Source organism: Cetorhinus maximus, chromosome 4 (genome assembly GCF_964194155.1).
Source record: "Cetorhinus maximus chromosome 4, sCetMax3.hap1.1, whole genome shotgun sequence".
In the NCBI taxonomy this organism is placed as follows: Eukaryota; Metazoa; Chordata; class Chondrichthyes; order Lamniformes; family Cetorhinidae; genus Cetorhinus; species Cetorhinus maximus.
The window spans coordinates 90,670,423-90,742,511 of record NC_135882.1 but is presented as its reverse complement, the minus strand read 5'-3'; the positions used below and the strand labels follow the sequence as shown (position 1 = coordinate 90,742,511).

The 72,089-nt window shown below is 42.5% G+C and overlaps 1 protein-coding gene across 1 annotated transcript; it reads right to left on the bottom strand.

The window, feature by feature from the left end:
- Positions 1-16,446: 16,446 nt before the first annotated feature.
- LOC144679758 (epidermal retinol dehydrogenase 2-like) lies at positions 16,447-48,914 on the bottom strand. The gene is made up of 6 exons (XM_078540465.1): positions 48,461-48,914; positions 40,169-40,300; positions 33,413-33,512; positions 31,442-31,586; positions 27,273-27,398; positions 16,447-16,765 (listed from the first exon to the last, which is right to left on the bottom strand). The coding sequence occupies exons 1-6, from the start codon at positions 48,779-48,781 to the stop codon at positions 16,672-16,674; spliced, it is 918 nt and encodes a 305-aa protein (XP_078396591.1). The 5' UTR covers positions 48,782-48,914; the 3' UTR covers positions 16,447-16,671.
- Positions 48,915-72,089: the final 23,175 nt, after the last annotated feature.

Sequence of the window (72,089 nt, the reverse complement as noted above, 5' to 3'; positions counted from 1 at the left end):
GGTAACATTGCTACCCATCCTGCAGCCAGAGTGGGATAGAACAAATCCCATTGGGCCTCCACAGCATCCAGCAGTCGCTTGAGGGACCCGTCGTTGAAGCTGGAGGCTGTAGTACTTTTGCCTCTGTTGGCCATATCTCTTGGACAGTGGTGATAAGCAATAGCGGTGGACTGGTGGCAATGAGTGTTTTGCTGGTGGCTGCCTTTTAAATATGGCGGCTGATGCGATGCAACAGTGTGTGGGTGAATGAGAGCCCGTCCGCCATGGAAACAATGTGTTTTCTGGGAATGCATAAATAATGAGGCAGGCTCAGGAAGATACAGCACGAAAACCTGACATTTTTGTCCGCAGGTAGGACTCCATTTTACCCGCCCGCTGCCACACTTTGTACAATTCTGGGAAAATTCCGCCCAAAGACTATGTGGATTATCAAAAAATAAATGCAGTGACTTAAAAGCAGATTCATATCCTATTCCATGGTTGGAAGATTGCATTGAGGAAGAAGGACAATCAAAGTTTATCACAAAGATTGATTTGGTGCGTGGATATTGGCAAGTACCGTTATCGGAGAGAGCAAAGAGATATCGGCTTTTGTGATGTCAGATGACTATATTAGTTTAAAGTTATGCCATTTGGTATGAAGAATGCACCAGCGATATTTCAAAGACTGACAAAGTAATTGCAGAGCTGAGCAATTGTGCTGTTTATATTGACGACTTGATAGTTTTCAGTCAAACGTGGGAAGAGCATTTACAACATCTGAAAGAACTGTTTGATTGACTGCAAGAAGCTAATTTGGTGGTGAATTTGGCTAAGAGTGAATTTGCAAAAGCGCAAGTTCCATATCTAGGCCAAACAATTGGACATGGTAAGGTGGCTCTGAGAGATGTGAAAGTAAAAGCCAATGTGAATTTCCCAGTGCTTACAACAAAACGAGAAGATTTGAGATTTCTGGGTATGAGTGGATTTTACTGGAAATTTATACCAAACTTAGCAGTGTGGTTGCTCCGTTGACTGAACTACTAAAAAAGAACAAGAAGCTTCAACGGGCACAGGAGTGTCAGAATACATCTGACAGTTTGAAAACTGTATTGACTACGACACCTTTGGTAGTACCCAATTATGCCAAGCAGTTTAAGTTGGTGATTAACGCATTCGATGTAGGTATTGATGCTGTATTGTTACAAGAAGATGAAACTAGAATTGAGAAACAGGTGGGAAATTTTTCACTAAAGTTGGATGTACATCAGAGAAGATATTCGACCATCGAAAATGAGACTCTAGGTCTGGTGTTAGCATTGCAGCTTTTCAAGGTTAATGTTGCAAGCAATTCATCAAAAACAGTTGTTTAAACAAACCACAATCCTTTAAAATTTTTGAATAAATTTCAAGACCGAAGTGCAAGACTATTCAGATAGAGCTTATTACTGCAACTGTTTACAGATCATACATGTGGCTAGATGAGAAAATCTAATTGCAGATGCATTGTTGAGAGTTTAAAGCTCAAAGGAAATTGAACGTTTAAAACCTGGACACTGGACTGAAATGACCTCTGTTGATACAAAGGATTTGTATATATACTTATGCTAATGCATGCACCCGGTAATGTAACAGTTTGTGTATATAGGTAAGTATAGTAAGTAATGTAAGATGGGGTGAGAAAATGAAGCTGTCTTTTAGAATTATGGTGGTTCACTTTTCCATAAAGATTGAGGTGTCACAAAACTATCATATCTTTCACAATAGTATCATGAGATATTATAAGATAGGCTTATGTGTGGTTAAGTGGATGGTTGATTGAATTGAATTGGAGTCAGATAGACTGCAAGGTTGAAATTAGCAAAACAGTTGGGTATAAAAAGGGTATTTGAAATGCTATTGAGTTAGCTAGAGTACAAGATTCAGTAGATAAGGTGTGAATGAAATTTGCATTTTAAGATAAGTGTGGAGTTGTTTTATTTTCAAAGAGATGGTAAGATGTTTACAACTAACAAGGTCAATCGGGCAAGGTTATTATGCTTATTTTTCTCAAAAGGAAAAAGACTATATTGACAACATGAAAGATTTTTATATTATGGGAAAAGTAAATTTCCAAAGACATGTAGAACAATGGGATTTTACGCATTAAAGAGAGGGAAACATATATAAAGAAGGATGGAAGGCTTTCCTTTATCCTTTCTTAAATGTGGAGGCCAAAACTGCATGCAGTATTTCAGATGTGGGCTCACCAAAACCCTGTATAATTGTAGCAAGACTTCTTTATTCCTGTACTCCAATCCCCTTGCAATAAAGGCCAACATGCCATTTGCCTTCCTAATTGCTTGCTGTATCTGCATTCCAATTTTCTGCGTGCCTTGCATGAGCATACCCAAGTCTCTTTAAACATTGACACTTACAAGTTTCACACCTTTTAAAAAACATTCTGCTTTTCTATTCTTATGACCAAAGTGAATAATTACAAACTTCCCTACATTATACTCCATCTTCCATCTTGTTGCCCACTCACTTAACTTGTTCTCATCTCTTTACAGCCACTGTGTCCTACTGCACAGCTCAGCTTTCCACCTTGATTGGTATCATCAGCAAACTAAGATACATTGCTCTCTGTCTCTTCATCTAAATCATTGATATAGATTGTAAATAGCTGAGGCCCCTGCACTGATCCTAGTGACACTCCACTATTCACTGCCTGCCTGCTTGAACAAGCTTCATTTATGCCAACTCTCTGCTTTCTATCCATCAACCAATCCTCTATCCATGATAATATATTACCCCAAATCCATTAACCTTTTGACTGGCACCTTATTGAATGCCTTTTGGAAATCCAGGTATACTAAATCTACTAGTTCCCCTTTATCTATCCTACTAGTTACCCTACTAGTTACATCCTCAAAAACTATAATAAAATTGTCAAACGATTTCTCTTTAGTAAAACCATATTGACTTGTTGTAATCATACTATGCTTTTCTAAATGCATTTTAAAGACTTCCTTAATAGTAGATTCCAGCAATTTCCCAACAACTGATGTTAGGCTAACTGACCTGTAGTTCCCTGTTTTCTCCCTCCCTCCTTTCTTGAAAAGTGATATAAGATTTGTCAACTTCCAACCTGATGGAACCATTCCCGAATCTAAGGAATTTTGGAAAATCATAGCTAGTGCAGCCGATAGCTCTGCAGTTATCTCTTTTAGAACTCTAAGATTTAGGCCATCAGGTCGCAGGGATTTGTCAGATTTTAGTCCCTGCAGTTTCTCTGATACATTTTCTCTGCTGACATTAATTTCCTTAATTTTCTTACTCTTTTTAGCCTCTAGTTTACCATCTATTTCTGGTATGAAACTTGTGTCTTTACTGTGAAGACAGCCACAAAATATTTGTTTAATGCCTCTGCCATTTCCTCATTCCTCATGATAATTTCTCCTGTTTCTGCTTCTAAGAGACCAACATTTACTTTAGCTACTCTCTTCTTTTTTATATACTTATAAAAGCTCTAACAATCTGTTTTTATATTTCTGGATAGATTACTCTCATATTCTACTTTTTCCCTTTATATCGAATTTTTGGTGGCCCTTTTCTGGTTTCTGAAACACTCCCAATCTTCAGACCTGCTACTGTTTTTTTGCAAACTTGTAAGCCTCTACTTTTCATTTAATTCTCTCCTTCATATCTCAAGTGAGCCATGGGTGAGTCTTTAAAGCTGAGTTCTTGTTTTTCAATGGAATGTTTTTTTTTTGTTGAACATTTTGAATTGTTTCTTTAAATGTTTCCCACTATTCTTTCCTTTTAGTCTACTTAGCCAGATTTCCCTTCATACCTATGTAATTGGCTTTGTTTAAGTTTCAGTTTCTTATTAGTGATTGGAGCATGTCATCTTCAAATTTAAAGTGAAATTCAATGGTATTATGATCACTATTTCCCAGTGGCTCTTTTACTATGACATTACTAATTAACCTTGTTTCATTATGCAATATTACATCTGAGATAGCTTTATACTTTGTGCATTCAGGTTTAATTTCCTTTATTTTACTTCTATTCCCTGAAATGACCTTATTCATTGAATATAATTTTTATTAAGCTCTCTGGTCCCTTCCTGTTCCACTCTGCTATCTTCATCCACACCACTATACTGTTCCGATGCCTTTCACTGTGGATTTCTAATGCCCCCACTCACCCTCCTGGCGTTAGTTTAAAGCTCTGTCCACAGCCCTAGCCATACAATTGGCCAGGACACTTGTCCTAGCCTGGTTCAAGTGGTGCCCATCCAATGGAATAGCTTACTCTTCCCTGAGTGCTAATGCCAATGCTCCATGAATCGAAACATCTTCTTCCTACACTGCTCTTTGAGCCATGCAGTTAATTCTGTAATCTGCTTGACCCTATGCCAATTGGCACATAGCTCAGATAATAATCCAGAGATGATTACCTTTGATATTCTGCATTTTAATTTGGACCATAACTCCTCAAATTCTCTTTGCAGAACATCATTTCTGGTTCTACCTATGCTGTTGCTTCCCACGTGGACCATGACAACTAGATCTGACCCCTCCCACTCCAAGTTTCTCTTCAGCCGTGATGAGTTGTCCTTAACTCTGGCACCAGACAGGCAACTCAACTTTCAGAGCTCCCAGTCGTGGCTGCAGAGAACAGTATCCATTCCCCTGGCTATACTGTCTCTTATCAATACCACATTGCTTTTCAGGAAGATCCAACCCAGGAGCCGTGGGAATGGTCCTGGCAATTAGGAGGAGCAAAAGAGGCCATTTTTTGTTGGAGGGGAGGTGCATGTGGTCAGAGGGAGAGGTCATCAAGTGATTGGGGGAGAGGTCAGCAATTGATCGACGGGAGAGGTCTGAGATCAGCAAGTGATCAAGGAGGGGTCAGAGCTCAGAAATTGATTGGAGGAGAGTTCAGAGGACAGCATGTAACTGGGGTGAGGTAGGGGGAGGTAGTGGTGGGCTGTTGTGTGTGTGGCAGGGAAGACATCAGAGCTCAACAAGTGACCAAGAGGCGACCGGGGAGAGGTCAGCAAGTGATCGAGGGAGCATCAGCCAGTGATCAGGAGGAGGTCAGATATCAGCAAGTAATTGGGGAGAGGTTATAGGTCAGCAAGTGATCAGTGGGGTAAAGTTGGTGGGGTAGGTCAGAAAGTGAGTGGCAGTAGAGGACAGAAGCTTACAAGTGATTGGGAGTGGGGAGAAGTTGGCAATTGGGAGGGCTGTGAGTGGGGCAAGGTTGATGATCAGAGGTGGGTGGGGGAGGTTGGTAATTGGGACTGGGTGTGGTTGAAAGCTTCTTTGAGGGGCTGCGGGGGGTTCTGAAAAAGGTAAGTTAAATAGTGCAGCTTGTAGCTCCCACCTCCCACACCTGGGGATTGCACTGTGGGAGGCTGCTCTAAATATGCAAATCAATTCACCCACCACTCCACTGCAGGACACATAAATATTTGCAGTTGCAAGATGGGAGGCGGATGCATTTGCTAGGGTCATGCTTGGTGTATTTATCTCTTTGACCACTAAACACACCACTTCACCCTATCGCCAACCTTCTCCTGTTCATTGTGGGGTGTTGATATCGAGGCCAATGAATTCCAAAAATATAAAATTACTAAATCAAAATGGACTAATTAGCTAAATGCAAATTTATACTTTATGTGATCAAAGTCATTCATCAGGCACAACAGGGTGAGCTGAAATCAGCATTAATAAATTTCACTGGCTTTGCTATTTGTCAAAATTGTAAAAAGTCCACTAAGCAGCCTTCACACATATCAGAAATAAAGATGGTATGGATGTTAAAACTACCTATCATTAAATGACAAGAAACTCAGAATTCATTTATCAACAACAAGAGCAAAACCTTGCATTTATGTAGTCCCTTTATTGTAATAAAATGTTCTAAGACACTTAACAAGAGCTTCATTAATAAAAACATTGTTGACACTGAGCCACAGAAGGAGACATCAGGGAGAGTGAACAAAAGCTTGATCAGAGAGATACCTTTTTAGGACCATCTTAAAGGAGAGAAAGGTAGAGGGATTTAAGGATGGAATTCCAGAGCTTACAGCCTAGGCAACTGAAAGCAGCGATTAAAATCAGACATGAACAAGATGTGAGAATTGGAGTAATTTTGAAGACTTCAAGGGAGAGGCAAGGCCATGGGGGTGGGGGTGGGGGTGGGGGGGGGGCATTTAAAAACAAGGATTGCGATATTAAAATTGAGGCAGTGTTGGAACAGGAGTCAGTGTAGGTCAGCAAGAACAGGGTGATGGGTCAATGAGACTTGTTGTGATTTAAGATATGGGTGGCTAAGTCTTGGATGATCACAGGAGAGCATTAGAATAGTCAAGACTAAAGGCAACAAATGTTTGGATGAGGATAGCAGCAGCAGATAATCTGAAGCATGGTTAAAATCGGGCAATGTTACGCAGGTGGAAGTAGGCAAAATCAGTGCAGGAGCAGATGTGGTCAGAAGCTCATTGGGGTCAAACAGAACACCAAGGTTGCGAACGGTTTGGCTCAGCTTCAGACAGGCAGGGATCTAAATAATGGTCAGGACACAGAGTTTGTGAAAGGGATTGAAGACGATGGCTTCAGCTTTTCCAATACGTAGCTGAAGCACATCCCTGCTCATTCAATATTGGATGTCAGAATGATAAATCAGGGATAACAGATGTATAAAGAGAAGTCGTGATAGCATAGAGCTGAATGTTGTTAGCTTACACATGGAACCTGATGGTGTGTTTTTGAGATGATATTGCTGAGGGTCTACATGTAGATGAGGAACAGAATGGGGACAAGGGTTGATCCTTGGGGGACTCCAGAAGTGTAGGAGTGGAAGAGAAGCCATTGTAAGGGATTCTCTGGCTAAAATTCACAAGATAAGAACAGAACAAGATAAGGGCAGTTTTACCCAGCTGGACAACACATGTGAGGAATTGGAAGATGGTGTGGTCAGTTGTGTTGAAGGCTGAAAATAGATTTAGCAGGATGAGGAGCGAAAGCTTACCATGGTCAAAGTCACATGGAATGTCATTTGTTCCTTTGATAAGGGCTGTTTCTGTACCATGGTGGGACAGAAACTTGGTTTGAGCAATTCTAATATGAAATGTAAAGTTCGGGACGGATTTGGGAGGCAACAACATGTTCAAGGGGCCAGATTTTCGTGGAGTCAGGAAAACTCTGTGAACCGTTAAAAATTGTGGGCTGGATCAGAATGCAGATGACCTTCCCCCATTTCCAACAGACCCAATTTTTGCTGGCAAGGGGAAGGGGCAGAGCATGATTCATACAGATGGGAAACTCAAACTCAGAACCATTTGAATGGTGATGAGTTCAAACAGACCCCAATTTGGCTGTCCCAAGGGCCTTAACCCGCAGTATGGGACTCACAAATTGGTGTAGTAGACATAAACAGACTTTTACCGCCATTCAAGAGCATTTTTAAAAATATCCGACCATGGGATGTGGGCGTCGCTGGCTAGGCCAGCATTTATTGCTCATCCCTAATTGTTCTTGTCCAGAGGGCATTTAAGAGTCAACCACATTGCTGCGGGTCTAAAGTCACATGTAAACCAGACCAGGTATGGACGGCAGATTTCCTTCCCTGAAGGACATTAATGAACCAGATGGGTTTTTACAACAATCAGCAATGGACTTTTAATTCCAGATTTTTATTGAATTCAAATTTCACCTCTGCCATGGTGGGATTTGAACTTGGGTTCCCAAAGCATTAATCTGGGTCTCTGGAATACTAGTTCCGTGATAATACCGCTATGCCATCACCTCCCCGTTAAGTATCATGATCTTAAGTTTTCAATTCCTCACTCTTTAAACATGAAAAAAACTAGGCCGGAATTGTCAGAGTAAAGAAACACCATCTGCTGGACTGCTTTGATTGACAGGCCATCTGGTGTAGGTTGGAAAAAACATAACCATCTATTCACAGTTTCAACAGAGTTCTATATTGACATTTCCCAAGGGCTATGACTATATTATTATGAATGCTTGGCTGAGTTTCAAAATCTACAATTATCTCAACATGGGGTCCTGAGTTCACAGTTTGACAATTTAAAGAGACAATTAAAGGATTAGTTGTCTTTGATGTTTTAATAAGAGGTTGAACACTTAAGGAGATTTAAAAGCTTTACATGGCTTTTGTAAATGGGAGGTTTTTCACTATAATCCTGTCTGAGTGAGAGCTGTATTAGATTGTTAAAAGATTTTCGTCTCCATATGGCTCCTGAGGTCTGCCCATGATGGATACTGAGTGAGTGGTAATAGAGATGGCATGGGGGAATGAGGGGCCATGGGTGGGGGTGGAAGGGCTAGAGGGCCTAACAGCTTTGTCATGAAATCACTGATCTTTGTGTCCCTGGGTGTTAAATTAGCAGTCTGTGGGGATTGTAACATTTAAGGTTCAGGATGTTCCAATGCTTGTTACATTGGTTCCTGCCTAGTAACAAGGGGGTCCCTCTGGCAGTGTTCTGACAGGCCACCAGACCAGTTCAAGGGTCAGTGAATAGCTTTTCTTGAGGCGGTCAGTTTTGGGCGAGTCAGCCAGAATTGTCACAGACAGAGGGTCATGAATAGGTCCTGTTAAGTAAGTTAAAAGAATGGAGCAAAGAAATAGGCTCCAAATTAAAGAGAAAGCTGTAGTTAGAAAACTAACTCCATACTGTGGGCCACTGGGACAGAAGCACCCCTTTGGAGCACTGGTGTTCTGCTTTGCAGGGCCATAGAGCTGAAAGTGTGCTTGAAAGCTAGTGTTGAGTGTACTCGGGAATCCAGGAAGAAGGAATCTCAGAAGATGAAATTGAAACCCTATGAGGTAGGCCATTGGTAAAGCCGTCCGAGTGGGAGCAACCTTTGGAGAGAATTTCAAGGAGAGGTCTTCGAAGGTGAAGCTGGGAATCCCTTGTGAGACAAAGTTTCAATGAGATTGTTTGACTTGGTGTTTACTGACGCCTGGGTGGATTCTTGAGAAATCCATGGTCTCTGTGTTTGTTGCATCTATCATTTACACTGTAGCATGGTATGTTTGACCACAGTTCATCTGTTAATTCACATGTAGCTCATGCTTACTGAATGTTAAGAGTAGAAGATGGATATTGTAAATTGTTTTATCTTTCTGAACATGTCAACTTTGTCTCTGTTTTTTCAAAACTTGTGGAATCTTGTGGCTTTATTCCAAAAGCAGGTGTTTTGAATCCTAACCTTTATCTACTTTTAACAAAACATTTTTGGCCCCTAACCAGGTCTGCCCCCATTGTCCTGGGTTCTGGCCAAGGATCACAACAGCTTCTAAAACAGCTGGGATGAAGACCCACAGGCCTGCTAACCAGGCCGCCTTGGCACTTGTTGACCTGTGGCTACCACAAACTGTTTCTGAGGTCAGCGGGTCTGACTCTATCTTGTTCATCACCTCCACAGATAAAAAATTGGGTCTAACGGGCCCTTTAAATTGAGGCAAATCTGCCAAGTTGGGAAATTTTCTGATTCAAGCTACCTACCTCAGTAGCAAAAATCTGGCCCAGGGACTTTGAAGAAGGAAGGGAGATTAAAGATGGGGCAGTATTTTTCAAGCAGTGAGACAAGGGTGGCTTTTTGAAAAAAGGGTTGATAACAGCAGTTGTGAAGGGAAGAGGGAAGAGTGTCTGAAGTGAGCCATAAACAATAGCAGCTAATGTGGGGCCCAGAAAGGGAAGTCATCAATAACGCCAAGATAATCTTATGCACTCTCACCATTACTCTTTTATTATTGAACTTGTTAAAATTTTGACGATCTGCTCCGTCACTGGATTAATGGGTAAAGGCATATTTAACCTAGCATCAGGAGGTAACATGTTCTATCCCTAGGGAAATACTTTTTAAAAATGCATTTACAGGATGTGGGTGTGCTGGCCAGGCCAACATTTATTACCCATCCCAAATTGCTCTTGAGAAGCTGGTGGTGAGCTGCCTTCTTGAACCGCTGCAGTCCATGTGCTGTAGGTACACCCACAGTGCTGTTAGGGAGGGAGTTCCAGGATTTTGACCCAGCAACACTGAAGGAACGGCAATATATTTCCAAGTCAGGATGGTGAGTGGCTTGGAGTGGAACTTCCAGATGGTGGTGTTCCCATGTATCTGCTGCCCTTGTCCTTCTAGATGGTAGCAATTGTGGGTTTGTAAGGTGCTACTTAAGGAGCCTTGGTGAGTTTCTGCAGTGCATCTTGTAGATTGTACACACTGCTGCTACTGTTTGTTGGTAGGGGAGGAAATGAATGCTTGTGGAAGGGACACCATTCAAGCAGGCTGCTTTGTTCTGGATAGTGTCAAGCTTCTAGAGTGTTGTTGAAGCTGCATTCTCCAGGCAAATGGAGAGTATTCTATCATGCTCCTGACTTGTGCCTTGTAGGTGGCCAGGCTTTGGGGAGTCAGGAGGCGAGTTACTCGCCTCAGGATTCCTAGCCTCTGACTTGCTCCTGTAGCCACAGTATTTATATGGCTAGCCCAGTTCAGTTTCTGGTCAATGACAACCCAGGATGTTGATAGTGGGGGATTCAGTGATGGTAATGCCATTGACTGCCAAGGGATGATGGTTAGATTCTCTCTTGTTGTAGATGGTCATTGCCAGACACTTGTGTGACGTGAATGATACTTGCCACTTGTCAGCCCAAGCCTGGATATTGTCCAGGTCTTGCTGCATTTGGACATGGACTGCTTCAGTATCTGAGGAGTCGCGAATGGTGCTGAACATTGAGCAATCATCAATGAACATCCCCACTTCTGACTTTATGATGGAAGGAAGGTCATTGATGAAGTAGCTGAAGATGGTTGGGTTGAGGACAGTTCAGTGAGGAACTCCTGCACTGATTTCCTGGAACTGACATGATTGACCTCCAACAACCACAACCATCTTCCTTTGTGCTAGGTATGACTCCAACAAATGGAGAGTTTTCCCCGACTCCCATTGACTCCAGTTTTGCTAGGGCTCCTTGGTGCCACACTCTGTCAAATGATGTCTTGACATCAAGGGCAGTCACTCTCACCTCACTTCTGGAGTTTAGCTCTTTTGTACATGTTTGAACCAAGGCTGTAATGAGGTCAGAAGCTGAATAACCTGGCAGAAACCGAACTAAGCAAGTGCTGTTTGATAGCACTGTTGATTACCCCTTCCATCATTTTAATGATGATCAAGAGCAGAAACATAGAAAGTAGAAGCTGGAGTAGACCATTCAGCCCTTTGAGCCTGCTCCACCATTCATTAAGATCATGGCTGATCATCCAACTCTTTAGCGTGCTCTCGCTTTCTCCCCATACTCTTTGATCCCTTTCGCCCCAAGAGCTATATCTAACTCCTTCTTGAAAACATACAATGTTTTGGTCTCAACTACTTTCTGTCCTAACGAATTCCACAGGTTCATCACTCTCTGGGTGAAGAAAGTTCTCCTCATCTCAGTCCTAAATGGTCTACCCCATATCCTCAGACTGTGACCCCTGGTTCTGGACACCCCCACCTTCAGGAACATCCTTCCTGCATCTACCCCATCTAGTCCTGTTAGAATTTTATAGGTTTCTATGGGATCCCCCCTCATTCATTCTGAACTCCAGTGAATATAATCCTAATCGACTCAATCTCTCCTCATATGTCAGTCCCGCCATCCCAGGAATCTGGCAGGTAAACCTTCGCTGCACTCCCTTTATAGCGAGTACATCCTTCCTCAGATAAGGAGACCAAAACTGCACACAATATTCCAGGTGTGGCCTCACCAAGGCCCTGTACAATTGCAGCAAGACGTCCCTGTTCCTGTACTCGAATCCTTTGGCTATGAAGGCCAACATACCATTTGCTTTCTTTACCGCCTGCTGCACCTGCATGCTTACCTTCAGTGACACCCAGGTCTCATTGCACATTCCCCTCTCTCAATTTATAGCCATTCAGATAATAATCTGCCTTCCTGTTATTGCTATCAAAATGGATAACCTCACATTTATCCACATTATACTGCATCTGCTATGCATTTGCCCACTCACTCAGCTTGTCCAAATCACACTGAAGCATATCTGCATCCTCCTCACAGCTCACCCTCCCACCCAGCTTTGTGTCATCTGCAAATCTGGAGATATTACATTTAATTCCCTCATCTAAATCATTAATATATATTGTGAATAACTGGGGTCCCAGCACCAATCCCTCCGGTACCCCACTAGTCACTGTCTGCCATTCAAAAAAGACCTGTTTATTCCCACTCTTTGTTTCCTGTCTGAAAACCAGTTTTCTATCCACCTCAATACACTACCCCCAATCTCATGCGCTTTAATTTTACACGCCAATCTCTTATGTGGGACTTTGTCGAAAGCCTTCTGAAAGTTCAAATAAACCACATCCACTGGCTTCCCCATATCAACTCTACTAGTTACATCCTCAAAAAATTCCAGTAGATTTGTCAAGCATGATTTCCTTTTCATAAATCCATACTGACTCTGTCCAATTCTGCCACTGTTTTCCATGTGCTCAGCTACTAAATCTTTTATAATGGACTCTAGAATTTTCCCCGCTACCGACGTCAGGCTGACTGATCTATAATTCCGTTTTCTTTCTGCCTCCCTTTTTAAATAGTGGGGTTACATTAGCTATCCTCCAATCTGTAGGAACTGTTCCAGAGTCTATAGAATCTCAGAAGATGACCACCAATGCATCCACTACTTCTAGGGCCACTTCTTTAAGTACTCTGGGATGTAGATTATCAGGCCCCGGGGATTTATCAGCATTCAATCCCAACAATTTCCCCATTTCCCTGCGAATACTGATTTCTTTCAGTTCCTCCCTCTCACTAAACCCTGTGTTTCCCAACATTTCTAGTATGTTACTAGTGTCCTCCTTTGTGAAGACAGAACCAAAGTATGTATTTAATTGGTCAGCCATTTTGTTGTTCTCCATTATAAAGTCCCCTGTTTCTGGCTGTAAGGGACCTACATTTATCTTCACCAATCTTTTTCTCTTCACATACCTATAGAAACTTTTACAGTCAGTTTTTATGTTCCCTGCAAGCTTACTCTTGTACTCTATTTTCCCCTTCTTAATCAATCCCTAGGTCCTCCTTTGCTGAATTCTAAACTGCTCCCAATCCTCAGGTTTGTTGTTTTTTCTGGCCAATTTGTATGTCTCTATTCCGTGCATCTAATACTATCTCTAATTTCCCTTGTAAGTCATAGTTTGGCCACCTTTCCTGTTCTACTTTTGCGCCAGACAGGAATAAACAATTATTGCAGTTCACCCATGCGCTGTTTGAATGTTTGCCATTGCCTATCCACTGTCATCACTTTAAGTAACGTTTCCCAATCCATCATACCCAACTCACGCCTCATACCATCGTAGTTTCCTTTATTAAGAATCAGGACCCAAGTCTCAGAATCAACTACGTCGCTCTCCATCCTGATGAAGAATTCTATCATATTATGGTTGCTCATCCAAGGGGCCTCGCACAACTAGATTACCAATTATTCCTTTCACAATACCCAGTCAAGGATGGCCTGTTCTCTTGTTGGTTCCTCAATGTATTGGTCCAGAAAAACATCCCGTATACACTCCAGGAATTCCTCCTCTACTGTTGTATTGTTACTGATTTGATTTGCCCAATCGATATGCATATTAAAGTCACCCATAATTTCATATGTTCCTTTATTACGTGTCTCTAATTTGCTGTTTAATGTCATTTCCAACATCACCACTACAGTTTGGGGGTCTATATACAACCCCCACTGACGTTTTTTGCCCCTTATTGTTTCTCAGCTCTACCCATAGATTCCACATCGTCGGAGCTAATATCTTTCCTCACTATTGCGTTAATTTCCTCTTTAACCAGCAATGCAACTCCACCATCTTTTCCTTTTTGTCTGTCCTTCCTAAATACTGAATACCCCTGGATGTTCAAGTTCCCATCACTGGTCACCCTGCAGCCATGTCTCTGCAATACCGACTATATCATACCTGTTTACATCTATTTGCGGGGTTAATTCATCCACTTTATTGCGAATGCTCCTCGCGTTAAGGCACAAAGCCTTAAGGCTTGTCTTTTTAACATTACTTGTCCCATCCTCACTATTTTTCACCGAGGCCCTCTTTGATTCTCGCCCTTGATTTCTCTATCACTATTCTTATTCCACTTTCTGCCTTTTGCTCTTCTTTGATTCCCCTTCCTCTGACTCTTTGCATAGGTTCCCATCCCCTTCTGCTGGGGATGGGGTGGTAATTGGCCAGGTTGGATTGGTGTACGGACATACCTGGGCCATTTTCCACATTGCCAGGTAGATGTCAGTGTTGTAGCTGTACTGGAACAGCTTGGCTAGGGGCGCAGCAAGTTCTGGAGCATAAGTCTTCAGTACTATTGCCGGAATATTAAATTAATTACGGCCAAGTTACAGTTGCAGCCAAGGGAAAATGGGACAAGCCTCAACAGCGTTCAGGTAGGGGGGAGAATTTTTTAAATTCTGAATGCTATCAGTGAAATCTTGCATGAAACTGCAAATAAGTTTGCATACCTGGCAAAACAGGGTCAGGCTTGACTGAACATTCTGCTGAAAGCACTGTGCAAGCTCATAGCTAAATAATTGCCACTTAGGTGATGCATTAGAGGGGAGCTGACATCCCTGCCGAAATGTTCATTTATTTGCATGAGTTACAGCCTTCAAGAGAGGATGACAGTAAGAAAAAACCAAAACTGAATTATACTTAATACTGATTAGATAACGTTACATTTCTTAAAGTGAAGGCTTATTTTGATTCGTCTGAATGTAAACCGTCTATTTGGTATTTGAATCTTCAGCTATTATTCAATTCTACATGTGGCTACAGCAGTCAATTTAGCAATTAACATTTTTATTATTCTTTAACCAGTTAAATGCCAATCTGGATTCAGCAAACAATGTGGAGCTTCAGAAGTGAAAATAAATGTTGGAAATACTTAGCAGGTCAGGCAACATCTGTGCACAGAGAGAAAGAGTTAACATTTCAGGGTGATGACCTTTCATCAGTTCTGAAACGTTAACTGTTTCTCTCTCCCTATATGCTTCATGACCTGCTGAGTATTTGCAGCAATTTGTTTATATTTCAGATTTCCACTGTCCACAGTACTTTGCCTTTGAGGTGGAGTTTTTGATTGCTTTAGAGCAAGGATTAAATTGTGAAGAAACTGATACTGGCATTAATTTAGAGTCTATTGTGTTGAGACATCAGAAATCATTTTTTGAATGCAATAGGTAAACATAGAATGGAGTCTTGGAGGCTGCATTCTGCTTTTATCTTTCAACAAGCTGTTCTTATATAGCACTTTTAATGTAACAAAACACCCCCAAGGCACTTCACAGAAAGGTTATATAAAGTAACATTTGACACCAAGCCAAATAAGGCAATATTAAGGCATATGATCAAAAGCTTGGCCAAAGAGATAGGCTTTAAGAAGCATGTTAAAATGGGGAAAGAAAGGCAGAGAGGTGGTGATGTTTTAGGGAGGAATTGCAGCGCCTAGGACATTGGCCGCTGAAGGCACAGCCACCAATGGCTGAAAAGGCCAGAATTAGATTAGCGCAGATATCTCAGAGGGTTGTGGAGCTAGAAGAGATGACAGAGATAGGGGGGAGCAAGGCCATGAAGAGATTTGAAAACAAGGATGAAAATTTTCAAATTGAGGCATTGCTTAAGTGGGAGCCATCTAGATCTGCAAGCAGAGGGATGATAGGTGAACAGGACTTGGTGAGAGTAAGGACATGGATAGCAGAGTTTTAAATGACTTCAGGTTTACTGAAGGTAGAATGTGGGAGGCCAGTGAGGAATGTGCTGAAATAGTCCAGTTCAGAGGTAACAGAGATGGATAACAGTTTCTACAGCAGATGATCTCAGGCAGGGACGATTCAGGTGCTGTTAAGGAGATGGACATAGGCGGCCTTCGTGATGGTACAAATATGTGGTCAGTGTCTTATCCTGGGTCAAATGTAATGCACTACATTTACTAACGCTGACTTTGCCAGTCATTTTAATCCTCTCCAGTGGTAAACTGTTGTATCTTTTTTCTCTGAAAACTCATTAAGAACAACAGCTGATTTAAAAAAAACAATTCTCACCACCTGCACACCCTTTGTTGGGATGGGCACGGAAAACAAGGCAACGCAGGAAAGCTGCTCGCAGTTTCAGCTTATCTCTCACTTTTCTGCTAACTTTTAACATGCATCTCTGCCATCATCATCATTGAACAATGGAAAACCTCTCCCCAGCGGTTTACTATTTGGCAGACTAGCCAATGAGTTACAGTTACAGCTACTCAACAGTTTATAGTCAAATTGTGAATTTTAGAAATGGTTTTCTAAACATGTCACTTATTTAAAACTCCTCACATTTTTATTTCATCAGTTTCCAAGATACTTAAAATGAGCGTGTCACGCGTTTGCTGCTGAGTTTAACATGCATCTCTGGCATTGTCACACCTTTTATTGCCTGGAATAGAAGCATTACATTTTTTGCAAGCTTGAAATTATCAATAGAAAGTAACTTCAGCATGTAAATAATATTGCAACCTGATACCGATGTCTTGATCATAGCAAGATAAAGTGGCACTGCATAATGTGTCACATTGCATGTTATTTTTGTAAGAAAGTACATTTAAAACAGTTGTTTTTATTAACGCTGTAGATCATGTTAATCCTTTTTAACTCGGCCCTTGAAGTTTTCCATGATGTTGAAAACACCGAAATAGTTTCGAAGAAGAATTCCAAGTTTCGTAGGAAGCAAACTATTAAAAGAAAAAGAAGACTGGTGACTATAATCAAATTTTGTTAGAGCAACAACTGAAAAGAAAAAGTAAAAAGGTTCATGACTAGCTTGCTATATATATTTACCAAAACTGTAATTAAAGCAGTACATAAATGATTGGATAGATTAATTTAGCAACATCTGTCATAAAAACATAGAAAATAGGAGGAGTAGGTCATTTGGCCCTTCGAGCTTGCTCCACTATTCAATATGGCCATGGCTGATCCTCTATTTTCAACACCATACTCCCACTCTCTCCTCATACCCCTTGATGACTTTAGAGTCCAGAAATCTATTTCCTTCTTAAATATTTTCAGTGAGTTGTCTTCCACAGCCTTCTGTGGTAGAGAATTCCATAGGTTCACCACCCTCGGAGTGAAAAAGCTTCTCCTCATCTCAGTCCGAAATGGTCTATCCCTTATCCCGAGATCCCATGTTCTAGACCACCCGGCCAGAGGAAATGTCATTCCTGCATCTAGACTGTCCATCCCTGTCAGGATTTTATACGTTTCAATGAGATCCCCTCTCACTCATCCAAACTCCAGTGAATACAGGCCTAGTCGGCCCAATCTCTCCTCATATGACCATCCTGCCATCCCAGGTATCAGTCTGGTGAACATTTGCTGCACTCTCTCTATGGCAAGTATATCTTTTCTTAGGTAAGGAGGCCACAATTGCACACAATACTCCAGTTGTAGTCTCGACAAGGCCCTGTACAGCTGCAGTATCTGTAGCTGCAGGAGCATCCTTGCTCCTGTACTCAACCCCTCTCGCAATGAAGGCCAACACACCTTTTGCCTTCTTAACTGCTTGCTGCACCTGTCATGCTTGCTTTCAGTGATTGGTGTACAAGGGCACCCAGGTCCCTTTGTACATCCACATTTCCCAATCTATCACTATTTAAATACTACTCTGCCATTCTGTTTTTCCTACTAGTGGATAACTTCACACTTTCCAACATTTTACTGTATCTGCCATGTATTTGCCGACTTACTCAATCTGTCTAAATCACCTTGAAGCCTCTTACACTCCTCACATTCCCACCAAGTTTCATGTTGTCAGCAAACTTGCGAATATTACGTTTGGTTCCCTCGTCCAAATCATTGATATATATTGTGAATAGCTGGGGCTCAAGCACTGGACCCTGCGGTACCCCACTAGTCACCACGTATCACTCTGAAAAATATCCGTTTATTCCTACTCTGTTTCCTGTCTGTTAACCAATTCTCAAACCATGCCAATATATTACCCCCAATCCCATGTGCTTTAATTTTACACACTAACCTCTAACATGGAACTTTATCAGAAGTTTTCTGAGAATCCAAATACACCACATTCACCGGTTCTCCCTTACCGATTCTGCGAGTTACATCCTCAAAAAACTCCAGTAGGTTTGTGAAATATGATTTTCCTTTCATAAATCCATGTTGACTTTGTCTAATCCCGTTGATGTTTTCTAAGTGTCCTGTTATCACATCCTTTATAATAGATTCGAGCACTTTCCCTACTACTGATGCTTGGCTATCTGGTCTGAAATTCTTTGTTTTCTCCCTCCTTCCTTTTTTAAATAGTAGGGTTACATTTGATACCCTCCAATCTACCAGGACTGTTCCAGAATCCACATGTTTTAATAGCAGTTAGTCTTTAATTTAATATTGACTTTGATTACTAACTATTTTGGAGTTGGGGCCTAACAATATTGGATTCTACTAGCTCTGGCTAGAGAGACACGTTTTTAATGGTTTTGGCAAAATATCAATGTTAGTTTCGTTCAGTATGTGGCACTCTTTACAATCAAAAGGTTGCAACTCCATTTTGAATCTCTCCAATCAGATTTCTGACCCTGTCACAGTGCCGGAAAGACACTAATCAAGGTCACAAACGGCAGCTTCTGTGACCACAGTACATTATTGTTCCCTGTCCGCTCTGCAGCCTTTGACATGGTCAACCACATTATTATACCTCAACATCTCTCCTTCCTTGTATAGCTTGGTCGGTTCCACTCTTACCTATTCATTCCGGAGCATCATGAATATCTATCTTTAAACCCGTCCTCCTCTCCCTCGGTGACCTCTCCACCACCATTCTCAATACCTCCATTGCCTCTGTTATCACACTGCTTGCTTCATATCCATTCCTTAATGAGCTGTAATTTCCTCTAGTTAAGGATTGGAAGATCCATGCCATCATCTTTAGACCTTGCTGCAAACTCCATACAATTGCTAACAATGTTATTGCCCTTCCTAGATAAACAGACCATTCACAACTATGACATTGGATTCAAACTAGAGCTGAACTTCTGACTCCGCACCCTCTCCATCACGGGGATTTTCTGCTTCCACCATAATAAGATATCCAGTCTCTGCTCCAATTTCCACTTAACGGTTTGTGAAACCTCATTCATGCCTTATTCATCTCTAGATTCAACTTTGTGAACACTGTCCATCCTGACCTCTTGCTCTCCAGCCTCTGTAGATTTTAGCTGATCCAAAACTCTACCACCCGTATCTTCCCCACACCAAGGGCTGAATTTTATTTGAATGGTGCAGGTTGCGGTGGTGGCACTGGAAGCAGGTGGCACTTCCACAAAAATGACGTGTGATGGGCTGGCCAATTAGCAGCCTGGAGGACAGGGCCCTTCCAATTGTTGAGTGGGGGTGGGCAACACCTGACTAAAAGGCAGGTGCTGGTGGCATCTTTAAAGGGCTGCCAGCCCTGTATACAGTGCTGCCTTGTTGCCAAGAATTAACTCAGCAGTGCTAAAGGCCTCTGTAGCTGAACTGTGGAATCTTCCACTCCTATTGCTCAAATGAAGACCTACAAAGCAGACTAGGAGACTGCTGCCACCAAGGCAGAGGGAAGACAATGAGTGACCCCAAGGTTTAGCGATGTCTCCTGCAGGTTTTCCTCCAGGCTGCAATGGCAAGGCAGGAGGCCCTCTTACCAAGAGATGGCAAGAAGAGAAGCCTCCCACCTGAACAAGCAACCCTGGATGGGGGTTGCAGAGGAGGTCAGCAGCTGTGGCGTCACTCCTTGAACCTGGGTGCAGTGCCACAAACAGGTAAATGACCTCCTTTATTCATGCCAGGGTGAGTCCTCCTTACCACTCTCCTCTTTGGGGCTTGCACATGGCAACATGGGAGAGTGTGCTACATGGGAAGGGAGTAACAACCCAGGCAGTGGCAAGTGGCTGTGGCAGCAGCAAACCTTTTCAGTTGCATGGCTGCATCTCAGAGACAGCCAGCAGTCTGTCTTTGCTGACCCCCACCACATCCCGTAAGGAGATGGCATTCATGAGCCCTCATCATAGGCCAAAGGGCTGCGACCTGCATAAAATATCTGTGCTAATCTTCATGGGAAAACTAACAATGTTCCTCCTTATGCTTGCAAGAGAAATAGGCCCACAATTAAAAAAAAAGTGGGTGAGGGTGGAGGCATCCAGACATTTGTGCTTTGACCCCAACAGAGGTGTTAGCCCTGGAGCTGGCTCACAGTCAGGGGGGTGGCAGTACAATTGCCAATAGCAAAACAGGAGTGTCATCACAGAAAAATGATTTGCTTGAGTGCAAGACAAAAGAGTGAATCTGGAGTACTGCGTACAGTTTTGGTCCCCGAATTTAAGAAAGGACAGACTGACATTGGAGGCAGTTCAAACGAGATTCACTAGGGTGATTGCTGGGATGAAGGGGTTGACTTATCAAGAACGGCTAAACTGGATAGGCCTTTACTCATTAAAGTTTAGAAGAATGAGGGTGATCTTATTGAAACATACAAGATTCTAAGGGGGCTTGACAGGGTAGACACCGAGAAGACGTTTCCACTAGTGGGGGATTCTTGAACTAGGGGACATAGTTACAGGATAAGGGGGAACTCATTTAAAACTGAGATTCGAAGGAATTTCTTCTCAGAATGTCTGGAATTCTCTACTCCAGAGAGAGTTGTGGAGGCTAGATCACTGAAAGTATTTAAAGAGGAGGTAGATAGATTTTTGAAATATCGGGGAGTTGAGGGTTATGAGGAGCTGGCACGAAAGAGGAGTTGAGGCCTGGGGCAGATCAGCCATGACCTTATTGAATGGCAGGGCAGGCTCAAGGGGCTGAATGGCCTACTCCTGTTCCTATTTCTTATGTTCTTATGACACATGAACACTGCATCTATATTATTGGACACGTGGAGTTCTAAATCAAGCATGTTTGGGATGAGGAGATGTGAAGCCCTGAACTCATAAATGTTTGTATTCTCTCATGGTCTCAGTATTCCTGAAGGACACTCAGCTGCAGAGAGCAGGGGCCTGCAGTCCACCTCTGAGGTGGAGGAGGGATCCTCTAGAGTCATTGCCCCATACCCTCTCAGTGCAGATACTCTTGCATCAATGGGTAATTCTTGTGATTAGATTCAGGGTCACGACCTGGTGAGCACAGTAGACACACCCAAGCAGCTGATGAACAGTGTGACAATCAAGGTCACTGACAGTTGGAGAACTATAAGAGGTCAGGCCCAAACTGAGCCTCAGGATGATGAACTGCCTCTGGACTCAGGAACACAGCACTTGCTGGACACGAAGTGAGGTGAGGGAACATCTGGCAAGCTTCCAGAGGCTACTCACACCAATGCACAAACAAAGAGGTCCATCCAGGCCATGTGTGTGGCCATGTCTCAGGTGTGAGAGTGCATGGCTTCCTCCATTGTGGGGTTGGCAACCTTTACGAGAACTCGATCCAACAGACCAGTCAGTGGAAATGCGTACAAAACTGCAAGCTATTGTCTCATCCATGAGTTCTCTGCAGCCATGGCATGGCGAGAGGTGGATGATCCACCTGGAGTTTACACCAAATTTCTGTCCTTCTCAAGTCAGCAGGGAGGTACAAAGAGGTCTTTCAAGGGTGGAGAAGCAGCTGCTCCATCTCAAGGCACTCCAAATATGTGCAGCAGTTTCTCAGCCACTTCAGTCAGTGACCCCAGCTCCAGTAGCCATGACAACAGAGGAGGGTCCTGCACCTGCACAGGAGACCCTCAGCATGCCAGAGCACTCCAGGCATCAAGCAGCCAGAGGACGGCTAAAGTCATCCCAGGACATGGGCAACAGGATCCGCCTGCCTCCACCTCAGGGGTTGCACCTCGTAGAAGCACACGTAAGCACTTAGACACACATGGGGCTCAGAGGTGTTTAAATTTTGCATATGTTAAGCCTTCTTACACTAGTGCCACTCAATAAATGTCACACTTGCTATAGTTAGCTATTCATGTATTTCTTGTTGCCTTGTTAGATGTTAAAACAACCTTTCACCCTCAATAGCCTGCTTGTATTAGGGTAGGTGGTTTTTGATCAGCTCCTCAGCTTTATCAGTGCAGGGTGAGCCCGAGCACTGGGCAACGGGGTGCAGGATGAATGAGGTGACAGCTGGTCTGCATTAAAGTAGGTCTATATTGCACTGATACGAAAAGGTTGAAAGGATCACAAGAAACTGGGTATATGAGATTGTCTGAGCCTCCCATGCGCATCTCTCAATTCCCTTCCCCTCTAATGCAAGGGCTTCCTCCTCATCCTTTACTGCACGTTCAGCAGCCTCCTCCTCATGGATGAGGAGAGGCAATCGATGATGTCCTAATTATTCAAGGCCCCCCCCAATAGTGGTGGTCCGCTGTGTTCTGCACAAGCTGAGATGCCCTCTCTGGGGCATTGTGAAGGGCTCCACCAGGTCAGTTGAGGCATTCGATTCGTAACTTTAGCATCCTAATGGCCTGCTCGGTGATCAGGCCCCTGGCAGGTATTGTACCTCTTCCGTGCGAGTGTTCTTCACAGGCCTGAGTAACCATATCTTCAATAGGTAGACCTAGTCCCAGAAGATCTCTCTGTGAAAACATGTTGGGGGAGGAGCAGGAAAGCTGTGGCACCTGGGACTGCCTTACTTTGTAGGCTTTGTAGCTGCTTCCTGGGAATACAGCACACCCCTGAAGCATCTGCTTTCAGTGGTTGCAGATCAGTTTGACATCGATGGAGCGGCAGCCCTTCCTGCTGAAGGCCACTGGCTGGTCCATGGAAGCTTTGATGGCCACAGGATCACAGTTGATGACACCCTGCACCTGAGGGAACCAAGTGATGGCCCTGAAGCCAATGGACCTTTCCACCTGGCTACCTGAATCGGTGCTATAGCACACTTAGGGTAAAATTTTTCGCATGGAAGGCGGGTGCATGCCCGACCTGACCAAGCGTTAAATGACGCGCGATGACGTCAGGCAAGCGTCCTGACATTATGGCGTACTCGCACAATATTTCAGTTGGTGGTGCGCCCGACAATTAAAAGGCCTATTAAGGCCATTAAAAAGTTAATTAAAATAAAATTTCCACTGCCCGTCCAATCTTACAGTTGGCAGGCAGGTGAAAATGCCAAGTGGCCTTTGCACTTTTTTGGAAACCTCACTTATGGGCGGGATGAGGTTTCCAAAAGCAAATAAAAATTAAATAAAAACTTTAATTTTTCATTAATAACATGCCCCTGTTCATGTGACAGAGTCACATGAGGGGACATGTTTCATTACTTTTTTTTTCATATATCTCCATCTCCATGAGGCAGCTCTCTGCCTCAGAGAGATTACGTAGCGTGCGCTCGCCCAGCTCGCCCTCCTTCCCCCACCAACACAGGCAGCACTGAGTGCTGCCGCTTGTGTTTCATGCTGGGGGGGCCTTAATTGGCTTGCCAGCGTGCAACTGCTTTCTGGCTTCCCAACTGCCCCCAGCGCAGCACTGATGAGCCCGCACGCCAAGGGCAAAATTCTGCCCATAGTCTCCAGCCCTCTTTAACATGGCATTGGTCGCCTCCTTGATGGGCCACAGCCTTGCAGGTGTCACATATACATAGATCAATGACCGCCTCCCTGTACAGCCTCAGTCTGCACTGACACTGCAGCTCTGACATTTGCAGTTAGCTGAGCAGTGTACAATAGAATCTCTCCTGCTGACAGGCCCTTTTGCACGTGGCCAGCTGCTGCCACTCCCCTGCCATGCGCATCCAGAGGCTGACCTTCAGTTGCTGCTGTGGAGCCACCAGTGCCTGGCCCTCTCTCCGTCTTCACTGCTCCTTCTTCTTACAAAGTGGTCTGGAAGACTGAGTGGATCAGTTCTATGTCAGGTGGTCTCTTCCCTCCCTTGCACTATCTTTGCAGCCCATCTCCACCCAGAACCTTCCCCTTGCTACTCCTTTGGGAATAAGTGTCACCGACCCTTTGTGTCCATTGTAGAACAACACCCACCTGCTCCTGCTGGCATGACCCTGATCCATTGGTAATGGCACTCTTAGAGGCCCTTCACTGTTGTCTGGCAAAAGCCTCTGGAGTTTAGGACTAAGCAGCTGATGGCATAGTCATCAGCAGTGGATGGTGTACAAGTGGCCAGAAGTGGTGGAGCATTGATATCTCGGAGGCTAGGACTGTAGAGCTAGAAATTACAGAAATAGGGAGGGGTAAAGCCACATAGGGATTTGAAAATAAGGATACGCATTTTAAATATCTCAGTCAGACCAGGATGGAGGTTAGCAAGCTTTGGAGTGATAGGTGAACAGTTTTGATGTGAGTTAGGTCAAAAAGAATAAATCAGGTAACTTCTGATCAGTCAGCCTAATATTGATAATTGGTAAGCTTCACAAAATTATAATACATAATAACATTAAAATTAGTTGTTTGGTAGTACAGAACTTGAGTATTGCTGAAAAGAGAGACATGTCTAAGCTTTTCATCTTGCACTCATCAGGGCACTTGTAAGAATACCAATATAAGAAGAAGACAACAATTTATACTGTATGTGAGGAGAATGCTGAATTGGCTGGCAAGTGGTGTTGTGATGGAGAATGCACCATTGATGGTGACTGACAGTTAACTGCCAAGCATTGTTTGAAATTTAAACCAGGCAGCTTAACCCCAGTTGGCCAAAGCATTGCCTGAGGCATTGTTGAACATTAGAAACCATTTCTGACTGTGTCGAGCCAAGCTCCACAGTGATTCTCCTGCCCCCAGCATAGCTACTAGCACATTAGAACATATAATGACTGTTTGAGAGAAGTACACAACTAGAAGTTGTAGCAGGGGCTGAATAAAGAGGGTTGAAGGCTGGGAGCAACAAGATATGTCTAGTCTTTATACAAAGCACTGATGTCCTACTAAACTGGCTTCAGACAGGAATTAATGTAAAAGCAAAATATACTTTTCACATTTTTAAAATCTACTGCAAACAACCTGCAGCAGCTGGCGGAGAATGCACAATGATGCACCTCCTACATGCGCAATTCATGGGAATTCAAAGAAGCAGAGTGAGTGCAAACATCAGTCAACTGAAGAGTACAACAAAATGAAATAGGTGTTGAACAACTTGCTCAAGAATTATGTGACTGACGTCACTGAGACTATGGGTTCTCATTTACATAAATGTCACTGGAGTATTTGACAGGCTGGATATCAGTTGGAAAGTGCGTTAGTGAGAAAAGCTATACTGACAGCTCCTTTACAGATCATTAGTCAGCCAGCTGGGGCGAGTAGTGCCAGCAGGCGTCTCAAAGGAGTTGCTGGAGATGGCTCCAGCTACTGCAGGAACATCTCATATGCCTTCCAGCTAGATGTCCAAGCCGACCATTATCCCAACAGCCTCACACCACCCAGCACAACTTACCCCCCATCATAGTTGTTCCTCCCACTCAAGGGCACTTTGACACAGCCTTAGATTGCAGAGTAAAACAGGCATTCTTCACCAGAGGAAACACTGGTGTAGAGCTGAGAGCACACAATTAGTGCAAGCAACACAAAACAAATATTGTTAACATTTCCAGTCCGTGCGACCTTTCTTCAGAACTGAAGAGAAGTGGAAATGTGATGAAATTGATACTGTATAAGGGGGGTGGGGTAGGTGGAGCTGGATAGAAGGCCAGCAATAGGTGGGGACAAATGAGGGATTGATGAAGATGCCATGAAGCAAAGGACAAATGGAGTGTTAATGGTAGTGGTTAGTGCTAAAAACGATGCTGACAGCGGCATATAGGTAAGAAAGCAGTTTGTGATAATAGCAGAACAAGAGTAGCATTGTGTGAGAGAACAACATGGAACAAGTAACAGATGGCCCTGTAGGGGATGGGGTGAGGGGAGGGGGCGGTGGTGGGGGAAACAAAAAGGATAGAAAATTGGATAGAAGGGGGGATAAGAAGGGGATGAAACCACTGGCCAAATGAATAAAGATAAAAATAAGTGGATAAAAAATAAAATGAATGTAGAAAAAAGGAGATTAAACAAAGGGGGTGAGGATGGAGGAGAGTATTCATCGTCTGAAGTTGTTGAATTCAATGTTAAGTCTAGAAGGCTGTAAAGTGCCTAATTGGAAGATGAGGTGCTGTTCCTCCAGTTTGTGTCGGACTTCACTGGAACATTGCAGCAGACCAAGGACGGACATGTGGGCATGAGAGCAGGATGGGGTGTTGAAATGGCAAGTGACAGGAAGGTCTGGGTCATGCTTGCAGATAGATTGGAGGCGTTACCCAAAGCGGTCACCCAGTCTGCATTCAGTCTCCCTGGTGTAGAGGGGACCACATTGAGAGCAAAAGATGCAGTAGGCTAAATTGAAGGAGGTGCAAGTGAAGTGCTGCTTCACCTGAAAGGAGTGTTTGGGCCCTTGGATGGTGAGGAGAGCAGGTGTTGTATCTTCTGTGATTACATGGGAAGGTGCTGTGGGAAGGAGATGAGTTGTTGGGGGTGATGGAGGAGTGGGTGTCCTGGAGGGAACAGCCCCTATGCAACGCTGACAGTGTGGGTGTGTGTGTGAGGGAAGATGTGTTTGGTGATGGCATCATGCTGGAGTTGGTGGAAATGGTGGAGGGTGATCCTTCGAATGCGGAGGCTGGTGGGGTGAAAAGTGAGGACAAGGGGGACCCTATCATGGTCTGGGAGGAAAGGGAAGGGGTAGACAGAGGTAGAGGTGGTGACAGGTCAGAAGTGGGGAGGCATGTGTAGAGTTGGACAGTGTTCTGTTCCATTCACAAATTCTCAGATAATGAAGCCGTCCATGCCTGCATAGAGCAGGATCTGGGCAACGTTCAGGCTTGGGCTGACAAATGACAAGTAACATGCGTCATGCCACAGAAATACCAGACAGTGTCTTTCTAAAACAAGAGTGTAACCACCTCCTCTCGATAGCATTAACATCATTGAATTCCCCCACCATCAACATCCATTCCACTTCATTCCATTTTCATTACTGTGTGCATCATGTTAGCAACTACAACACGGAGCTGTATTATATAATTGGTCATGTTTTGATTGTATTCAGTGGTGCACAAAGACAATATTCAATCATTAGTTCTTTACCATACAGGAATTTTCATGGAGAAAAATAATGTCATAAAATAAAGTTGTTGTAATAGACATTTCTCATATTGAAGAATCAAGACTGCTTAAAAGACGTTATAAAAATGAATTGTAGAACATCGTAGACCAAGATAAATTGTACTTACTTTTTCACAGCAAACAGAAAATACAGGCTTCGTGGCATTATAAGAAGAATTTGTTCCCGTAAAATGGCATCCATAATCTTTTTGGCAACATAATTTGGATCTAAAATGGGAAGAAGAAGTGGCCACCTGTATAGAAATTGAGTATAAATTATAGGGTAAAAGCCTTAGTTTCATTGTTCTCAATTTGTCAACAAAAAATTATGCAGGTTTTCATGAGTAAAATAAAGGTGGTTAATCACCCAAAAAATATATTTGAGAAATCCTGCTTTAAAAAAAACACACTAAAAAACACAGGTTTTCTCCTACATTGTTCATCAGGATCTCCCTACAGTTAGAAGGTTTTTTTTGCCATCAGTTTAGCTAAAGAATAGCAATAAATTGGTGACACTTGCTGATAGAAGAGTCTCATTCAATGTAATAAAGGCATCTGAGTATTTGATGGGGCTTGGTGTCGGACATGGCTCAGTTGGTAGCACACACCTCTGAATCACAACGTTTGGGTTCAAGTCACATTCCAGGACTTGAGCACAAAAAAAAACAAGGCTGATATTCCACTGCAGCACTGCACTTTGGTGGGAGGTGCCGTCTTTTGATGAGTACTTTAAACCAAGGCCCTATCTGCCTGCTTGGCTGATGTGAAAGATCACATGTTACTATTTTGAAGAAGGACAGGGGAGTTATCCCCAGTGTTCTGTCCATCCCTCAATCAACGTATATATGAAAAAAAAATTATCTGGTTATTATCATGTTTGCGGGAGTTTGCTCGGTGGAAATTAGCTGCCACATTTCCTACATTACAACAGGGGCTTTTAAACAGAAGTGAGAAATTTGGCAATACTAGCATGCCACCAGCAGAGGGAAGGAAGGCTCTTCCTGCAAGTCTTCAAGGGGAAGCTGGACTGGTTCTTGACTGATGCATAGATTGAAACACAATAAAGGTAAGTGGATTTACAGTGAACAAATACATTGTTAGTGAGATCTCCTGGACCGCCTTGATCACTTGAGGGAGTAGAGGGGGAATTTTACAGATTTTCTTTCCCTTATCGCTCCTGAGTTTTTCTGCCTTTTTTGCCTCTTGAGGGGTTAAGTGGGATCTAGTCATGCTGCCTCAGGCATTATGAGTGAGAAACAGTCTTGGTGGATCAGCTGATCTTTTCCTGTCTGTAATGTTTATATGTTAACTGTGCATTCACATTTAAAATTTTTGAATGCATTTAATGCTGAAAAGTTTTAGAATATACTTTGTCTACTGCCTTTAGAGTCTTAAATAACTTAAGCTCACCTCAATGCCACACCTCACCTACCACCACCCGCCCCAACTTAACCAAGCATCCTACTGACCTGAAGCCCATTCACCAACACAGCTGATTTTCTCTGTGTTCCCTCAGGCCAAAATGTCCTTTTGTGACACAGTATGCAGAACTGCACACTGAAGCTGGCAGAGGGTCAATACTTTGTACAGACCATCACTGTGTACTATATTTTTCAAGCTAGATATTTGAAGATCCTACTTTCACCACAAAACATGGGGCCACTTTGCGATGGTGGGTTAGGTGTGTTTACCAAAAAAACTTCCATATCCTTTCCTGTATTCCCACTGTTTCTTTTTATTCCCCAGCCTCATGATTTTTTATTTTTGTACATGAAAAGATATCTTCCACATTTTGACTGAAAGGATCCAGGGGATTTTTAAAAATTCTTTCACAGGGTGTGGGCATTGCTGGCTAGGCAGGCATTTATTGCCCATTCTCAACTCCCATTCAGGGGGCCTAATGGCCGACACCCCAGGGTTCTAAAAGAGGTAGCTGCAGAGATAGTGGACATGCTAGCTATGATTTTCCAAAATGCCTTAGATTTGGGAATCCTTAGATTAGATTGGAAGTTGGCAAATGTTACACTGCCTTTTAAGAAAGGAGAGAGAGAGAGAGAAAACTGTGAACCACAGGCCAGCTAGCCTAACGTAGTTATTGGGAAAATACTGGAATCTATTAAGGAAGTCTTAAGGAAAATCCTGTTTGACAAATTTATTTGAGTATTTTGAGGATGTAACCAGTGGGGTAGATAAAGGAGAAAGCAGTGGATATAGTATACCTGGATTTCCAAAAGGCATTCAGTAAGGTGCCACATAAAAAGTTGATAGGCAAGATAAAGGCTCATGGAGTTGGGGGTGATATATTGGCATGGATAAAGGATTGGTTAGTGGATAGATTAACAGATAGAAAGCAGAGAATGGGTATAAACAGGGCTTTTTCAAGTTGGCAGGCAGTGAACAGTGGAGTGCTGCATGGATCAGTGCTGCAGTTCAGCTATTTACAATCTATATTAATGACTTAGATGAAGATGCAGGGAATAATGTATCTAAGTTTGCTGATGATACCAAGCTAGGTGGTAAAGTAAGGTGTGGGGAGGATACAGAGAAGCTGCAAAGAAATAGAGACAGGTTAAGTGAATGGGCAACAAGATGGCAGATGGAGTATAATGTAGAGAAGTGTGAAGTTATTCACTTTGGTCGTAAGAATTGAAAAACAGAATTTAAAAAAAACTTCTAAGTATTGATGTTCAAAAGAGACTAGGTTGTGCTCATACAAGGAACAAAGTTAACATGCAGGTGGCAGCAAGCAATTAGGAAGGCAAATGGCATGTTGGCCTTTATTGCAAGGGGATTAGAGTACAAGTATAATGAAGTTTCATTGCAATTCAATACAATTGACCTGCACATTTAAGAAAGAATACACTTACATTGGAAACAGTACAGCGAAGGTTCACTAAATTGGTCCCTGGGGTGAGGGAGTTGTCCTATGATGAGAGGGTGAGTAAATTGAGCTTGTATTCTCTGAGTTTAGAAGAATGAGAGGCGAGCTCATTGAACAAATTCTGAATGGGCTCGATGGAGTAGATGCTGAGAGATTGTTTCCATTGGTCAGGGAATCTAAATCACAAGGGCACAGTCTCAGGATAAGGATCTGAGATGAGGAGACATTGCTTCACTCAAAGGGTTGTGAATTTTTGGAATTTTTCACTGCAGATGTTTGTGGATACTCCATTGTTGAATACATTTAAGGCTGAGGTAGGCATATTTTTGCCTCTCAAGGAATTAAGAGATATGGGGAGCAGGCAGGAAAATGGAGTTGAAGCCCAAGATCAGCCATAGTCGTATTGAATGGTGGAGCAGGCTTGATGGGCTGTGTGGTCTACTCCTGCTCCTATTTCTTATGTTCACCTGAAAAGAAGATACAACAGAAGTCTAACAGCTACCAGTATAGCTCTTTATTCATGGGTATATTTGTAGAACCCTCATTTTAAAAAAACAATTACTGCCATCCTTATCTCATGATCTTCTCCCTCATAATCTATTTTCTTCATTTTTTGCTGTACTCATTTTAGTGTTTTAATCATATGTGTAATTTTAAACAATGCAACCTTTTTTATCATCCCTTATCACCTGTTTACTCCTTTTATTGCTGGCATTGGTTTTCCTACCTCTGCCGCACTTTCCACTAAATGGAATGTTGTTATTTTGTCAACCCCTGGTTATGCCTGTTGCCTTGAGCATTTAGAATTACCCCATACATTGCCTGCCAGTATACTTTCACTTAACACAATTCAGATTCATCAGTTGGACTCATAAATATTCTTTTTTTTTTATTCGTTCATAAAATGTGGGCATTGCTGGCTAGGCCAGCATTTAATGCCCATCCCTAACTGCCCTTGTTCAGAGGGCATTTAAGAGTCAACCACATTGCTGTGGGTCTGGAGTCACATGCAGGCCAGACGAGGTAAGGATGGCAGATTTCCTTCCCTAAAGGACATTATTGAACCAGATGGGTTTTTACGACAATCGACAATGGTTTCATGGTCATCAGGCTTTTAATTCCAGATTTTTATTGAATTCAAATTTCAGCACCTGCGTGTTGGCATTTGAACTCGGGTCCTCAGAGCATTGCCCTGGGTCTCTGGAATACTAGTCCAGTGACGACACCATTATGCCACCGCCTCCCCCTAATTTTGTAATTCATTACAAAATTGCTAGAAATTAATCAGAATGCCACAATACTAACATTTCAAGATTGTAAGTTTTAAGTAACACATTCTAGCAATACATTTTAAGCTTGAGTCAATAAAGTTGAAAGTAAAGATGACAAATTTAATGAATCTACATGACTACCTACTTGGTTTTACAGCCATCAAACATGCCGGTGCGTACAAAGAATGGGCAAACGATGGTAGTCTTGATACCATTTTTCCCTGCAACAAGCAATTCTAGTGCAACAGACTCAGCAAAGCCAACTGCTGCAAACTTGCTTGAACAATAATCTGTAAAAGATGAAAGACACCCGTTGCTCACCAAAAACATGTGGGAATCAGATCTACTAGGACAGAAGTCAGTTGTATGAGAATAAAAAGACAGTTTAAAAAAAATTATCATGGTTCTAATTATTGATAGCACATATAGCGGTGATATTCAATATTAGAACTATTAGATGTCAGATTATAGGAAATCTCCACTGACAAGCCTAAAGCTCAATGGGCAGCTATCAATGAGGGTTTTTTTTATTAATTTAGGGGCTGTGGGTGTCACTGGCTAGGTCAGCATTTGTTGCCCATCCCCAGTTGCCCTCGAGAAGGTGATGGTGAGCTGCCTTCTTGAACTGCTGCAGTCACTGTGGTGTAATATACCCATAATGCTCTTAGGAAGGGAGTTTCAGGATTTTGACACAGTGACAGTGAAGGAACTGCGATATATTTCTAAGTCATGATGGCAAGTGACTTGGAGGGGAACTTCCAGGTAGTGGTGTTCCCATGTTTCCCCTGCCCTTGTTCTTCCAGATGGTAGTGGCAGTGGGTTTGGAAGGTGTTCCCTAAGGAGCCTTGGTGAGTTTCTGCAGTACATCTTGTAGATGGCACACACTGCTGCCTCTGTTCGTTGGTGGTGGAGGAAGTGAATGTTTGTGGAAGGGGTGCTAGTTAAGCGGGCTGCTTTGTCCTGGATGGTGTGAAGCTTCTTGAGTGTTGTTTGAGCTGTATTCATTCAGGCAAGTGGAGGGTATTCCATCACACTCCCAACTTATGTCTTGTAGAAGGTGGATAGATTTTGGGGAGTCAGGAGGTGAGTTACTCGCCGCAGGATTCCTAGCCTATTCTTGTAGCCATGGTACTTATATGGCTAGTCCAGTTCAGTTTCTGGTTAATGGTAAGCTCCAGAATGTTGATAGTGGGGGATTCAACGATGGTGATGCCATTGAATGTCAAGGGGCGATGGTTAGATTCTCTCTTGTCGGAGATGGTCATTACCTGGTCCTTGTGTGGCGCGAATGCTACTTTCCACTTGTCAGCCCAAGCCTGGATATTGTGCAGGTCTTGCTGCATTTGGACATGGACTGCTACAGTATCCGAGTCGTCATGAATGGTGCTGTACATTGTGCAATCATCAGCGAACATCCCCACTTCTGACATTACGATGAAAGGTCATTAATGAAGCAGCTGGAGATGGTCACACCTAAGACACTGCCCTGAAGATCTCCTGCAGTGATGTCTTGGAACTGAGATGATTGACCTCCAACAACCGCAACCATCTTCCTTTATGCTAGGTATGATGCTAACCAGTGGGGAGTTTGTCCCGATTCCCATTGACTCCAGTTTTGCTTTGGATCCTTGATGCCACACTTGGTCAAATGCTGCCTTGTTGTCAAGGGCAGTCACTTTCACGTCACCTCTGGAGTTCAGCTCTTTTGTCCATGTTTGAACCAAGGTCAGCAGCTGAGTGACCCTGGCAGAACCCAAACTGAACGTCAGTGAGCAGGTTATTGCTAAGCAAGTGCTGCTTGATAGCACTGTTGATGACCCCTTCCACCAATTTGATGAATACTGAATATCGATCTTTCCCTGTTGAGAGCAAAATCTGTGCCTTGTAAATTATATGGTATAATGCTTCTATAATGATAAAAGTGTAATACCCACACATGTTTTAAGAAAAGTAATAGTTTAACTCATTGATATTAAACACTTGAAATATATGCACAAACTGAAATGTAGAAAACAACAGCAATTTAAAGCTGCATATATTCTGCCATATTGTACAACATTCTCAGTCTAAATATTATGAGCATAAAATCTCCAGAAGCCACAGAAGCTATTCTTACCTGCCAATCCATTGACTGGAAACAGTCCTGCTGAACTGGCAACACTAACCAGATGGCCATGGTTGCTGGCAATCATTGCAGGCAGGAACGCTTTATAGGTCTAAAAACAGTTAACCATCAGAATTACTAAGTGGACTGTAACCGATGGCTTATTGTTTTTACTTAAAACTATAAGGATTACTAAATGAGGAAGAGAACATAAAGACATATTTGAAAACTGCATTGACAATTCATTTTTCCCCTAGTATAGCAAACTTAGTCAGATTAGTTACATTAATCGCCGTTAAATGAAATAAACCAAAATCAGTAAATAAGACAGGAGAAAAAACAGTGAGAAGTAGAAAGTACAGAAAGCCACTAAAAACATGTACAAAACTGAAAATCAGCAATTATAACCCAAGGGTATCTTGTCTGAGTTTTTAATCGAACAAAAGAAGTCTCCAAAATGTACATGATTTTATCCTTTAATGCACTGCGGGCAAAACAATTTAATATAAAATTATTCACGTGCTAGTTTTATTGCCATTTTTGCACTGTCGCAAAGCAATTTAAGATGCACAATATTGTAGAAGTAATAACATTACTCAGAATTCAGTCAATAATCTGAATGTTCAGAAGGCATTCGATAAGGTGGTACAAAAGATGTTGTTGAACATGGTTAGGGCTCACAGGATTGCAGGTGATATATTAGCATGAATTGAGGATTGGTTAACGAACAGAAAACAGAGAATAGGAATAAATGCATCGTTTTCGGGTTGCACGTTGTAACCTAGTGGGGTGTTGCAAGGACAAGTGCTTGGGGCTCAGCTGTTTAAACCTATGACCTAGATACGGGGATTGGGTAATTATTTCTAATCTAGTTTTGTCTAAACTTGGATATAAACTGTGAGGTAGACGCTAAGAGGCTGCAAAGGAATAGAGACAGGTTAAGTGATTGGGAAGATGGTAGCAGATGGAGTATAATATTGAGAAATGTAAAATTATCCACTTTGGTAAAAATAGAAAATCAGAATATTTTTAAAAAGGCGAGACTCAAAAATTTGTTGGTATTCAGAGGGAATTGGGTGTTCTTGTACACGTATCACAGAAAGTTATCGTACAGGTATAGCAAGTAATTAGGCAGGTAAATGGCTCATTGGCTTTCATTGCAAGGGGTTTAGAATGTAGGAGCAATGAAGTCACAACAATTATATAGGGCTTTGGAGAAACCACTTTTGGAGTATGGTTTTGGTTTCCTTTCCTAAGGAAGGAAATAACTTGCTTTGCAGTGAGTGCAACAATGGTTCGCTAGGCTGCTTCTTGGGAAGAAAAGGCTGTCTTATGAGATTTTATAGAATAGAATGGGCCGATATCATCTGGAGTTCAGAAGAATGAGAGGTGATCTCATTGCAACATGTAAAATTCTTAGGGGGATTGACAGAACAGATGTTGAGAGACTGTTTCCCCTGGCTGGAGTGATTAGAACTGGGGATCATAATCTTGGCATAAAGTATTAGCCTTTTAAGACTGAGGTGACAAGAAATTTCTTCATTCAGAGGGTTGGAAACCTTTAGAATTCTCTACCCTAGAAGACTTCAGATTCTTTGTTTATAATATTTAAAGCTAAAATCAATAAATCTTTGGGAACTAACTGATCAAGGGATATGAGGACAAAATGGGAAAGTGGAATTGATGAATCAACTGTGATTTTATTGAATGGCAGAGCAGGCTGAAGGGGCCATATTGCCTTCTCTTGCTCCTATTTCTTATGTTCTTACTTGGAAGAACTTATGTTCTTACTTTGCTAAAAGCAAAGCCACCTCCACAATGCTTTGAGCATTGCATCTTCAGCACAAGCCTACACGGAATCATCTTCAGAAACAAGGATGGATTTTCCTCTTTATTGTGTCTGGGGAATATTCTGGAGGTGCAATCAGAAAGTCTACCAACAGCTGAAATTTGTGTGTCAGAAGGTCAGAAATTTAAGCACCATTTTAGTACCTCTGCACATAATCTAGAGCGGGGCCAAAATATAGCATTGTTGTTGCTTGAGTCTGCCACTTGTAATAACAGAAACCTACTAATGCGTAATGGGGACTCCTACACAAATTCAGACTGCATCTAAAGCTATCAGCAATCGTTCTGAGCCAAAATATGAACCTCAAGCCCAGGCTACGGAGAGGCGGAAAACTTCAAGAAAAATATTACTGAAGTTACATGGATGCAAACAAAAAAATTAAAGGCAATCACTTTATTGTGAAATACGTAATTCTATATTGCTAAACTTATTTTACATATTAGAAATTGAGAAAATAGGAGCTGAAAGGGTTTTGAAAAAGTAGCCTTTAAAAAAAAAGCCACTGAGTTTGTGCCTCAAGCAAGCAGCAAGCCAACCTAGATTCCCACCCACCAAAGCCCCTCATCGCTGGTACTTTCTCCACTGGTTTCCCATATTCTTATGCACGTTTTATCATCATCATTGTGGTGGGGGAGAAATAAGCAAGGTTGAGGTGACCATAAATAAAAATAATTGTAACCTGGCGATACATGCTCCATGCTCAGAAGCTTCTAAGAATTAATACAAAGAAGCCAGCAGTCTGTGACTTGAAACATGAAAGGCTTACACAGGCTGCAGAAGTCACTGAGCTGTAAATGGCAGACTTTGATTTAATCCATCAGGGTGTTGTGGGGGAGGGGTGGGTTACTTTCTACAATTACTGCACATTGAAAAAAAATCAATTGCCAAAAAAGTTAGCATGTTATTGAAGAATTTAACTCTGATTAATTCATTGCCATTAAAGTTATGAAAAGGTTAGACAAATTGGAACCAAGTATGCCTTTCTGCTGTGTATAGAATTTAAGCATGTGGAACAGATTACTGGTTGTGGAACAAAAAACCTTAATGGATTTTAAGGCAGCACTTGACAGGATTGTCAAAAAATAGAATTTGGAGTTGTTGGAAATGTAGCAAGGAAATAAGTCATTCGCTGTTCTAATTGTGCTATGGCACTTCCTTACATATTACTAATTCTTTATTTGCTATTTAAAAATACAAACAGGAACCGATTTAGATATATTTGTGGATATATTTATTCTGCTGAGTTTCTGCACTCAACCATTCTGTGTAAAGAGAACAGAATGAAAACCAGACACCTCTCATAAAAAGAGGTAGGAGGAAGAAAACTAAACAGAGCTTTTCCATGGAGTTATTTTAGGATAATACATTCTAAGAAAATACATTTAAACTAAAGGAACACAGAAACACAGAATTTCATTTTCATTAAAAGTTATTTCATATTAAAGAAGTGATCCAAGTTAATCACATTTCTGAATTTTAAACTTACTATCAATCGCATTCTAAGGTTAAATATATTTTTTATAATATGCTGTCTCTCCCCAGGCTGTACTTTTATACTTTTCACAAGTTGAAGGTGGAATCAGCAACCAGCACAACCCACGTGGAAGATTGAACTAGGTTCAACAGACACCGGTGTTGTTTTTAAATTCGGTTCCAGGACACAACCTATAAAACATGCTAGTAACATGAAAGACGAATACTGAGGATGCTGGAAATTGGAGATAAAAACAGAAAATTCTGGAAATACTCAACAGGTCTGGAAGCATCAGTGAAGAGAGAAACAGTTACCATCTCACAGATGCTACCAAATATGAGAATAAGGTGACTACATATGTTACAACATCTACATTTCTCAAGTAATGTTTTTGATGTATTATCCTGCTTGTGGCAAATTCTAAGGAAATCATAGGCCATTCGTGATAAATATTAAACATTATAGAAATTACAGTAAGGACTATGAACAACCATGGGTCACATTTTATGATAACCGAAGTGCCTTTTGCCACATTTCTATACAAATATAAAGAGGCATTTGTATTGTGGATTATCTTGGTTCCCACAATTGGGCTGTTTTCGTAGAATCAAAGGGCTATGGAATTTACTAACAGCTACAGCATACAGACATTAACACATTGGAGAGGGTGTTTGCATTCTGTTGTGCAGTGGCTATTACATTGGGATCTTGGGAAGTGGGCTAAGAAGCTTTATGTTGTTGCTTTCCATCTTTGTGTGGGGTTTGAAGGCAACTTTGGGACACTCAGGCTCAGCAGTCCAACACAAGTTTAAAAGCAGTTTGAAATGAGGTCAGAGTCAGCAGCATGTAGGAGCCCAGAGGTACATATTCTTTAGAGAGTGGGCACACTGCTGAGGGAAAGGTCTATTGTAGGAAGTGTTGCTAATATCTAGTTCATAATTCATAAGTTTTAAAATATAACTTATAGTTTTAGGAGCTTAAAGTGTTAAACGTAAGGTAAATGGAAAATCCTGACTGAGAAGTGAATGCAATTCACACAAGCTGGGAATTAATTACAGTTAAAAGCTGCCAATGTTTATTTTCCAAGGTCAGAGGGACAGCTATATACTTGAACAATGAATGATACATTTCCTGACCTCTTGGCCAGGATGCCTATTGTTATCTCTGTAAAAAAAGCTAAAAGCTGGCAATTTTGGGAGAGAGGTCATAAAACTCTATTAGAGATATAAACTATTCATGTGTTTTCCTAGAATCAAGGAAAACTTTGGAATTTAAAGATAGTTAATTTACATTTCTACCTGGGGAACAGGCCGGTCAAATTGCCATGCAGATAGTGGTTTCTGGAGCCATGGTTATAAGGTACTTTTGCTTGTGTGCATTTGCTAACAGAAGCAGGCAGCTTAGCTTGGGAACAGACAGAAGCAGTTGCAGCTGTGTTTTGGTGAAGACGGCATCTCATCAGGTGAGTCCAATAGGATGTGATAGGCCTGCATTTCAAGCAGATAAAATACTAGCTTCACCATTCGCTGCATGGAAGGTGGGTAGGGCTCTAACTCAGTTTGGATTTTGTGAGGGAAAAGCAGCTGGAAGATTTACTAGCTTTAAGCTAGAGGAAGAAATCTACAGTGGCCCTCACAGAGCCTTGTGGCAGAAAGCAGCCAGCAGAGTTAGCTTAGAAAGCTGTGGGAAGGCACTGGATATCTGCCGGCAACCAGAACAAGGAGCTGAGGGATCCATCATGTAAAGGGTCGTGTAGCTAAAAGGTTAAGGGAAGGACTCTCAGCAAATTTAAACCCAGAAGTAGCTGGAATACGAAGTAGAATTAAAGTAAATTCTGGAGGGCTGTGGCATAAATTCTGGTAGTCCCAGGAAAAGTGAATGCACCTTCAAGGTTTCATAAGATAAGGGAATTCTTGGGGGCGGGTGCAGGGAGTAAGAAGTAAAACTGAGTTCATAATAACACTAGTTTGCAACCATGTATAAGGTAATAGTGGTTACTTTGTTTAATTGTTTTTGATATATAATGATGTTTGTTTTTTTTGTTGAAAACCATGAAATCTTGTGGTATAATCCAGTCAGTTAATTGATGCATTTTCAGATTTCTTTAAAACTTTAACGGTCCCTAACAGGATCATAACAGAAATGGGAAATACATGCCAACAATGTCCATACCTACAGAGAATCAGAACTACATGTATTGTTTAATTATTTTCCAGCAGATAAACTGTTTTGGTTCGTAGTTTTTTTTTGAGGAATTGAATTTAGATAGCCTTCAGCTCAGTCATCTGTGGTTCTGTGCTGGAACTGAAAGGGAAGGCTACTGTAGGATTTGGCAGATCCAGATCTGAAAGCAGAGTGTAGGGGGAAGGTGAAATAAAAGGACCTCAAACTCCTATAACAAAGGTAATGTCTTGGCTGTGCCTCATTTAAGGGAGACATGAGAGATACAAAAATTAACCTTTCATTCAAACAAACCTGCATATGCTTTGGTGCAGCTGCTGCTGTCTATTACTATAACAGTACCAGGGTGGCCTTGTTAATACTAACAGGGGTAAAGGCAAAGCTGTGTGTTATGGTCCTTTTGTCTGACAAAATGATAGGAGGTTCAGAGATGATATTACCAGTACTGCATTTCTTCCTGAAAATTTATACACTGGTAGAAAAGGAGAATAAAAATTAATTGGAAATGAGTGTTTAGTAGGAAAAAAATAAAATTGCCAGTAATAGTTACTAAGACATTTTTGTTTAACTGACATCTTTGAAGTTGATCAATGTTACTAAATATATCATTATGATTAGTCAGGTCTGATGAAATGGGATTTTCTCATATTGCAAGATATTTAATGTCAGAGATTGATGACATAAATTCAGAAGCTTTTCAAAGGAGGCTAGAGAGCTGAATATGTAAAGAACGTAAAGAGAAAGTTCTGGAAGTTAGAATGAAGTTTTCAGAAAGATTAAAGTTGGTTTAGATCCAAGTAGAGATCCAATTGTTCCAACATGGTATCAAGTCAGATTTTAGTGCTTAGGGAGTGTGGAAAGTGGAAACATGGATTTTCATACATAAACAACTAGCAACATAACTCAGATTTGAAGTGCAATATAACCAGAGCCTCAGCTGACATGGTCAGATGTGAAAAGGGCTGGTGCAAACTCAGAGTTCTTTGCGGCTTTCAATGATGTCCCCTCAAATTCAACATCAATAAACTGAAAATCATGTACAGGTGGTGGTCATATCCTTCCTCTTTAAAATTTAAGTTAGATCATGTTAGAAAAATTAAAAAACATTTTAAAAATCTTTATTATCAGGCCAAAGGTAAAATAAAATGCAAAGAATGCTTGTTTTGTAGCTTACATTTTATTGAAACTCATTAATAACAGGCTACACAAGATTGTCAACTTCCGATTCAAATCATCAACTAATTAACAGTACTGAATTGCTTACCCAAAAATGTGCAAGACTGTTCACTTCCATGGTTTTCTCTAGCATGGCATCTGGTGAATCAATAAAGTTCTTTCCTGTGACAATACCTGCGTTGTTTATCAGAATGCTGACATCTCCAACCTCTCTTTTCACCTGTCAAAAAAATTTGTATAAACAGCAACACATACACCACTAAATAGCAACACATAATCCAAACTCTTTGCCTAAAGTCCATTTTCCTATATTTACTAGAGTTATTCCATTGTTTCTTTAACTCGTTTGTACTCTAGTTTATGAAGTGTTAAGTGCATTAATCATACTTCTATTTACATTATGTTGTTTACTAGAAATCAGAAACATAACATATAAAATCAAAACAAAGAACCCTTCCTCAACAGCCTATCCTTGGATCCAGGGTATTGAACATATCATTAGAAGTCAGCAATAAGCTAAGCATTTGAATTAGACAAAATGAAACCTTTGGTTGCTAAAGTATGATTTAGAAACAAAGTAACGTAGGAATAGGAGAAGGCCATTCAACTCAAGACTGTTCTGCTGTTTAATGAAATCATGGCTTATCAGAGACCTAATTCCATATTACTCCTTAATACTTTTGGATAATAAATATATAAATATCTTTCATAGATTTAAAGCTTCCAATTGACCTAGTATCAATTGCCATTTGCGGAAGAGAATTCTGAAGTTCTATTACTGCGTGTGTATGTGTTTCCTAATTGGATTCCTGTAAATTTTGGCTCTAATTTTTGGATTCTCTTAAATATTCGTTCATGGGGTATGCTGCTTCTGGAACGCCCTCCTGGACTCTTCATTGAACCAGGGTTGATCCCCTGGCTTGATGGTAAGGGTAGAGCGGGGAATATGCCAGGCCATGATTGTGATCGAGTATAATACTGCTGCTGCTGATGGCCCACTGTCTCATGGGTGCCCAGTCTTGAATTGCTAGATCTGTTTGAAACCTATCCCACTTAGCATGGTGGTAGTGCCACACAGCACAATGGAGGGTATCCTCAATGTGAAGATGGGGCTTCATCTCCACAAAGACTGTGCAGTGATCACTCCTACTGATGCTGTCATGGACAGATGTTTCTGGTGCCGAGTGGTCTGTCTGGTTTTATTCTTTACAGAGTTCGTAGTGGTTTGATACAACTGAAATTGCCTACTAAGCCACTCAGAGGGCATTTAAGATTGAACCACATTGCTGTGGATCTGGAGTCACATGTAGGCCCAACCAGGCAAGGACAGCAGACTTCCCTCCCTAAAGGACATTAGTGGCAAGCTATATTCACGCCACTAAAGTGCCGGACAATGACCATCTCCAACAAGAGAAAATTATTCTACGGCATTACCATCACTGAATCCCCCACTATCAACATCCTGGGGGGTTACCATTGACTAGAAACTGAACTGGACCAGCCATTTAAATGCTGTGGCTACAAGAACAGGTCAGAGGCTGGGAATTTTGCGGCGAGTAACTCACCTGCTGACTCCCCAAAGCCTGTCCACCATCTACAAGGGAGAAGTCTGGAATGTGATGGAATACTCCCCTGTGGCCTGGATGAGTGCAGCTCTGACAATACAGGAACCTCAACATCATCCAGGACAAAGCAGCCCACTGATTGGCACCCCATCCACAAATATTCACTCCCTCCATCACTAATGCACAGTGGCAGCAGTGAGTGCCATCTACAAGATGTACTGAAGCAACTCGCCAAGGCTCCTTTGACAGCACCTTCCAAACCCAAAATCTTTACCATCAAGAAGGTTAAGGGCAACAGATTCACGGAAACACCACCACCTGCAAATTCTCCTCCAAGCCACACACCATACTGATTTGGAACTATATTGATCTTCCTTCACTGACCCTGGGTCAAATTCCTGGAACAGCAGTTCAAGGTGGCTCAACATCACCTTCTCAAGGGAAATTAGGGATGGGCAATAAACACTGGCCTAGACAGTGACACCTGCATCCTGTGAAAAAACAAAAAATAAAACAAAACTTCAATTTTAGTTAACAATCTCTTATGAGGGACTTCATCAAAGTCGATATAAATAACATTCATAGCCGTTCCCCTGTCCACTACTTTAATCACCTCTTCAAAAAGTTCAATCAGGTTCATCAGGCATGACCCACCCTTTACAAATCCCTGCTGGTTTCCTTTCAATGAACACCTTGAAAGTTTTTAGCTGACCACTCACCTTATCCTTAATTGTGGACTCTAGCAATTTCCCAGCAACAAATGTTAGGTTCACTGGTCAATAATTCCCTAGTTTCCCTCTGTCACTCTTTTTTAACTCCGCAGTGACATGAGCAATTTTCCAATCTAAAGGAACGACTCCCAAGTCAAGAGAACTTTGGAGTCTTATAGCTAGGGCATGTCCCGTCCATGCTGATCAAAATGGTGATAGGAGAGAGAGAAGGTTACAGCAAAGAGGCTCACAATATTTAAAGTTGCCATTAATTTACCAATCTATTAACCAAAAGCAATCTTTGAGACAATGTTTCTCTCCAATTGAATGAAGCTGCTCAGAATCAGAGGCTCTGACAGGAGTGAGAGGTCAGAAAAATGTACAGCAACATCTAATAAACCACCAATGGTTCAATTTGAAACTAAAAGCAGGATTTGGAAAGTTAGAACAGTGTGGCAGAAGTTTCACTATTCACACATAAAGATCCACCTAACATACAGAACATAATTACAGAATACCAGGATCTGATAACAAAAACGTAAATTAATATGAATGCAGGTATAATTTGTGATTTGATGAAGGGTGCCAGATTTTAAGTATTCTTACTTTGTGGATAGAGTGAAACGTTTCTTCCTCAAAAGACAAACCTGGACTGCATCAAAAGTAATATAAACAACACATTTTGCACCATCAACAACAGATACCAACAACATAGACTGTGGTGGACCAGTATTTTTTTACTCCACTACAACACGAGTGCTCACCTATTATAAAAAGGACAGGAAAGGGAATTATACTAACTTGCTTTCACACAGAATTTACTGAAGCTCTGCCTATGGAGAAGTAGCTAGGTTAAGGTACAAGTGCTATAGCATCATTTACAGCACAGGAAACGGCCATTTGGACCGAGTCCATGCCAGCTCCCTGCAGAGAAATCCAGTAAATCCCACTCCCCTGCTCAATCCCCGTAACCCTGCAAGTTTGTTTTCTACAAGTGGTCATCCAGTTTCCTTTGAAATCATTGATTGTTTCCGCTTCCACCATTCTCATAGACAATGAGTTCCTAGTCATTACCACTCTCCGCATAAAAAAGTTCTTCTTCACATTCCCCCTGCAACTCTTGCCCAAAATGTTAAATCAATCACCTAGTCCATATGCCATTAGTTAATAGGAACAGTTTTTCCTTTTCTACCCTATCTAAGATCATCATAATCTTGTATACCTCCAATAAAATCTCCCCTCAATCTCCTTTGCTCCAAGGAGAGCAACCCCAGCCTTTTCAACCTAACCTTGTAACTAATACCCTCCGATTCCCCGGAACCATTCTGATAAATCTCCTCTGCACCCTCTCAAAGACCGTCACATCTTTCCTAAAGCGTGGTGATCAGAACTGGATGGAATACTCCCGTTGGGGCCTAATCAGAGCTTTATAAAGATTTAGCATTATAAAGGTCATAGAGAACCACTGAGCTACAGCCAGGAGCATAGTAAAGGTCTTAGTTCAGCCACAGGTTGTATCAACTTTATGAACTTTGATTTTGTAGGAATCTGAGCTAATAAGGACTTTTTTTTGGTTGATTATATCCCTAATTTGTTAATTCCTTTGCAATTTTATTTGTATGTAACATAAATTTCTCAAAAATAGTATTCATTATGTATCTAATACAGGGCAAACTAGAAAATTAGCAAAAGCTGACCAATAGCTTTAAATGAAACTGGCACAGCTCCAAAAACTGACAATTTAAGTTTGGGCCCGACATGTGAAAACAATAGTTAAATGTGATCTGGTGCACTATTCCTTCATTTGGAGAAATAAAAACCCTAAAAGAAACCAGAATCAAATATAGAAGGCAGAAAATTACAGGTGCATTTTTGGAAAGGGTGGGGATGAGGTGGGGGTGGCAGGGGAAAACATCTGGGAGTGTGCTCCTAGTAGGATTTGAATTGTTACAGTGATAATTATGATTAATTTAAGCACTTTTATACATTTTGCTTAAAAACAAAATTTAAAATGTAAAGTGAAATTTAGATTTACCTCAACTGTCCTTCCATCTCCCACCACTACACCTATTGCTCCAGGCCCATTCACCGAAGCAGTGCAACCCATCCAAATCATTACCCTTCCATGGAGCCTAGTTTTTCTTCAAGCTGCCCAGATACTGGAACTTTTCTTCCTCTCCAACCCAATTAAACTGGTACCTGCTCTGCTTGAGAGTTCAGACCTCAATTTTCTGATATTTGACCACTCATGCTAGTATCAAAGGTAGGCACTGTGGCAAATTTAAAATACCACCTCAATATAATAATTCAAAACTTTATTGTACAAATAACTGATTTTGTTTAGAAAACTCACCATTTTAAACTTTCAAGAGCAATTTACTATGCCCAGATTCTGCACCTGTGTGTACTGCTCATCTGCTTTCCACAAAAGCTGCTATTTTACGCCTTGTTGTCTCACTTGACTCATCATAGCCTAAGGAGACAGCTAGCTGTCACATGGCAACTAGCTAAACTGTGGACTTTTCACTTAAAGCACCCGGGGCTAAAAGTCCATAGTACTTCTAGCACAGTTCTGTGTTAAGTTCACTCAGTGTGGTGGGATCCAGCATCTGGAACCGTAGTGTCCCAAATTTTCCCACCAGTTTCTGTCCACTACAAATATGGTTCTCTGCATCAAAAGGGGTGTGGCCAAACAGGGTACAGCCAGTGCAGGAGTTTCCTTGTCCTCAGTCTGGGAATAGAATTGTGGGCCAGAATGATGAATGAGAGCAAGTGACCAGCTGGCTGAAAACCATCTTAGGGCCTTTGAAAGCCTTAAGTATTTGAGCCCAATTTTTCTTTAGAACATGGGAAATAGGAGGTGCAGGCCATTTAACCCCTTGAGCTTGCTCTTCCATTCAAGTAGATCATGGCTGATCTTCTACCTCAATGCCATTTCCCCACAATTCCTCATATCCCTTGATATCTTTCAATATCTAAAAATCTGCTGATCTCTGTCTTGAACATAGTGAATGAGACTCCGAAAATGTACCACCATTTGGGGAAGAAATTCCTCATCTCAGTCCTTGACAGCCTACTCCTTTATCCTAGACTGTGTCCCTGGTTCTAGATGCCACCCAACCAGGAGAAACATCCTTCCTGTATCTACCCTGTTGAACCCTGTAAGAATTTTTCTAAACTCTAGCGAATACAGGCCCATCTCCTCAATCTTTTCTCATAGGATAATCCCACCATCCCAGGAATCAGTCTGGTGAAATTTCACTGCACTCCCTCCATGGCAAGTATATCCTTCCTTAGGTAAGGGGGCCAAAACTATACACTATACTCCCATGTGCAGTCTCACCAATGCTCTATACAACTTCAGCAAGACTTCTTTACTCCTGTACTCATATCCTCTTGTAATAAAGGCCAACATACCATTTTCCTTCCTAATTGCTTGCTGCACCCACATGTTAACTTTCAGCAACTCATGAACACCACCTAGGTCCCTTACCATTACTCTTACCATTTAAGAAATACTCTGCATTTCTGTTTTTCCTACCAAAGTGGATAACTTCACATTTTTCCATATTATAATCCATCTGGCATGCTCTTGCCCAATCACTAAACCCATTTAAATCCCTTGAAGCCTCTTTACATCCTCCTCACAACTCAGATTCCCACCTAGTTTTGTCTCATCAGCAAACTTGGAAATATTACAATTGATCGCATATCCAAATTGTGAATCGCTCAGGCCCAAGTACTGCTCCTAGCAGTGCCCCACTAGTCACACGCTGTGGACCTGAGAAGGACCCGTTTATTCCTACTCCCTGTTTTTTGTCCGTTAACTAATTCTCAATCCACGTTAGTATGTTAGCCCCTAACCCATGTGCTCTAATTTTGCTTACTAACCTCTTGTGTGGGGCTTTACTGAAAGCATTCTGAAAATCTAAAGACAACACATCCACTGGTTCCCCCTTATCTATTCTACTAGTTACATCCTCAAAAAACTCCAACTGGTTTGTCAAACATGATTTCCTTTTCAGAAATCCAGGCTGACTCTGCCTAATCCTACCAGTATTTTCTAAGTGTTCAGCTATCACATCCTTTAGAATACTTTCTAGCATTTTCCCTACTACAGATGCAAAGCTAACAGGTCTATGGGTCCCAGTTTTCTCTCTCCTTTCTAAAATAGTGGGGTTATATTTGCTATCTTCTAATCTGCAGGAACCATTCCAGAATCTATAAAATTTTGATGACCACCAATTCATCCACTATCTCTATAGCTGCCACTTTCAACACTCTGGGATACAGATTATCAGTTCCAGGGAATTTATTAACTTTCAGTCCTAATAATTTCTCTAGTACAACTTGTTTACTAACCTCTTTCAAACAGTTGTTTAATAGTACAGAACTTGAGTATTGCTGATTAAAAGAGGCATGCTAGCTAACCTTTACGTTTTGCACTCATCAGGAAAGCTCGCAAGAAATTACCAAGAGTAACAGGAATTGTTTTGCAAGCTATTCTGATAGGTGCAAGACGAAAAGCTTAGTTAGCATGTCTCTATTTTCAGCAATAATCTCTTTTAGTTCCTCATGCTCACTAGTCCCTTGGCTCTAGTATTTTTGGGACAACTTCTATATGTTCCTCTATGAAGACAGTCAACATTTTTGTTTCGTTTCTCTGCCACTTCCTTATTCCCCTTTATATATTCTCCTGTCTCTGTCTGTAGTGAGCCCACATTTGTTTTTGCTAATCTATTCCTTTTTACATACCTATAGAAGCTTTTACAGTCATTTTTTATGTCTCTCACTAGTTTACTCTCATTCTATTTTCTATCTCTTTATTAGTTTCTTGATCTTCCTATGTTGAATTCTTAAAAAGCTCCTAATTCTCAGGCTTACTACATTTTTGACAACTTTATAAGCCTCTTCCTTTGATCTGATGCAATCATTAACTTCTCATTAGCCACTTCACTTTTCCTGTGGATTTTTGTTCCTTATTAAATGAATGTATATCTGTTATAAATCCTGTATTAATTCTTTAAATGCTAGCCATTGCCGTCAAACCTTTTATTGTGGTTTCCTAATCTAGCACAGCCAACATGCCACTCAAACCTTTATCGTTTCCTTTGTTTAGATTTAAGATTCCAGTTTCAGATTGAACATCATCTCTTTCAAACTTAATGCCAATTTTTATCATATTGTGGTCAATCTTCCCTAAAGGCTCCTTTACAAAAAGGCTATTAATCAACCCTTTCTCATTGCACAATACTAGATCTAAGATAGCCTGTTCCCTACTTAGTTCCTCAACATACTGTTCTAGAAAACCATCTTGTATACATACTAGGAATTCATCCTCCAAAGCATTAGTGGACTCATCCCACTTGTATGTGCCCATTGCCAGCATTTAGAGGTTCTTTTTCTCTGGCTATTGGGGCAGGAAACACTTTCAAGTTACCAACAGTCACAGACTGCAACTTCTTTGGAGTACAATCACAGTTCTTGGTTTTCCGGGAGTGGGACATGAACCCACAACCCTCTGATTCAAAGGCGAGGGTGCATATGGACTGAGCCACAGCTGACACCTCGAACCCTTGCAGGTCCTGGAATTTAACAACTTAGCTTTGGTATCCTGGATTAAGGATTGGAAAATTGACGAGGGTTCCTGCCACATGAGTCAAGCAGGCCTGTTTGTGTACGGGGGCAGGGGTGGGTTGGTGGATTCTAAACACCAATTTACCAAACAGTTCACTTGCACTCAAGTGCAATGCCTCACATGACCAGGTATTTGGGTGTTGACCAAAATAATTGGTGAGGATGGTTCAGATTTACCATTGCTTTTAAGATTTCCATATTTTTTTCCTGGGGCGAGGGGGTGTGATAGTGGGAAGATTTCCAAACTAAAATCATATTTTTTTCCTGGGGCGAGGGGGTGTGATAGTGGGAAGATTTCCAAACTAAAATCATAGAATGACACAAAAAAACCTGTGCTAGTGGGATTTATTTACTTGACAAAGAGAAAGTGATGATACAGCCTCTGCGTGTATTGTATTTAACCCCTCCTCCCCCTCCGGGAAGTAATGCAAGTCCTCGCTCGCAGTTTTCAGAATGTATTTTCTTTACCTCGTCGGCTACTTCGTAGACAGAAGTCCTCTTGCTGCAATCACACGTGTAGGTGTAGACCCGGGAAGCTCCGCTCTCTCGGGCCTGCCGGGCAGACTCCTTGTTGCCTTCCTCATTGATGTCCCAGAGCACGAGCGTGGCGTGTCGGCGGGCGAACTCGAGCGCCACGAGCCGCCCGATGCCGCTGCCAGCCCCGGTCACCAGCACTATCTCCCCGCTCACATTCTTCCTCCGCACCGGCACTACCAGCAGCACCAGAGCTTCCAGAATGTAATACAGCGATAGGAACAGTGTGAGAAGCGACTCCAGAAGGAATTTCATTTCTTCTTCCTTGTTTGCTGCCAACCTGTTGCGTTTGTGTGCAACTGCCGCAGAAAACCGACGACCTTTGCTCCAAACCGCTTCAGTCCAAAGCGGACATTGCAAATCAGCCTCTCCTGTGTTGCAATTCTCCGATCTTGGGCGTATAAGCTAAAGTTCGCATTCTTGTTTTGCTTGTAATTCATTATCAGTGTCCCAATATTGCCATCTACTGGTTTAGGAGCACTGAAATCACACATGGCTGCTTCGTGCTGCTGTGGTGATAAGTGTAAAAAGCTTAACAGCTCCATTGGTTGGTGATATTTGTAATAGAGCAGTCTGTCACATATAGGGTCAACGTGGCTGAGTACAGTACCACCCACACAGTGATGTAAAAGAACACTTGACCTGCACGCAGAGTCGGCCTAGTGCTGAACAGAGCTGTGGAGACAGCCCTAGTCTATACCCTTTAGGTATATTTGTAAATAGTTCTGAGTCAATAAAGATTTTTAGTTCTGATGAAGAGTCATTCAGACTCAAAACGTTAACTCTCTTCCTCTCGACAGATGCTATCAGACTTGCTGAGTTTTTCCAGCAATTTTTGTTTTTGTTAAAGATTTATAGTTAACCTACATATGACTATGAAGACTTCTTCAGGCCTACTGAACTGTAACCAACACCCTACAACATGGTGTCAACTTGTGTAAGATCCCCAAACAGCACAGAAAGTGAGACTAGGATGCTTTGGTAAAAACCGTTTACTGCTTGCTACAAAGCTCATTTCTCAATTCAAACACCGTCTCACCCAGTGCTGGCCGACTCTTTATATACACATCTGAGTACAATTAACTAACTAATACCCAACACCGGTTTCCCTTATTACCTTAAACTACTGGGTATTTAACATCCATCAACAGACACCAATACGCACCTCAGTACTAAATGGTTTGTCCCTTATTCTGAGACTTCATCCCCTGGTTCTAGACTCCCTAGTCAAGGGAAACATCATTCCTGTATCTACCCTGTCGAACCCTATACAAATTTTCTATGTTTGAATGACATCACCTCTCATTCTACTAAACTCCAGAGAATAAAGGCCCAGCCTGTTTAATCTTTCCTCATAGGACAATCCCTCCACCCCAGGAATGAATTTAGTGAACTTTTGTTGCACTCCCTCTATGGCAAGTATATCTTTCGTTAAGTAAGGAGACCAGAACGGCACACAGGTATGGTCTCACCAAGGCTCTATATAATTGCAGTAAGATATCTTTACTCCTATACTCAAATCCTCTTGTAATAAAGGCCAACATGCCATTTGCCTTCTCACTTGCTTGCTGCACCTGCATGTTAGCTTTCAGTGACTCATGAACAAAGATAGCCAAGTCCCTTCCTATCTGATGAAATCTAAAATAAACAAACCCTGCGAAAAGAAAATGAAATAACGTTGGAAAATGTTTGCATCAAATCTGAAGTGGAAGATTTGAACCACAAAATTTAAGCTGAGTATTTAGCTTTGAAAATGCAGGACAAAATAAAGTTTTCAATGAACCAAACTGTTTGAGATTTGAACAAACAAGTTTCTGAAGTGTCACAAAGACACCAGGAGGAAATAACAAGTATGAATTCCATTGTTGGCAAATTGAAGCGGGAGTTGGGAGGCACAAAATGCACTCAAAGAAATTGTGGCCTTGAAAGACTCCTCGAGGAACCAATATATGCCCCTGGGAAAACATGAGGAGTTAAAAAAGAAGTTGAATACTACTTCAGAAAAAGCTTAATTGGAAGCATCAGTAGTAACAAAGCAATGCACTGAAGCAAAGAGTGAGAAGGCAAGGGTTGAATGGGAAAGTAAACAATTGAAAGAACAGCTAACACTCCTTCAAGATCAGATTCAAAAACCGTACATAACCCTTCAGCAGCATGAAGGAGTAAAGACCACCTTGAACAGCAGAATAGAGGGCCAGTAGAACAAACTTGATGGAATCTGTTAAATTACAAGAAAACTCAAGACAAAGTAATTGCACTTTGCAAAGAAAAGGAAAACCTGCTAAAGGACCTTCACATGCCACAAGGATCCCTCTGGTCAAAGTCTGTTCCTCTGGAAAATTATGAAGTGAAGCAAGGGACTTGGTGAATGCAGCTCCCACAACACTCAAGAAGTTTGACACTGTCCAGGACAAAGCAGCCTGCTTGATTGGCACCATACCCACAAACGTTCACTCCCTCCATCACTGATGCACAGTGGCAGCAGTGTGTACCATTTGCAAGGTGCACTGCAGGAATTCACCAAGGCTCCTTAGACACTACCTTCCAAACCCATGACCACTATGATCTAGAAGGACAAGGGCAGCAGATAGATGGGAACATCACCACCTAGAAGTTTCCCTCCAAGTCACTCACCACCCTGACTTGGAAATATATCACCGTTTCTTCACTGTGACTGGGTCAAAATTCTGGAACTTCCTTCTTAACAGCACTGTGGATGTGCCTACACCACATGGACTGCAGCGGTTCAAGAAGGCAGCTCACCATCACCTTATCAAGGGCAACTAGGGATGGGCAATAAATGCTGGCCCAGCCAGCAAAGCTCACATCCTGTGAATGAATTAAAAAAATCTTCTATGTTCCAGAAGGAAGTGAAGAGGTACAAGAAAGAGACTACTGAGCTGAAGAAAATGGTTGAACATTTGGAGAAAACTTGGGAAAAAGTTACATTTCCAAAGATGTATATGCAGAGATGAAAATTAAGAACCTAGAAAGGCAAGAACAAGCAGAAATTCTCACAAAAGAGCATGAAGAGTCTCAGATACAATTGGCAGAAGTGCAATTACAGAACATGAACTTGAAGGGTAGCACAGAGGAATTATGCTCTGCTAAAAAAAACTGATCAGCATAGAAAACCAACTTTCACATACGAAAGATGAGCTTGTAATGGAAAAATGAGAATTGATGACAACACTGGAATGTGCCTCAAAGGATGTAGAACACTTGAAAGATAACTTGAAATGCTTAAATGACAAACTTGTAGAAGCACATTCAACAAAGACAGATCTTCATTTAAAACTTGATGAACTTCAAGTATCTGAAGTCTCCAGTAAGTATTGTGCCGAATGCCTGGAAAAGAAGAAAATACGCAAAACCATGGGTAAAATTGTGAAACAAGTGGAAACAAGGGTTCCATTTTTGAAATGTAAATTTCCACATATGCTGTGATGGCCCATACGATGACGGAAGAAGCGGAAAAAGTGACAAGGAGACGAGCACAACGTTCATCCACCCGCAAGTAATGAGTTAGGGGAACAACCACCAACCAGCACAACAGCCGAATCTACCAATTGCGGTTCAACATAAAAGAATTGAAGAAAAAGGATGAAAATATAAACACATGCCAGAACAGCCTCTGAACCTACAGAAAGAACCAGCAGTGACAGAGCCTACCACTCCTCTGACAGTAGTGCGAATGAGATATGGAGGGGTTATAAGGCCTCCAGACTGCCTGATCCTTTGAATTCAAGGGCCAGAATTCTCTCATTGGCGTGCGAGGGCGGGCCCTGCATGTCAACGCATAAAATGATGCACGGTGACGTCGGGCGAGCGTCCCAACGTCACTGCGCATCATTGCAATATTTAGGTGGGTAGGCTCATGATGTTCTCGGACTTGAGGCAGCAATTGTCTGTAATTTTTCAGGGCCCATGCGATCTTCAGGATGTCGCACAGGCGCAACGGGCAGGCGGGTAGGAGACATTTGTATAAACCTCATCCACGGGTGGGATAAGAGGGGTGAGTGGGTTCGCAAGTGATTTCTGTTAGATATTTAATTGTGAAACTTACTGCTACTTGCCTGTGTGAGCAGGAATACTTCAAAGCTCATAATGGCTGCTTGGACAGGAGTAACAGCCTTCAGGTCAGGACTCTACAGTAAATATCATTTTTGGGGCCAGCAGGTTTCAGGAAGCTTTCCCTTAGCCTGGGAATGGGAGTTGTGCTCTCCACTGGAGGCACCTCCTCTGAGGAGGAAGAGAGGGCCAAAAGGGGGAGATGGCCAGGAGTCCACATTCAGCCTCCAGGGGAGCCACCTTTGGGAGGAGAGGCACAGGCACAAGGGGCGCACGGCCAACAGGAAGCCCAAGGCAGAAGGGTCTGCAGAAGATGCCACTATCCTGCTGCCAGGGTGTACAGGAGGCAAAGCTGCTACCTCAATATGTCTGAGGTGCAGTGCCGAAGGAGGCTCCGTCTCTCAAGGGAGACAGTCACCTCCACCTGTCAGATGATAGGCCCTGAGATTTGCACTAACTGTGTGGGTGGGCACCCCATGCCATTGGTGTTGAAGGTCATAGCTGCCCTCAACTTCTATGCCTCCGGCTTTTTCCAGGGGTCAGTGGGTGATCTTTGCAGAGTCTCACAGTCAGCTGTCCACACTTGTGTCAAGCAGGTGGCAGATGCTCTGTTCAGGCATGCATCGACTTTCATCCACTACCACTGGTACGAGGCCAGCCAGACACAGCGAGCCAGAGGCTTCGCGGCCATTGCTGGCTTCCCCTGCATCCAGGGTGCATTAGACTGCACACATGTGGCCATCAAGGCGCCCATCAGGTGAGACCGGTGCCTTCATCAACAGGAAGGGCTTCCACTCCATGAACGTGCAGATAGTGTGTGATCACAGGATGCTGATTCTGCAAGTCTGTGCAAGGTACCCAGGCAGCTCCCATGACGCTTACATACTCAGACACTCCCAGGTGCTGAGGTTCTTCAGTGCTCCAGCCCAGCTGGATGGTTGGCTGCTGGGTGACAAGGGCTATCCCCTCAGAAGGTGGCTCATGACACCTCTCCGCCATCCAAGAACAGAGGCTGAGCAGTGCTGCAATAGGAGTAACGCCTCCACAAGGGCTGTGGTGGAGAGAGCCATCGGTCTTCTCAAGATGCACTTCAGGTGCCCTGGACCGCTCAGGGGGCGCACTCCAGTACACCCCAGATCATGTGTCGCTGATAGTGGTTGCATGCTGCACTCTCCACAATCTTGTGCTGGAAAGCAGATACGCAGTGAGTGAAGAAGATGTAGACGCAGTTGCTCTGGCTGCACACGATGAGTCCAGCAGTGAGTCCGAGGATGAGCAAGCACAGGAGAACTCTAAGGGGGTTGACGCTGACCTGGGATTATTCCAGGGAGGCAGGGACACCTGGGAGGCTTTAATCCAAAGAACCTTCAGCTAGCCCACCACAGATGGACCTTCATCACACGCCAGGGCTGCAGGCTCCATACTCAATACCTGGGTGCAAAATCTGCCTGGATAGGAACATTAACTAAGGCCCTTGTCAATAAAGCTCAATGTCAAACAATCACTCATAACATCATGGATTCCCATCCACCTGCAGAAGTAAGGAATCACCCTGAGCCATCACATATCAAAATTTAATGATATAACAAAATGAAATTCAGAAACCAAAAAAAAAGGAATTGCACATCACACCAAGTTATTGAACTAATAGTGGGGCAACACAAAAGCACCAGTGAGAAACCCATGGTGTGCCTAAGGTGCCTTAAATTTACACTTACGGATGCTACGTCTAGGTTCTGTCCCCTCGCTGGCACTGGCATCTGAGACAGCTGCTCACTGTGCTGTCCAAGGCCTCGATGACCTTGGCGGATGTCCTCTGGCCCGTGGAGCCTTTGATGGCCCAGCCTAGGAGGGAGCGGCCAGTTCCACAGCCTGCATCCCCCCAGTCGCCGCAGCCTCATCGGATGCCACGGTCACTGGCAGAGGAGCAGAGGAGCTGCTGCCCTCATCCGGACCGCCCTGAGAGGAGCCCGCAGAGATGACAGGCAGCTGCTGCACTGATGTGAGGTTGCTTCAGACCTACCTGCTCAATGTAGATGGATGGGCGCTGAGCTGGGATACTTGGTGCCCAAACCATCTCCCACACTGGCACTGACCAGTTGAGGTCAATGCCGCTGTGAGGGCTTGCAGGTCCGAGTGCATCCCCAGGACGCCCTGATTGGTCCCCTGGAGAAGCATCTCCACAAGGGTCGCCAGTCTCTCCATGGAGGGAGCATGGCGCTCGGCCATGAAGCTCATTGCATCGGTGATGCTCCGTGTGGACTCCTCTAGCATGGACACCATGCCACGCATTGCCTCATGTATCTCTGCCAGATCCTCCCGCATATCCTGCTGCACTTCCAGTGTTTGCTTCCTCACGGACGACTCCAGAGGCACATCATCAGCCACCGACCGAGCAGGTGCCTGGTCCCCAGCAGTCCTCCGACTGCTGGCGCCCTGTGCACTCTCTGTCTCCACCCGCACCTCAAGCAAGTGTGAAGTGCCCTCAACGCTGTGCCTTGGGACACGAGCCAAAGATCTAATTCCCACCGAGGTGCTAGTATCTGTGCTGGTGCCTGCCTGACAGAGATGGTGTGATGCTGGTGAATCAATACACTCAGGGCCCTCAGGTGTGAGAGGTGACCCCATTGCCTCCTCCTCCTGGCCCTGCTCCAGTGATGCTGAAAGGAAGAAGAAGGATATTTGATTAGTTAACATGGAGACAATGTCAATGTGCATGCCTGTCCCCCAGATCATTATGCGCTCATCCTTCCATAATCAATGGTCAACCTATGTTGCAAACTTCAATCACTGAGCATTCAGCAGTGCCAGGGCTTTTGGGACACACATGGGGACCTCGTGCTCGGCAAACGTACCTCCCCGTGGCAGCCCAGCCTCACCGCCACCGGTGGACCTGGGCACATGGCGCCTCTCCAGATCCATGTTCTGCTGCGCAAGAGGTGTCAGGATGGCCAACTGAGCCTGGCCTCCGCCAGTCCGTTTGGCAGAATTGTGCACAGTCTTTTCTTGAAAAGGAGAGAAGAGCATTGATTAGACAAGCCTGTACTTGGATTCCCATCGCGTCCCTGCCAACCCAGCCAGAGTGGGACATCGCAGGGCTCTAGTTCTTTGTCACCCCGCAGCTGCCGCACACTTACAGGGCAGACCCCCCACTTGCCCAAGTGCTGCCTCCATCACATTTGGCAACACACGGTCTAACCTTGCAAAGCAAGGAGGCACAAACACGTGGAATGCAAAGACAGCAGATGGATTGGTGCCCCGCCACCTGGAAGCTCCCCTTCCAGCATGTTAGCACCCTGACTTTGACATGCTTCCCAGTTCCAGTACTCTGCCTAGGTGTAGATCCTTGAGTTTGCCTCCGAATCTATACTCTGGGTGTCAGTGTCACACATGCTGCGGGTGCAGAAGCCCACTCAGCACTACCCTCTCAGGGCCAACTAGGCATGGGCTATCTGTAATATCTGCTGGCCCACCTAGTGAGGGAAAGATGCCGTGAAGGATTCAATGCTGTAACTGCACTCAGATTTGTTGGGGGGGTGGGAGGGGGGCGCATTGTGGGGAAAGGCTGACGGCTGCATTAAGTGACCTCAGCCAACGTGGTGCTCACCCTTCCTGAGCGCAGTAGGTCGTTGGATCTCTTGTGGCACTGAACCCATGTGCTTCGCACCACATAATGGGAGCTCACATTCTCGGCCATCTCCTCCAGGCACGTTTGGTCAGATGGGGGTGGGGGGGGTTCCACCTCCTGTCCCTCGGAAGTAGGACCTCCCACTATGCTGCCACCTCCTCCAGGAGGGCAGCTAGGCACTCATCCGAAAAACGAGGGACACACTGCCCTGCTGCCCTACCCTCCAGCCTGGCCTGTCCCGCTGCCCTACTCTCCGGCTAGGCCTGCTCTGCTGGTCTACGCTCCAGACTTGCCTGCTCACCAGAAACCCGCTGATGAGCCCTTCTACCTACCATTGTGAGCAGCCTTGCAAAGGCTGCCAACACTTCATTTAAACAGGCCGCCAGGTCGTCATTGGGCCCGGCAGTCAGTGCACTCCCGCTGCCGCCTGCCCAATCCCGCTATCCTCGGGAGTTGAGAAATACGCTGAGCGGCCCTTAATTGGCCTGCCCGCATAAAATAGCAGCACTGATCTGATCGTGGGCGGTGATCAGGTCTGCGCCCACTCCCGCTCGGCCTGCCCGACCTGGGGAAAATTCTCCCCAATGACTTGAAGGGGGAGATGTGGTAATGACAATGTAAAACTTTTTATTCTTTCATGGGATTTGGGTGTTGCTGGAAAAGCCAGTATTTGTTTGCTCATCCCTAATTGTCCTTGCTAGGTAATTTCAGAGGGCAGTTAAGAGTCAATGACATTGCTGTGGGTCTTGAGTGACATGTAGGCCACACCATGTAAGGATGGCAGATTTCGTTCCCTAAATGATATTAGTGAACCAGATGGATTTTTGTGACTATTGAAGATAGTTTCATGGTCACTATCACTGAGACTAGCTTTATATTCCAGATTTATTAACTGAATTCAAATTCTACCAGCTGCCATGATGGGATTTGAATCCATGCCCCCAAAACATTAACCTGGGTCTCTGGATTACTAGTCCAGTGACATTATCACTATGTCACCGTCTCCCCTATGTATGATAGTAATAACAGTGTAAGACATAAGGTAACCTATAGTTACTTAAATAATTGGAGAAAGACTTGTGTGTGGTGTAGTATAAGGGTTTGTCACAAATAGGTTTAATGTATGATTGAGTACACTACTGCCCACACAGTGATGTAAGAGAGCACATGACCCTGCACCAAGAATCAGTTGAGGGTTGGACAGAGCCATTGGTACCAACAAGCATGGCGACAGCTCTTAGCTCGTACCCTGTAGTGTATATTTGTAAATAGTCCTAAGAGTCAATAAAGACTTACAGTTAACCTATGTAAGACTATGAAGACTTCTTCAGACCTACTGAACTGTAACCAACACTCCACAACAATGTGGTTGCTTGATTTTAGTCTTCAGATCAGTAGATGTGACAGAAAGACTAAAACAATACATTGCCCATTTTTATATGGATAATAGTTGTTTTGGACCCAGTGCCTATTTGTCAGCATTTGCTACAAAAATTCAACACAGATTTCGGAGATGGAACCAATATGAAGAAGTGGTAGGGATGTACTAGATGGTGATAGATCAGGCTAGATGTTCCCAGAGATGTTGGCTGCTCCCAGAGATGTTGGCTGCCTGGATGACCTAATGTTACTAGGGAGGAAAGTGAGCACATCAACGAAATGTACATAAGGTTGTAGAGATGGACGATCACTACATGGATCCCTTGTGATGGCCGTGTAAATCCATCATGAGGATCGACAGCTGTACCTGGCTTCCTTTCTCCTTAAAGACCTTGAGGAACTTCAAGAATCCAGCAACGTTTATAAAAGGCTTATCTCGGTTCTCTGGGACTTCATCCCAGTTGACACCTGCAGCCTATTTTTTTTCCCATTTTTAAAGGGCTGGGGGTGTAAATAACTTCACATTATGACAGTTATACTGACCTTATCCACCCTTCAGGAGCGTTTACATCTACCCAGTAAATTCGTGATTCCACACTGCAGGTTAAGGTCCTTGAACTCAGCACTGAGTTTAAATGGCTTGCTGGGTTCTGGATTCCCTTGTGTGAATTATATGCTGCCCCCTTTCCCTGACTGGCAAAAATTGGATCTGTTGAAAATGGGGGCAGACCTTCAGCATCTGGGTCCTGCCCACCAATTTGAAAGCTCCGTGGAGTCTCCACTACCCGTGAAAATTCGGGTGAAAATCTCCCCCAGTGACTGAAATACTAACTGTGTACTTAAGCTTAATTTTCACAGATAAGCTTGATAGTGGTAATGAAAGGGCACAGAGAACAAGATGGGACACATAGGAAGGATAACTATAGCTAAAGAAGTAAAATAATTTTTAAAAATGATACAACTCAATGGAAAAGGCATGGTCCTTTACGGCATTCATTTTAAAATGCTAAGGAAAGTCAGTACAAACAGTGATAATATTTTTTTCAAATATTCTTGGACATGAAATAGGTACCAGAGGACTCAAGGATTGCAGATATAGTAACCATTTGCATTTGCATATGAACCTTTAATATAGTAAAATGTCCCAAGTTGCTTCATAGTAGTGTTAGCAAACAAAATTTAACACCAGGCTGCATTAGTAGATATTAGGACAGGTGACCAAAAGATTGATCGAAGAGGTAAGTCTTAAGAAGCATCTTAAAGAAGGGGAGAGCAGTCAAGAGGTAAGTGAATCCAATGTTTAGGACTTAAGCATCTTGTTATGGATGGGGAGAGATGTGGGATAATTACCCCCCTTTTCTCACCTCTAAACTGACTGGAACAAGATATATTTTTTGAGAAGGATTGTCTTTCCCTTTTTTAGTGCTATGACTTTAAAGAACGGGCACAAAACAAGATTTCCTGTAAGTTTAATCAAAAGAAAGAATAAACGCTTATTTCTCACAACACCTGACATTTAATTGCAACAACACTCACTCCTCACACATATTAGATGCACACACAAAAACGGATGTAACATACACTTAATTTACTTAAAGGTTTTAAAAAAAGGTCACTTTAAATCAGTCCCCAAGATTGTAGTTGAAACGTTGCAGGGCTAAAGGATTCCCTCTAGATGCAGTGAAGAAAAATGAAGGTCAGAGGTTTCTGGTGATGAATTCACACTGGTATGCTGTGAATAACAGAAAGCCCTATAATGTAGGGTCACTTGACTTCCAAAAAGTGTTACATGACAAATTAATGGGGATGGATAAGAAATTTGTTGAAAAGTAAGAAACAATACTTTCTTTTAGACAAGTTATGTGGTTTGGGAAAGGCTTAGTGGGCCACCAAGGGCTCTCTGTTGAGACCCTAATTTGTATTAATCACTTGGATTCACAACTTTGATCAAATTTGCAACTAACATTAAGTTAAGGGAGACAATTGAGTGTGAAGCAGCAGATTGAGAACTGCAAAATGATTTCAACAAATTAGCATCATGGGCACAATCATGGAAAATGAAATTTATAGGTGCCATAAGTAATCCAAAATTTGTGTTAAAATAGCTAACAATGAAGTGGAAAGAGATCTGGAGGGCAGCTACAAAAACAGGTGATTATGAATCAGCAGTTTATTTTAGTAAAACAGGCTGAGGATGAGCTATCATCCATTTTGCACTACCACCAAAGTCAAGTTTCACCCTCATAGGGTTTAACTACACTTGATACACAATTATTTTTTTATTCATTCAAGGGATGTGGGCTTCACTGGCTGGGCCAGCATTTATTGCCCATCCCTAGTTGCCCATGAGAGGTTGGGAGTGAGCTGCTTTCTTGAACTGCTGCAGTCCATGTGGTGTAGGTACACCCACAGTGCTGTTAGGAAGGGAGTTCCAGGATTTTGACCCAGCGACAAGTGAAGGATTGGCAATATATTTCCACGTCAGGATGGTGAGTGACTTGGAGGGAAATTTCCAGGTGGTGGTGTTCCCATCTATCTGCTGCCCTTGTCCTTGTAGTTGAGAAATCAACAAAGCAAAGAGAATTTGAGCTATATAATTGAAAACAATGGTTCAAACTTTGTGGTCAGCAGCAAAGGAACAGCGCTCGTTCATGACACTGATAGCTACCCACAGAATTTATATAGGCTTTTGAGTGGATGTCTGATCCAGCATTCCCTGCGTGGAATCTGTGATGTTTGTGAGCAGAGCAAGAAACAGCGAGGCCTTTCATTTCACCAGATTGAAGAATCCTCATTGAGATGTGCAGAATATAAAACAGATTTAAAACATATACAGAGAATAGAATAAAAAATGAACAACAAAGATGGGATGAAGAGAGATAAAAGAGATAAAAAGTAAAAATAAATATTTTAAAATCATCAATACTAATGAAATTGGGAAGCAATGAGACTCCACAACTGTAAATTTTAATTTTCAGTGCTAGCAAGGTTGTTTGGCAATAAATATCACTTATCATACCACTAAACTTTCACATACTCTTGGATGCACCATCCTAAACTTTTTCTGATTTGTTCAGTGGTAAGTACTGTAATTTCATTCTATGACATTGATTGGCAAGGACTATAAGCACTGTGATGGAATCTGTGCTTTCAAGGCTTGTATTTTTTTTGAGGCGGACCCTAACTGAAAATGGAAACTGAAAAAAGGAAACAGAGAAAAGAAACTTATCCTTCCAGTTTCTGAGGGAATGAACTGAAACTGTGATTAGAAACAAAAACTTCCAGGCAGACTGAAACTGATTGAGGCTATATAAAGGATGTAGAGCCATCCAAGCTCAGTAGTTGTAGTTGATGACTCCAGTGGTTCAGTACAGGTAATCTGACAAAGAAAGAGGCTAGATCCAGAAATTGAGAATAAGTTGCTGCAGCTGTTTCTGTTACTTGAAGACAATATTGGTAGATCTACACATCCATACTGAGTTGAGGAGCTCCTGCAGGTGTGTGCCATTTCTGGTGAAGACTGTGCTCATAGACCTCAAGTTGATTGTGCACTGCTGTCAGCTGGAGGTCAGACTACCTCTTAAAAGAAGAGGAGCTGAAATTCTTCATGAAGAGATATAAGCCAGAATTTTTGACTCATCGGGGGGGCATGCGCCCAACCTGAATGAGCGTAAAATGACGCGCGATGACGTCAGGCGAGCACTGGCGCACTATTTCGATCGGCGAGCGCATGCAGGAGTTGGCAGCAGGCCCACCAACAATTAAAAGGCCTATTAAGGCCATTAAAGTACTAATTAAGTTCAATTTTTCACTGCCTTTCCAAACTTACGGTTGGCAGGCAGGCGATAAGGCCAAGTGGGCTTTGGATTTTTTAGGAAACCTCATCCACAGGTGGGATGAGGTTTCCAACAGCAAATAAAAATGTTTAAATTGAATTAATAACATGTCCCTGCTCATGACAGAGGCACATGAGGGGACATGTTTTTTTAACATTTTTAAATTCTTTATTTTTATTTTAAAAATTTTCGGCTCCCTAAGGCAGCTGTGTGTCTCAGGGAGCTTTTCCTGCGCACAACTGCGCCCATGTGCAGTTTTAGGAAATCACCCCCCCACCCCGCTTGCCTTCCTCCACCTGCCCCCCCCACACATGCAGTGCTGAGCACTGCAGCATGTGTTTCATGCTGGACGGGCCTTAATTGGCCTGCCAGTGTGAAATTGCGGTCATGGCCCAATTATGGGTGGCGGTTGGCTTTCTGACCACTCCCGCTCGCCCAGTCTGCCTGACGACAGCAAAGTTCTGCCATAGTTTTGAAGGACCCTTTGTGACTGAGTTTGATGACCTAAATGCTGTGTAGACTGATCAGCCAATTCATAAGATATGTCTAAATTGTATCTGGCATCTAATGTGTAATTTATGATTTATAATCAACTGCAATTTGCCTGTTTATTCATATTGAACTTATATTGATTCTAGATGTTAGAGTATACGAAAGTATCTAAAATAGAATTTAGTGTTTGCTTTCTTTGACTCTTGGAAAGTGAAAATTCTTCAGTTTTATACCATGGAATCTTGTGGATTCATTCTTTTAGTAAATAACGGGGACTTTGGTTTCTTTTTTTAAAAAAAAAAGCTAGTGGTCTCTCCCGAGATCATAACAGAGCATAGCCTGTGGAAGAACATTGTATCTCTGACAGCAACCTAGGAAGTATAGGAACTGTGATAGACCATTTAGCCTCTCAATCTTGTTTCATCATGCAGTGAGATTATGGCTAATCTGTGGCCTAACTCCAAATCGCCATTTTTGCCCTATTCATATCTTTAGTTAACATAAATCTATCAATCTCAGATTTAAAATTAACAATTGACCAAGCATCAACTGCTGTTTGCCGAAAGGCATTCCAAACTTCCATCCATTCAGCGTAGAAGTGCTTCCTAACTTCATTCCTGAAAGTCAGACTCTAATTTTTAGGCCATATTCTCTTGTTCTAGATTCCCTAACCAACATAAATAGTTTCGCTCTGTTCATCCCATTTATTCCCCTTAATATCTGGACAGCTTCAATCAAATCAGACCATAATATTCTAAATTTCCATGAATGCTTCCCAAATTTAATACCTTCTTGTAATTTACCCTTTGGAGTCCAGGTATCATTCTGGTAAATCTACACTGCACTCTCTCCAAGGCCAATATATCCTTCCTAAAATATGGTGTTGAAAATTAACCACATTACTCCAGGGTAGTGCTTTCTATAGCTGTAGCATGACACTTAATCCTTTGTATTCTAGCCTTCCGAATGTACAGGCCAGAATTCCATTAACTTTATTGATTATTTTTTGTATCAGTCCATGGTATTTTTATCATCTATGCACATGGACCCCAATTCTCTTTGGAGCGCCATTGTTTCTTCCATTAGTTTCTTCCTCTAATGTAAATACTGGCACAAAGTAACTATTGAACATATCTTCCATTTCCTTATTTTCATTTGTTATATAGGAACATAGGAATAGAATAGGTCATTTAGCCTATTTCACCATTTAATAAGGTCATGATTGATCTCCAACTGAACTCTATGGGAAGAATTTTCCCCCCATTGGGAGGGAAGTGCAGGAGCGGGCACGTGCAGCTGTGCCTCCGATTGGCACCCCCAATCAGGGGTGCACCGCCATTTTACTTGGGCGGGCCAATTAAGGCCTGCCCAGTATAACGTCCACCAGGAAGCGCTATGCGCTCCCTGTGCGGGCGGAGGGGGGGTGATTTCCTAAACCAGGAGTGCGCATGCACACGAAAGCGCGCACTCATCTCCCTGGGGCTAAGTGCTGCCTCAGGGAAATCGGCACCAAATTTAAAAATGGTCACTGGACAAAAATAAAATTTCCCTGACATGTCCCCTCATGTGACACTGTCACATGAGCTGGGAAATGTCCATCACTTTTATTCAAACATTTATTAAATTTTTAAAAACATTCACGAAATCTCATCCTGCCCGTGGATGAGGTTTCATGCTTTTTCTGAAGTCCGGCAGGACTCCCGGCCTGCCCACCAACCTTAAGGCTGGGTGGGCAGGTCCATTAACTACTTGAATTAGTTTTTAAATGGCCTCAATTGGCCGGTGACAGGTTGACGGGTGCACAGCTGGCTCGGCTGCGCCCCCACCGACCTGAAAATTGAAATGATGCGGGGCGATGTCGGGAGTTCCGCCCAACATCATCCCACATCATTTTATGCGTTGGCGAGTGGGCCCCACCCCCTCCCCCGCTCGCTGACCTCAATATCCTGGCCTATATACCCGTCTTTTCCCCATATTCCTTAATACCTTTGGTTAACAATGATCTATTAATCTCAGTTTTTAAATTAACGATTAATCTAGCATCAATTACCATTTGCTTAAGTGCGTTCCAAACGTCTATCACCCCTTTTTGTGTTTTCTAATTGTTATAAAATTCATTCCTGAAAGGTCTGGTTCTAATATTAAACTGTGCTCCTTAGCTTTAGACACCCCACCAGCAGACAGAATTTTTTAACATTATTTTTTCCATGGGATTTGAGCATCGCTGGCAAGGTCAATATTTATTGCCCATGCTTAATTGCCCTTGAGAATATGGTGGTGAACTTACTTCTTGATCCACTACAGTCCATGTGGTTGGAGTCCCGCCGTTTTAACCCAGTGGCAGTGAAGGAATGGCAATATAGATCCATGTCAAGATGGTGTAGTGCTTGGAGGTTAACTTGCAGGTGGTGGTATTCCCATGCATCAGTCGCCCTTGTCAGTGGTAGATTTTGCAGGTTTGGAAGGTTCTGTTGAAGGAGGCTTGGCAAGTTGCTGCAGTGCAACTGCATTGGAGATGGTACACACTGTTGTTACTGTGTTCCAATGGTGGAGGGGAGTGATGGGTAAGAATGAAGATTTTCCTTCCCTAAAGGACATTTGTGAACCAGATGGGATTTTATAACTCTCCAGTATATTTTTATTTCAGATTTATTAATTCAATTTCAATTCTACCAGCTATCATGGTGGGATTTGAACTTGTGTCTCCAGATCATTAGTTGGCCCTCTGGCTGACTAGTCCATTAGCATTACAACTATGCTACCATTCCTGTAGTGAGAAATGATCTTGGTGTGGAGCATCAGAATGTAGAATTAGATTGGGTGGAGGTAAAGAAACAACAAAGGAAAGATGTTACTGCTGGGTGTGGTTTATGGGCCCCCTGACAGTAGTTATGATGTAGGACAGCGTATAAATCAATAAATAATGGGAGGTTGTAAGAAAGGTACTGCAAAAATCATGGGAGATTTTAATCTTCATGGAGATTGGATGAATCAAATTGGCAAAAGTAGCCTGGAGGATCAGCTCACAGAGCATATTTGGGATAGTTTTTTAGAACGATACATTCTGGAACTAACCAGGGAACAGGCTTTTTTACAATTGGTCATGTGTAATGAGAGAGGATTAATTAATGGCCTCATAGTAAAGGGTTGTCTAGGTAAGATTAACTAATTGGCCAATTAACGGCCAGCCAGTGTGAATCATGCGCTGCAACACTGAGCGCTGCTGGGGTGGGGGCGGGAGGAGGACGAGCGTGGAAGTTTGTGCAAGCGCACACTGAAAGCTCGCTGAAGACACAGAGCTGTCTCAGGGAGCTGAAGAATTTTAAAAACATGAATAAATAATTTTAAAATGTTAAAAACATGTCCCCTCATGTTACTCAGTCACATGAGCAGGGACATATTATACACAAGATTTAAACATTTTTATTTTATTTTTAATTCTTGTGGGAAACCTTATCCCGCTCATGGATGAGGCTTCCTAAAAAAACCCAAAGAACACCTGGTCGATTCACCTGCCCGCCAACCAAGCATATCAAAATTGGGGTCCCATTCAAGAAGTTAACAATTTGGGGTGTCTCGTCCGGAATCGTAACAAATTGGGGACTTTGCTCGGGGACCGGTCGTAACATTAATGGTGCAATTGTCTCTGATTTTTCGTGACCCATCCAACCTTACGGTTGGTGGACAAGTGAATTGGCCAGGCGGACTTTGGATTTTTCATGAAACCTCATCCAAGGACAGGATGAGATTTCCATTATGAAATAAAAATCTTTGGGCAGCATTTTTATCATCTGTATGTTCAGGTGCCTGATTGTGATGCTTGGACATTTTATTTTCCTGATTTTCAAAACTTTACTTCAATGGTTTTCAGGTCTGCAGCTCCCTGAGGCAGCTCCCTGCCTTCTGGGAGCTTTCTCTCAGCGCTCACCCACAGCTGTGGAAATGTCATCTCTCACTCCCACCCCAGCTTTTCAGTGCACATTTTACATTGACTGGCCATTAATCGGCCAGCCAGCGTGAAATCACGGTCGGGGGCCGACCGGGCCCGGGCTTGCCGATCACTCCCGCCCGCCGAGCTGAAAATTCAGGCCATTATGTACATGTCAGCAATAGCTCAGCTGGAACTACTCTTGCCTCTAAGTCATAAGGCTTTGGGTACAAGTCCCACTCCAGGACCTGAGCACACAAACCAAAGTTGATACTTCAGTGGAGTACTGAGGGTGTATTCTTTTCTGAGCATCTTCTGTCATCTTAAACAAAACCAGATTTGCCCAGTTTATTGTGGGGAGTTTTTGCCACATCCATTTGCAGTCCGTCTTATCTAAATCTAGAATCTTGGTAGCTGTTTTGTATTTCTCACGTTAGAAGACAACATTGAACTGGATAATATTATGGATGCTACTCGATAAATGGTCATGCACCTTAGGCTGTTAAATCAATATGACTCAATACTCATTATTAAATCTAATAGGGCCTGTTGGTTCTAGGACATAAATGGGCTGCACTTTCCCAGCCCCATGGAAACACAGCTGGAGGCAAGGGAACCAGAAAAATGGGGAAGCCATGTCAGGACTGCTTGTTGACATATTCTCATGAGGCAGGCAGCCAAAGATGTCATTTAAGAGCCAAATTAGTGGCCATTTTCTGATGGAGATGGAAACTTCCCAACTAACAGCCCTGTCCATTGTGTACGGAGTCCGACAGCTCTCTGGATGTGGCTTCCTGACAACAAGCTGGGGGAGCCATCAACTCCTCCTTTAAATCTTCCTCAGTGATCATTGGGCTACGGCTGTGACCACAGGCCTTTCTGTGCAAGGCAGTCCCCTCTACAATGATGGTGGCCACACTTACTTTTAACAATTTTCGAAGTCTTCAGGAGCCCGCCTCTATCTTGAGGTACTCTTGCAATCCTCCACCCACATTGGAAGTGCCGACCTTTTTCAATGGGACTTCCAGCTGACCACAGCCTCGGGAACTCCAATTGGCTCCCCCACCACCAACCCCACCGCCCCCACAACACCAAACAGCCCCTGCTGCTGTCCCTGCCCGTACCTTTGCTGCCAGCTCCCTGTTGGTAATTGGACGAGGGTCCATGAGGCAGCCTGTTAATAGGCCGTCTCCTGGATGATTGCACACTTGGGCGGGACTTCGACACCATTTAGATTGGGACTTGCGTATGGTCTCAATGTTGGGGTCCTGATGCCCGTCGGAAAATTCTGTCCAATGTCGCAGAAATCTATCCTGAAAACACTTGAGAAATTTTCTATTTTTCTGACATGAGCTTGTGTGCTTATTCCAATCTACATGGAAGTTAAAAAACCCCCATTAAAATCACTTTGCCTTTACGACATGTAACATCCGGATTTCCGCATTTAAATGTGCATGTGCAGACGGTGGAAGTTGCTATCTGACTTACTCCATATTAAAGGCGAGCACTGTTAGCCTCACTGTTATTATCATTCAAAATCCAGGCCAATAGAATAGAAGTCAAAGGAAGTCATATTCAAATTATATTATGCTCTGGTCAGACTGCATCTTGAGAACATAATGCAGATTGTGTTGTCAAAACACCTGGGCCAGAGTCTTTGGGTCGACGAGTGGGGCCCGCTCACCAATGCGTAAAATGACGCGCCGTGACATCGGGCGTGCGTCCCGACGTCACCGCGCATCATTCAGACCTTGAGTTCGGCGGGCGCACACCGGAGTCGGCTGAATGCCCGCCAAACTGTCAAAGGCCTATTAAGGCCATTTAAATAGCAATTAAACTAATTAATTGAGCTGCCCGTTCAACCTTAAGGTTGGTGGGGAGGCGAAGAGCCCAGGCGGCCTTCGCATTTATCATGAAACCTTATCTACGGGTGGGATGAAGTTTCATGAAGGTTTTTGAAGTTTAGTAAAAATTTTTAATAAAATTCATTGACCTGTCCCAGTTCATGTGACATTGTCACATGAGGGGACATGTCTTAAAAATTTTTTCTTTTCTTTATTAAAATTTTCAAAAATCCAAATAATCCCCCTGAGGCAGCTCTGTGCCTCAGAGAGATTTCTGCGCTCTTTCATGCACATGCGTGCGAAAGAGCACAGGCCTTGACTCAGCATCCTCCCCCCAGCTCGCACAGGGAGTGCACAGCGCTTCCAGGTGTGTGTCATGCTGGGCGGGCCTTAATTGACCCACCAACGTAAAATGGCAGCACACAGCCGATCACGTGCGGTTATCGGCTACGCGCCCGCCTGCACCTGCTCCCGTCCAACCCTCCCGATGGGGAAAAAATTCTCCCCCTGGTGGTCACGGAGAGAAAGACAAGATGCTGATTCCTACCATCAGACAACTGAGCTATGCAAAGACAAAGAACTTGGGCTTTTCATCTTTGAAAGTAGGTAACTGAGAGGGGATTTTATAGAGGCATGTTAAATAGTGAATTGATTAGAAAAGATAGATCAATAATACTACGCCCATATTTGGATATGCGGAAACAACAGTTGTATTTATATGGCACTTTGAGCATAGTAAAATGTCCCAAAAAGGCACTTCAGAGGGACATTCTCAAATAGAATGACACCTAGCCACATAAGGAAGTATTAGGACAGATAACAAAAACTTGGAAAAAGAGGTACATTTTATGGACCATGTTAAAGGAGCAGAGAGACGTGGAGGGAGCTAATTTCAGAATTTAGGGCCAAAGCAGATGGAAACCGGACCACCAAGGGTGGCACGATTAAAATGGGATCAAAAATGGAGGAGCACAGAGATCTGAGAGGATTGTAGGGCTGAATTAGTTACAGCGTTAGGAAGGGACAAGGCCCTGGGGGGATTTGAAAACAAGGACAGGAGTTTTAAATTTGGAGCATTGCTGAACTGTGAATCAATGCAGGTCAGCGAGCACAGAGTGATGGGTAAATAGGAGTCAATGCCAGTTATGATAGCAGCAGCTGAGTTTTGGCTGAGCTCAAATTAATGGAGGGTGCACAATATAAGGCCCATTAAGAGAGCACTGGAATAGTCAAGCCTAGGTGTAACAAAGGCATTGATGAAGATTTCAGCAGCAGACGAACTGAGGCAGGGGCAGAGTTGGGTGTTGTTATGCAAATGGAAGCAGGCCTTCGTGATTGTGGAAATATGTGTTCGGAAACTTAGGGTCAAGGCAACACCAAGGTCAAACTATTTATTTTAGACTCAAACTAATTTTAGACTCTTTCATATAAAAGGTAACCAACAGATAGTCTGGATTTACAAGTAAACTGCTAGAGACAAATCTGTGGAATAATTTAGGACATTGGTAGTTGCTGTAATGTTGGATTTAAGGTCTTTCTGGATAGATGGGCTAATAATGGTCTAAATCTACTGTATCTGGTGACATGGTTTATGAAAAAATATGAAAATTCAAAAGGTGAATATTTGTTTACATTTATAGTATTTGCAATTTATGTATTACCCATTGGCAGCTGACCCAACGAAAATGCAACCATCATTGAAAGAAAAGTTGCAAGGCACTGTTTTCTATTATATTCATGAGTTAAGCCACCGAGTTACAACTGCAGCTAAAAGAGCCCCAAAGTAGCAGCCACGGCACTAAACAAAATACTCGAGTGACTTGAGTTGCATATGTGCAAGGATACGGACATAAGGAAATCAATCAGCCAGCCACTGAATTATTTTATTGCACCTTTGATCTAGCACGAACTACAATTCTTTAGATTATCCACAATTAAATCCATGATGCAATTCTCTGCTATAAGATCCCACTGTGGTAAAAGCAAAAGAGAATACTGGCCAAACTGAATGAATATTAAATAAAGTTCACCATTAATATTCTTGAGTACACTAGCATAACAATTTCAAAAACATATTCAACTCTTTGTGTTCTTGTGAATACTTTTGATGTTGAATGAAACATTTTTAAATACGGAATTGAGGTGACTGACAATGATAGATGTACTCTATTCAACATTGCCCACATATATAATGAGTTGGCACAAAACAAGGTGTACGGATACAAAGGATAAGAAAGGGTTATTGTGATCCATCTGCCAATCCCAAAATTCAAAGTACAATACTACATAATATATGCCAAGGCATGCTGAACAATTGGAGTTAAACATAAATGTATTTGCAATTCCAACTTGCCTGCCAATTCCAGGTCTGATAAGGTCTTTGAGATTCTCAACATAATTTGTCTTAGCTTAAACTGTTGTTGGCTTGCTTAAATGTGTTTGAGTGTTTGGCTGTTAGAAATGTGTAGTTAACTTTGTTATTACTGCAGTATTACTACTTTTTGTGTACAGTGTGATGCTGAACTGTTTTTATTATGTTTTCAGAATTGCTTCAGAAGTAAATATTTTAAATATATAAATTTACTGTTGAAATTGTTCTTGAGACATATATATATATAAAATAAAAACTTTGAACTTGGTCAATTTCTGGCTCTTAATACATGTTTGACTTGTTAGAAATAGAGACAGTTTAAGTAAATTATATTTGTATTTGTGGGTGTTAGGAATGAGTTTTAGCTTTAAAGTTTAAGTTTGATTTGTATTTCTGTATTCGTGTGTTAAGAAAAGGTCAAGTTGAGTTTTTGTTTCACTTTGTAAGGTGAAACCTAGGATCCAGTTTCATCTTTGAGGGAGACAGCAGGTCTAAAGCTCTGTTTGTATACCTGCATTTCTAATGAGTTTTATGACTCCTGAAGAGAAGTTAAAGCAAACACAAGAGTAGAAAAACTGTGCTGTTGCCTAGCAACAAGGGTCCAGAGAGGGAGACCCACCCACCCACACAGAACAGAAGAAGCAGTTTACGTTCAGTTGGAAGCAGTTGCCTGCAGAAGCAGGTTTCCCCAAAGAAATTAAAGAATAACGTCCCCAATCCCAGGGGAGTGGAACAGGAGAAAGTCCCAAGAAGACCTTCTAGTCCAAGGAAGGACAGGAACCTGGAAAAGATCCTGTTAAGTGAAGTTAAGAGTGAGGAGCAGGGGAAGGCTCCAAGCTTCAAGCTTAAAGGGTAAAAGCTGCAGGAAGCAGATTTAAAGTGATATAAAGGCTTGCGAGAAGTCAGGAGGTCCAAAGAGAAGGTCTGTAACTCTTTGCTATGGATATGTAAAGCAGTGGTGTACTGTTGATGACTGAGACATTGAGGGAGAGAGAGAGTGCTTGGAAGAAACCTTGAATGCACGTTGTGACCCAAGGGAGAGGAACATTGCAAGGAGAGTTCAAAACCCTGGAGGTGGAACCTGGCGTAGGCGTCTGAGAGAAAGCATTAGTTTGGGAGAATATCCCAAAGCGGCTTCTTGGAGAGTGGAAATTGGAAACCCTTGTGTGGAAAACAGAGTTTAATGAGACTGGTTGGCTCACAGTGTGACAAGTGTAAGGGGAGAACTCCATAGCATCTGTCTTGGGTAGCATCTGTCACTTGGTTCCAGAGTGTGGTGTGTCTGACCAAAGGTCAACTATTGGTTTACATGGACTGTGTACTTAATGTGAACATTAGAGTATAAGATAGCTATTCTAACTTCTGTTATCCTTACAAATCTGTATATATCTGTAAAGGTATAGTTGTGGGTGAAGGAGTAGTGTAATATAGCTTCATTTTTTCTTGTTAAATAAATGTTTTATTATTTTAAGTTCTTAAAATTTCATCAGCTGACTCCTGTGACTCTGTTCAGTAGCTACTCTCCATGTATCTAAACAAACAAAGAAAAGTTAGGATCTATCAAGCCAGGTTCCACCCTGGGATCAGGCCTGACCAGTAGTAACATCAGCTGGGAGCATAACAAACTGAAGGTTTGTACCATTTCTCATTACTTTGCATTGAACTAAGATTCCTTCTATGAATATTTGAGCATCAGATTCCTGCTTAAATCAGTTGTTTATCTAATTTTCAAAGGCAACATTATTCAGCTTGAATTAAGAATTAGGCAGAAGGTTTGTCAATGAATGGTTCTACTCAGACCTAAAATTAATCTTATTTTTCTAAAACCTACCTTCATATGGTGTTAAAATTATATTTACTTCTGAAGAAGGTCCATTAATTAGTTGGTACAATATTTTCATTATCGTGTAAGATGTGAGAAAGGAGTTCTTGAGGAGGATGTAGAAGAGCCATGATTTTTTTTTATTGATTCAAGGGATGTGCAGTTCACTGGCTAGGCCAGCATTTACTGCC

What these genes read in the sequence shown, in the direction of transcription:
- LOC144679758 (XM_078540465.1), bottom strand. Translation starts at nt 48,781, where the DNA reads ATGAAATTCCTTCTGGAGTCGCTTCTCACACTGTTCCTATCGCTGTAT. An exon ending in TCCAGTCAATGGATTGGCAG is followed by an intron (nt 31,587 to 33,412) that starts GTAAGAATAGCT and finishes CATCTTTTACAG; the next exon opens with ATTATTGTTCAAGCAAGTTT. An exon ending in TTTGATGGCTGTAAAACCAA is followed by an intron (nt 27,399 to 31,441) that starts GTAGGTAGTCAT and finishes ATTTCTATACAG; the next exon opens with GTGGCCACTTCTTCTTCCCA.